Source organism: Nuphar pumila, chromosome 7, assembly GCF_984573655.1.
Source record: "Nuphar pumila chromosome 7, dmNupPumi1.hap1.1, whole genome shotgun sequence".
NCBI lineage: Eukaryota > Viridiplantae > Streptophyta > Magnoliopsida > Nymphaeales > Nymphaeaceae > Nuphar > Nuphar pumila.
Window position 1 is genome coordinate 23,251,281 of NC_143255.1, and position 72,089 is coordinate 23,323,369.

A 72,089-nucleotide genomic window follows, 5' to 3' on the forward strand; every position below is an offset into this window, starting at 1 on the left:
TAACAACTCTCGACTTCTTGCCCGGCTAACTAGGTTTGGGTTCGACTCTACGACATAAACATTGCATATTTTTTGTTAAATTAAGTTTATTGCATCATTTTTTTATAGCATGATAAAATATCTTTTAACGCATCATATCGATGCAACGGACGAGACATGCTTGTTAAGGCACAAGCCCTTAAAAACCTATGCTCGAAATCGTTAGCAAATTCGACTACCTTCGAGGTAGGAAAAAGTTGCATAAGACAACAAATGATGAAATACTTCTAACTAAATATGTATTATATATATATATATGCTTTTAACTAAATGACGCAGTTTTGTGTATTCTTGTCCATTTAAAATTATGTCATTTACTTTGTCGTCGTACTGTTATGTGCACAAGCTACTGCTTACTCAATTTATTTGGCCGATGTATGATTAAAGTTGAGCATGACTTTTACCCAAAGACTAACGGGTAGACAAAGCATACGATAAAGATACTGGAGGATATACTTAGAGCGTAAGCGTTGAATTGGGCAAGAGAGTGAGATAGGCATACGAAGCTTGCAAAGTTTTTATACAACAACAGTTACCATGCTATCATCAGTATGGCTCCGTACGAAGCTCTGTATGGTAGACTGTACAGATCTCCGATGTGTTGGGATGAGGTTGGAGTTAGAGCAATGGAGTCTCTAGAGGTCATCCAACACTACTCGAACTAGATGTGGTTGATCCAGCAGAGGCTAATCGCAGCACAAAGCAGGCAGAAGAGATATGTCAATCAACGGTATAGGAAGCTCAACTTTGATGTAGACAATCATGTGTTTGTTTGAATCTCATCTATGAACAATGTATTCCAGTTCGGGAAGAAGGAGAAGCTGAGTCCTAGGTATGTTGGACCCATCGAGATCCTCGAGCATGTTGGAGAGACCGTGTACCGTATGACGCTTGCTCCTCAGTTTTCTCATATTCACAATGACTTTCACGTCTCGATGTTGAGGAAGTATGTGTTGAACCCTTCATATGTGATCCACTATGAGGCAGTTGAGGTACGACCTGACTTGATGATTGAGGAGACACCAATGAAATTTGTGGATCACCAGTAGAGAACACTGTACAATAGGACAATTACATCCGTGAAGGTGCGTTGGCAGCATCATAGACTGAATGAGTGCACTTAAGAGACCGAGGCCGACATGTGTGAGCAGTACCCACACATCTTCGGTACGTTCTAATTTCGTGATTACAATTCTTTTGAGGGAATAAGGATATAATATCGTGTGTTTTTGTACTATGTTAAACTTTGAAATTTTTGAAAATTTGGCTATGTTGTAGAAACATCGGCAAAATGTTTGATGCTAGACTATGATATTTGAGTCTGGGCTTAGTTTAGGTCTCATCGACAAGACTTAAACAAGCTAATTAATAGGTGATAAAAACTTTTAGTTTTTACCTTTAAAATTAAGCAAAATTCATGTTAAATTTAGGCAAAATTTATATGCAAATTTTGAGTTATATATTATTAGATGCGCCTCAAAATTCTTAGTTCAACGATATTTTATTTTTTCGAATTCAGGCTACAATTGGCTCAAAATCATATTTTTTCAAAAAAAGCTTACCTCGAGGGGACCCGGTCTGGATTGGATTGAACCGAATCGGATCCATATGATCCAAGTTAATATGGATCTGGACTCAATCTAAGACCTATATTAATTAGAATCTGATCCACCACAGGATCTATATGGATTTTGGATACAAATTTGGATCTTTGATTTGAATCCAGATCCAAAATTCAGGTCCAATAAAATTAAAGCTTTAAATTTAATATAAAGGTTTAATTTAAAGGAATTTAAAGTTAAAAAGACTCCATGAGGGATAAGGCAGATCTGGATTTTTTTGGATATTTATTAATTAATAATTAATATTAAAATTTATTAAATTCCAAAAATTTTAGATAAGATAGTTAAAAGATAATTAGGGTTCTCTAGAAGCGCCCCATCCGGTTGAGTAAACAAAAAAAGTAAATCTTTAAAAGAGGTAGGAGTTCTAAAAGTCAACAAAAAAAAAGAGACTAGAAAAAAATTTGAAAAGTATGTTGGAGATAGAATTCTATATGAAAAATCTATCTCTAGCTCTCATATGAGAAACCCTAGAGGGGGGGAGGGGCACACCCTCTAGAGGGCCTTTTTAGTATAAAAACTCAAGAAAAAAAAGATTGAAGAAAGAGAGAGAGAGAGAGAGAGAGAGAGAGAGAGAATGGAAGGCAATAGCCTAAATCAGATTTAGATTAGATTTTTGAAGGAAACCCTGAATCTGATTTTGGTTGTGCATTTTCAATCTTTGGAAATTGATATATGTATGGCTGGTAACATGTATTTCTGATTTTAAATTCATAACAATATATATATATATATATATGAGTGGGGCTCAGCCAGGGTTAATCTTAACCGGCCAGCCAAACCAGACCTATCGGGCTGATTCATCTATATCAACCTGTATTTCAAAAAGAAACATAAAATCTATTCTATGCTGACTGTGTTATGTGTTAAAAAGTGTCATCAAAACATTCTTTCTCATGCTATGATTAGAATAAATCTTTTCGGCATTAAATATGTGCAGTCCAAACTTTACGTGGCCGATAATACCTCTTTTCTAACTATGCAAAATGTTGATAAGTGTGTTGTTGTTTAATTCGATTTTCGTTGAGATGAATGGGAAATCTTTATGGGTGACGTTAGGCTCAAATGTATATGTATGTTTATATCTGATGTTTCAGCAGAATGGATATATCTTGGTCTGGTTGTTATTAAGTTAGAAAATTTTGTAACAATTACTGTTGTCATTAAAAATCTGCTCACATATCAGTTTGTGTATTTGTGGTTTAGTAGGTGTTAATGTTACCGATCAAATATCATGTGTTCATGCCCCAATGTTCTTGATGATTAACTGTGTGAATGGGTAAGCTCAGCCGACTGCAGTCTCTAAAGGGGTTAAGCCTAGCCGACTACAGTTTGACTGGGCAGTTTCTGAAGGAGTTAAACCTAGTTTAAGACTGCAGCCGTCTGAGCAGTTTCAAAAAAAAATGTATATATAACACACGATATGATTTGAAGATTTTGGTAAGACAAAAAATATATATATGTTAAATATTCAGATTTTATAATTGCCGAATGCTCAAATTTATACATGTCAGATATTCAGATTGATACATGTTACATGTTCAAAATTTCACATGTTAAATGCTCAGATTTTACAAGTTAAATGTTCAGAATTTTTACATGTTAAGTGCTCAAATTTATGCAAGTTAAATGTTCAGATTTTACATGTTAAATGTTCAGATCTGTACATGTTGAATGTGTAGATTTATGCATATTGAATATTCAGATTTGTGTGTCTTACCATGTCCAAATTATTTATTTTTATGACTAAACTGTTATGCATGTTTTTATATAATTATTATGCAGGCTTCCATGTAATTGCTAGGAATATTCTTATGTGACTATCATGCATACTTATGTGGCTATTCATGAGTCTTGAAATTTTACTAAGAGTACATGCTCTAGTGTTCTAAAAAGGGGTCATCACATATGCAGAAATTAACATGAGACTGCATAGGGTCATCCGTTGGGGTTGTCACCATGTTGTTTAAGTCCATTCGATTGTCAATGGAGTCCCAGTGGTGTCCCATGTGCAGGCAGCATTCTTTTGGGCTCGGTAGCCATTTGTCATAGTTCGAGTGCTTGATTTGACAAAAATAATTATTGTTTTCATGATCATGAGCTTTAACATAATAATGGCATAGATGTGCATATTATGAACACTTGAATTTTTAAGTTGTTTATTGTTGCATCATCAATAATCATGTGCATGCTTGAATGATATGCATGAGACAAAATATGAGAATAAAATGTGTGTTCCAAGCATGCGTTCATATGCATATGAAATTATTATACATGAATATTCGTAATGTGTGTGAATGTGTGTGTATTTGTGAGCATGCTGAATGATTGCATGAATTACATGTTCACTGTGGTTTTTGCATGTGATGCATGAGTGGTCGAAATGTGTACCATTATATGGCATGTGGTTTGCATGCAGGTGTTGCTCTAAGCTTTGTTGAATGCATTGCAAAATTCATAAAATTTATTGGTTTTCTAAATTAATTACACTGATAAATATTGTAACGGGCCAAGGTCCCGTGTTGTGTTTTGCAAGTTGATTTGCAAAACGAGTCTTGTGTGAAAAATTTTTTTTTTGATAAAAAGATAAAAGAAATAAAATAGTATAATTAATGTTGTTCTTACTAGATGTCTCTTTCATAGTGTGAGAATCCTAGATGGTGATTTTGGGAAACTGTGAAGATACTAAAACTCTATGTGCGATTTTGCCCCTGAACCCGATATGATTGTTCGCCTCCAAGCTATGGTTTTAAGAAGATTCTGTCACTTTTGCTGGGGATGGTGTATAGACACAACTGTTATTTTGGTATACCAAGAAAGTAGCATCAATAAATATTGATTTCTAATGTTCTGATGGATGATATTGATTCCTAATATCGGTTGAGAGTAAAGTGTGTAACTCAGTAATAAAATATAAATTATGTGTTAAGCTACAACTGTCAACCTATCTTGAACTTCGAGAATTGTTGTGTCTATTTTTTAATCTATCTGCGGGTTTTAATGAAAAGTGAAACTAAAATTGTGTGCATTTAATAGGGACATGCATGCAAAAAAAAATCTGATAATAACTTAATAAGTCATTCATGCATGTGCATTGATTTCATGCATATTTACTATTCTGCATTAGTTCATGCAAATGTTAGTTTTTGTATTCCCTGTTAATTATTGTTAATGCATGATATGTGATTTTAAATGCTTGAATGATAAATGAATTATGAGATTGTTATAGTTATGTTCTTCTAAAATGTTACATGAATTTGATTTATGTTTTTCTTGTCTATTTAAATTATTAGAGAAATTCGTACGCAGGATCTTTGATTTTAACCTTGTGCCTTTTATGTTTTTCATAGCCTCTAAAGCCCTACGATGAGACCAATTGCCATGGGAATCTTACGAGACTGCTTTTGACATTTTTTTTGAGACAGTGTTGCTTCATTATTATTGATATTTATTTAATCATTGTTCTTAAACTTGAATTACTAATGAATAAAGATATTTAGTTTGGTTGATGGTTAATGTAAGATTCTTTGTGGTTTGGATTGTATTATGTCTCTAAGGCTTTAGATATCTGGGTATGGTTTTCGCAATTATTTTGAAAAAAAAAATTACTTTTCAACGGGTATGAGTTGGGGTTGTTACAAAATCCAACTCTGAAACCGATTAAGCCACCTAAGATTGTGTCAAATTATATATAGACCACATCTAAATAGAACCCAACCTTTTAGATCAAGAGTACTAACCATAACCTAACAAGTAACATTTTAATTAAAGGGTGTTTGCTTGATCCCATTGAAGGGAAGGGCCTTTTATAAGAAAATACATGATTTTCCTGTGCTCAGCTTTCTCATGAAAGCCCTTTCACATGGTGAGAGGCGTGACGAGCTTTTCACATGAAGCTAGAAAATAGCCTGACCTTACAAGAGGGGCACATACACGCACACACTCACACACGGATCAAACACACAACTACACAGTAAAGCTTAGCATCAAATAACAGTGCTAATTGCCAACATTCAATTTGACAACTTGAAATTTACCTATAATTTAGCTCACTTTTATAAAATAATTAATACAGTCTCAGGTAGAGAGAGGGGAGGAGGTGGAATGAGAATCAATTTTAAAGTCCTCAAATTGGTACTCTCTCTCTTATAGAATCTCATTTAAATAGCTTGTCTAATTTCTCTCCCATAGAATCTCGTATAAGTAACTTTCTTATTCTCTCTCTCTCACGCCTACATAGAATCCCATGTAAGTAGCTTTTCTAATTTATCTTTACTAAATTACATTCAAATCACAATTAATGTAGTAAATGATAACCAAAACCACAACACGCCTTGTCTCGTATAAAAAACAATTTAGTAAATAGCATTCAACCCAAAATACTACCCTTTGTCATTTTTAAAATATTATAATACAACTAATTTTTGGCTTCCTAATGCCCTTCATGCTCAAGTAGCATAGATAATAGATAAGAAAGACATTAAGGCCCACATCCCATGCAGGCACTCTCATCTGCGTTCTTAGCTGTTTGTTTCACGCATATGATAAGAAACGGATGCCAGCTCAACACCTTTTTTTTAAAGTCGCCCTATATGATGAAACAATGCCATGTTTGTTTCACCCAAAAAATGCGGAACAGAAGCACTCTTTCTAACGGTAATGGGAATAAACAAACCTCCCCCCTTCCCCACTCTCTCGTGGGGTCATTTCGTGCGACCCCGCTTTCCTATGGGGGTGTATGGGGGAGTGTAACAAACGCTAGTGATGCAAACGTTAATTGAACAGAAAATTTCACTCATCACCAGATACCACTAGAAACTGCAAGGTAAAATGAAATATCAACCAACCTGAAGCTCGTTTTTCCTTTTCTTCTGTCACACTAAAATCCCACAGAACAAACAAGAGGCAAGGGGAACAGAACAAAAAAAAAAGCCCAAATATGTCAATCACTCTATATATTCAAGAGTAATGAGAGGGAAAAATAAAAGAAAACCACTCTTATTGGGTAAGCTAAGGGGACCCAAAACAAGAACCTACTCATGCTCCAACAAATGAAATCCATCCAAATTAAATCTTTTCAATGAAGGGTGTGGTTACATTGGCAACACTTTCTCAAGTTACTGAACATTAGGCCTTCTTCCTCTTCTTGTGGCGTCGCTTTCTTCGAGGTTTATGAGCATCCGAATTTGAACTGAGATTGCTGCTATTGCCTGTAATGGATTTCCAGTATGTCCTAGTACTGGAGGAAGGCTGGCTCCTGCTCTGTGAAGTGTTGCTGGATGAAGGCAGCTCAACTCTGTCGATGGATGCATTCTTGCTTGATGAGTATGAAAAACCGCCATGTTTTGCTGAAGAAGGCCTTGGTGGAGGCATTAAAGCCCGCACAGAGATTTGTCTCTGAAAGTGCAAAGAAGTAAGATACTGCTAGTCCTCTAAGAATATCATTCACATGGATCTTAGAAGGAACCTGATTCTTTTCATCACTTGACATGCCAGAAGTTGCTTTGCCTGAAGTACCTGAAGCCAGCCCTCTGCACATACAACAAAAGAAGCATCCAAGTATCATGATAAGAAATTTGACAACCAGGAAGAAGTGGCACAAAAACTACAATAAAGATCACCAACTTGACCTATTCACATGCATCATACGTTTATTCAAGCCTAGTGACAAAAACTAAACAATTTCTTCAAGTTCATGTTTTAACTCAAACTCTTGATCTGGGATTCAGATCAGGAATAGAATGGTGTCACTGGGCATTTATCCAGAAGATATAAGCCTTTCCAAGATAGCAGGCTGCACAAAATCAAGGGGACGTGGAGAAATATGCAAGCAGCCCAAGTATGTGGTGGATATGCAACTGAAGGGTAAGACCTCGAGTGTGCCAAGTCAAATGATCATAAGTTAAAGATTTGTTATTCCTAGAATTCAGTAGACCCAGTTTTCCAAAGGTTATATCAAGATTTCATTACTATATCCTCCTCTTTTGCTGATTTATTGCCAAACTAGGAAGCAAAAGAGGGAAGCGGGAAACGATACGGGAAGCGGAAGCGAGAAGCGATGCATTTTAAAATGTATAGGAAGCGGGAAGTGAGGAATAAAAAAAATAATATAAGAATTGAATGAAAATAAAAATGAAATACAAATAAAAATTAAAATAAAAGTGACTATATTCTTAAATTTCATGATTTTTTAGTGTAAGAATTAAATTTTTAACACAATCTAAAAATGATGACCGTCAATTTAGAGAAATCACATGGAAGTGACCAATAAGTGTGAGAAAAAACACATAAAAAACATGATAAGTAGATTGAAAGACATAGAAGAATAGATGAAGTGTGTGGAAAGCATAGGAGAAGTGTGGGAGAATCGAGATTCCCATCAAGTTTCGGAAGAAAGGAGTATCGCATTTTCGAAGCGATTTTTTGAGAAGCGGGCTTCCCACCTATCTAAGAAGCTTCCGGTAACTCTGTTTATAACAAATATCTAACGGAAGTGAATTTAAGACCAGGTACAATGTAGTATCTGCAGCACTGACATCAACCAACTCAGTCTATGAAAAACTCTAGGCATGGGATCTGGCTTATATTTCAGAAGTTATTAACAACTTGCATTCTGGGATTCAAGTGAGTTGAGCGTATTGTCCACTTCAGGGTCCATATGTAGGTGATGCACCATCGTGCCTACAACAAAGTGAATCACCATATTATCTTTGGAAGGAGGCTAAAATCTTGTCAGGTTAACCACCACAGCTTGGAAGGCTATACGCATTCCACGCAATTTTGCATCTTGTGTGTGTGTCCACGCAAGCCCCCTGCAATTGACTAACTCTATGTCTATATAAATACCATTCTAACTAAATAATTCTGAAAACACTGCTAATGCAAACCATTTATGATCGTTCTGGAAGAAGATGTCCTCACTGTATTGGATGTCCAGTTGTATCCTGCTTGTGAACCACAAAATGGAAATCAACTTGGATTCCCTGGCGACACAGTAATTTGTCACAAATAAAACTCATCCAGCGGTTTCTTAGTACCTTTGTGCACCACAAGTTCAAATTTGACACATCTGTTTACCGTGTTCTTGCTGGTTCTTAAAGGATTACATTGGGTTTTCTCGGTTTTCAACATGAATGGTTCATAAGCATTCACAGAAACATACAATACTGGAATCATTTAACACCCAAAGTTGGACCCATCTAGTATGGAATAAGTTTGTCATGGTTCTTCAATTTTCTCTATTCTCCATTTTATTCATTTGTTTCACAATCAAATAACGGGCAGGTTCCTGTTTTTGTGCATTAATCTTAAATGAAACACCTCCATACCCTAACAAATCAGTGGTAAAGAGAAGCTACTAATAGTAATATCAATCTTAAAAATACTTTGAAAAGTAATTTCAATCTCTTGCAGTTATACTATCATTCAATAGTGATCCATAGAATGCAGCGGCGTATCTGATGTTTATTCTGCATTCTGCAGTAACTGACATTTGTCACAGATGAACAGTTGAAAGTTGAAACGGCAGTCCAATTAGAGAGTTCAAGAAGGGAAAAAAACTTTTTGTAAAGAAAATCTAGCTTCCAAAAATTTCCAAAAGGAAACACATTGGAGAAATTGACAAATACCTTGTACTTTTGTCTGTCCATTCATCATCAGCATCTGCTTCATCACTGGAGCTTCCACTCAAGAAAAAGTCATCCTCACTGACATCCAAGGGGCCATCATCATCACTTCCTGTTTCTGTAAATAAGTACATCTACTTGACACCAAGCCTTTGAAATGTGTAAAATGGTAAGAAATAATAAAATGATCAACAGGTGATTGATAAAACATAAACAGATGCTAATAGTCAGCTATTCACGGTTCAGCATGAGGCAATTATTATTTCCAGTAAACAAGCCAAAACAACCTTCTATATCCTTTCCGCTAGCTGCAGCAGCTAGAAGGTTGGCTTTTATCAGCTTGCGTATTCTGTTCCTCTTATCAACTATGTTTGCATCATCGCCTCCCATAAATAAAGAGACATACTTCTCTGTCTTGGGAAAGAACTGCAGCTCAAGAAAAACACAAAATGTGAATGAAACTTCTGATACAATGTTCATTTTCCTACTCCATTTTTTTTCTGAAGGAGAAGATATGGTTCAGCAACTAAAAACAAATATATAAAAATTCAGATCTCCCCATGAGGAATACAACAGAAAAGTGTATGCTATTACAACTCATAGGATGACCGACCATGACAATTACTGATATGGATGGATGGTTTGATTTGTATATAAAAATTACCACAGCCCACTTGGTCGGGTTTGCTAAACATCCTTGCAGATCTGATCATCTAATCAGATGGATTTGGTAAGGCTAAAACCCAGAGATGGACCTGAGTCCTAGTCCAAACAAAGCTTTGACCATGATATATATAAATTTGAGATCAGAAAAGAAGACAATGCTGAATATAAATGCTACTTGCCAGTCCCAACCTAGTTCTAAGTATGAATACAGATCTGAACACAATAATTGCAGTACCAATTAGGTCATATATGTTTTTAGCAAATCCCTAATGACAATAAGGTCCATTAATCAATTATCTACTAATTAACCTCCAAAAGAACATATGCACATCTTCCAAAACAATACAGTCCAAAAGGAACTGCCTGATCTGAATTGTCGAACCACCAGATTTGTGCTTGACAAATCCACAACCAGAGTTTAGGTGGTCAACCTAAATTTAGATGAGATATAAGGATAGTGGAACACGTGATAACCAGGAATATAAGAGAGGATAGAAACAGCAATAACCAGGAATACTAGGGAGGATGACAACATTTCAATTGTATGTTCCAATCTCACAATCAAAATATAGACACGGATATAGGATATATGAATATTAACAAAAGTACAATCCACTGCAAAGTCATGTACATAGATAAACCTGCAAATTTTCATGCACAGTTCAATGAAAATGTGGTTCCAAGAAAGTAAATTCCTCAATGTCACTTCTAAGAGCTTGAACAGTGACCGCAAAGGGGTTTGGCGTAGTGGGACGGGACCTAGGCCACTAGGCAGGCAGTCTAGGTTCAAATCCCATGGGTGCCATCCCTTGCACAAGCTGAAGCATGGCGACTCCCGGGCAAGGGATAAGCCCACGAAGTTTTACGCTGCCAGGACAGTGATCGTAAGTACGGCAGGCAAAGCCAGTGCAGCTAGGTCTCTCATCCTGGGGGCGGTTTCTCTGTATAAATATACAAAAAAAAAAAAGAACTTGAACAGTGGGTAGCCCACCCAGAGTTTGGTAACCCAAGATTGTTGCCACTTTGCATCCTCAATCCCAGGTTCTTTCTCATCCAAAAATAAAAATAAAAAAGGGCAGTCCTTCACTTGCATGTGGTAAGAATCTTGATTTTTCGTTTATCTAATTTGTGTTCACTTTGCATCATTTGAGAATATCACTCATAATAACAGTTTCAGTCAAACTTTTTGCTAGTTCTTTCGAGATATATCAGTTTCATGGAAGTGTAATTTTAAATCTCGACAGAGCATATATGGACCATGTTAAATATAAAAAAAATTAAGAACCATGTTAAGTAATAATATTCGAACTTACAAAACCTACTCTTGGGATGCATCTAATATAGCCAATTTCTTAAATATTGTCCTCTCCAATACAAATACATCTAACAGACACATACCATTCCAGCTATACAAAACAAAGGAGGCACCCTTTTGACAATACTGATACCACCTACTCCAACTAGAAGATAATTTCAAAGAAATTTATGAGAAAAGTGCAGGAAAAAGATTTGACCCACCAAAACCACGTTGAGACTATGACACAAAAGCTTGCTCGATGTGTTAACTAACAGACTCAACAATTTGCAATCCCAAAACTCGCACAACGTTAAACTCACTCTAACATATTCGAGATCCTCCCTTAGCTGGGAAAGCTGTTGAGAGATTTGCTCTTGCGCAACACGATCAGCTGTTCTTTGCAATTTCTCCAACCGCCTTATTCTTCTCTCAATTTTTCTTCTCTCTGTTTCAGACAAAAAAAATGGCCCAACCACACGAAAAATTAATCAAGAAAACCTGTATTGGTACAAGAAGGTCTAGGTAATCGCACACATCAAATGCACACTAATGACAGCATCCCCGGAAAATGCAAGACATACCAAAAAACTTTACTCGACGATACCGTAAAGACATTTTACGCTCTAGAGCTGAACGGTTTTGAATCTCCTGTTGCTTCCTTAGTTCTTCCAATCTCTTTTCCTGAGCATTCTTGACTTCAACTGGGAGATTCTAAGACAATCAATGTAGTAACTGAAAGTCACTCAGTGAATTCAAGGGAAAAAAGAAAACAGGAACAGATCAAAAGCAAGATTTGTGCAGCCAAAACACTATTTATCAAATTTCCAAGATTCATACTTTCAATCAATTGCCCAAGTATCATATCAACAGATAACCAAGAAACATTGTCACATGTACTCGCCAACATCAAGAGTTGCTAAAAAAGAAATACGAACAAAATACTGGTGTGTTTGAATGCACCGCTCATCTAGAACAAACGGGACAATTTTGAAAATTAATTTGTGAAGCACAAACGAGATATCCTTTATCCCATCATTTCTGGATAAATGTGGCACATCCAAACACTTCCCCAGTGAAAGCACCACCGCAATTTCACAAACATAATTCGGATGCAATTTGCACACAAAAAAATTGGAGTCACTAGAATATGAGAACGACAGTGTGAACCGCGATTTTCATGGCTTTTTTGTTCTTTTCTCTTAACTATAACCGTACGGACGTGATCTACATGCATGGTATCTTGAATCATCCGATTATGATGCATAAACAAGATTTTTTAAGGTTTTAAAATCGACAGCTCATAATCTTCATAAATATTCAAGCATCCAAAAATCGTATTTTTTTTCTTAAAAAATACACGATCTAACAGTCGATTCCTAACAAATTCACCATGCCGAACACATCTACATGGTTGGATTTACAAAAACAGTGTTGGAAATGCCCTGTTAACATGGTAGTTCTCATATTCTAGTGACTCTATATGAATCTAAAGTTGAAATGAATAAGAAACAGCGGGTCTACCCACAAGCAAAAGCCCTAAACCCTAAACCCTAACCCTAGAAAAGATATAGAAACACCCACCCAAATAGAATTGATTCAAAATTACGCAGAAAAAAACGGAAGTTCCAATCAAAACCCCAGTAATCAACAAAACCCACAAAATCCCAACAAAGGAAGCACGAAGAAGGACATTTTCGAAACTCCAAGAGAAAATAATGAAATGGGGAACCCTAGAAACCGGGTTTTTCCGGACGAACTTTGCGCAGGAGGACGCGCTCGACGGATCGAATTTGGTTCTTGAGGGAGACGGGCTTGAGCTTCTTCTTCTTGCTCTTGTTGGCGCCGAGGCCCCTCGTCCGCTGGCTGATGGGCCCCCGTTGAGCGACCCTCCGGCTCCCGTAGCCGCCGTGAGCCATCACCATCTACACCTCAACCCAACCGAAGGAAACTCGAACTCCTACCGCTCCGCTCCCGCTGTGATCCTCCTTCGCTCCTCTCTCTCTCTCTCTCTCTGGACCGGGTTTGGGTCAGGCTTTTAGATTCACATTGTCTCTCTCCCTCTCTCTGGCTTACGTAACATCAGCGTAGAGCCTTTGTATATACTACAAAATTTCTCTGCTTTGGTAAATTATAGCCCTTTTAGCTGTTTAACGTATAGTTCTCATAATTGTTCACGTCATACCTGTTGATAACTGGCGGGGCAACACCTCATTCTGGGATGTTTTCTTAACCTTCGCCTTTTTATTAACTTACCTCATCCTCAACCTTCTTTTTAGTTTCCTTTAAACCATCACGTGCTTTCGTGCATTTATAAAATTTAATCATACACTAATACGTGATATCACTTAAAAAAAATTATTAGCAAATTAATTATAACTTACACTCCAAATAACTTAACAAAACATAATACATAAACACGTACTTGCATGAAATTTAATATTATTTTAACTTAAGTAGTAGGACAAATATATCATAATCATATATACAACAATTCTATACCAAGTCAAGAGCATGTACACGGAAGATATACAAAAAAGTGAATACATTATTAATTAAGTAATATTATCATAATATTAGTAAAATATTTTTATATACAAATTTTATGAACACCGTAAAATTGTACAACATAAACTCTTTCGTATTCAGATTTATTTCTCAAATAACCCAATGATAGTTATCCTAGTTAACAACAATTAAAATCTGTAACATAAATCGAGTTTAAGGTCATTGTACACATAAAAATTTAAGTTGTATAAGTATGCAGGGTACATTGTCAGTTTCAAAGAAAGGATACGACATGTCTTCGGTCTCCAAGCAATGGGTTGCCCCATCTCGCTGCCCTTGAGTTGAGACCATTTGTTACGAACAATCAATATTTACTAGTTAGTTTTTATTAGTCGATAGAAAAACATCAAAAACTATGCTTTTGAAACTTAAAGAAATACTTGATAAGGTAAATGGTCTTTAGCAGTTTCGTTTCTCCTTTCATGTCCTTATTGTGTATCGCTTTGAGTCTTTATATAAATCTTGCTAGAAGCTACATAATCAAAAGATGCGGTACATAACAAAAAAACAAACAAACGGATATGCTAACCTAATATCTATGCCATTTGTCAACAGTGTTTCTATGTAAAATCCATATTCTTTTGGCTCAATTTGAGTCTACACATCTTTTTCTTCCTCATCAACATATACATGTCAGTAGCACTGATTCTATACACACGACTTAAGACATTCATTATACCTTAGGTACCTTAATTGGTTCTTTGCTTGGAGGTAGGGATGCGGGTTTTGTTCTTTTTCTACTGTCATGTTTTTTTTTTATGTTTATGTGTATATATCACGAACTACTTAAGATATATATATAGAAGATATAAGATATTGGAGCAGTTCATAAAAAATACTAAATGAATACAATTTTTTTTTTATTAACAACTCCTAACAAATATACATTTTATAAAGCATAAGAACTCTCACATACTATTAATCATGCTTTCGCCTGTTGTGGCTAACCTTACCATAGTAACTACATTTGTATGGCACAACATCCTTGTATTATATTATTCAACTTTTCATCTTAGGTCATCTCGCTCTACAAAATTTTTTGCAGACAAACAAGAATAAGAGTCGATAGAGCAATGTGTGAAACATTATCCACCATAAAAAAGAATGAATATGTATTATATGCAGCTTGATATGATTCAACTATGAAGAACTTGTTCCTCGGTCGATATCAAGAATCCTCACCTTTCATCAAAACATTAGGAATCATCACCTAATGTCAGGACATCAATGAAAATCCTCAACTATTGATGTCACTTTCTTGGTATACCAAAACTACAGTTGAGTTAATAACACCACTTTTAGGCAAAATGATTTAAATCTTCCTAAAATCGCGGTCGAAAGGTGAATCATCATATCGGGTTCAGAGGCACAATCACACAGGCAGTTTTAGTATTCTCACAGTTTCTTGTGACCGCCATCCAAGATTCTCACACTTTGAAAGGGACATCAAGGAAAATAATAATTACACTGTTTGCAAATTCACAAGCAAAACACATAAATTCTAGCCCTGACCCTCTCAATTTAACAATGTAATTAAATTTAAAAAATAATATATTTCTAAAAATAAATTTTACAATGCACAAATAAAATCAACAACAATTAGAGCAACACATGATCTTGACCTACATGGCCTGCACTAGTTCGCATTTGACCACCAACACATCTCAAAAGTAATTTATGCATCTTTGTAAAATTTCAATGAATATGCAACATATTCAGTTTCCAAACATGTTCATAATATACATTCAAAACACACAAAATATAAATGCATATTAGGTCAAACACATATATATGCATGCAAATAGATGCTTGTAAAACACACCATTCATGATCAATTTCATGCATAATCAACCATACATGCATATGAACACAGTCATGCAAACATCAAATAAATTTTTGATTCATGCATATGATATGCACATGATCATAATGATATACATAGGTCGACCAAACCATAATCAAACATGTATGAGCCTACTGACAAATCCATGTAAATGTTCACAAACATGCACATAGGTTAGCTAGACTACAATAAAGTGTGTACCAGCACTAGCTAGCTGATCCATTTACATGTTCACAAACATGTATATTGGTCGGCCAGACCAAAAGCACACATAGACCAGTCTGTTGGCTAATCTATGTACATGTGCATGGGTCGGCCAAACCTGTGCACACTCATGAACAACATGTTGGTTGATCCATGTACATGATAGTAATCATGTACATGGGTTGGCCAGACCTATGTACACAACTATATATGATGGTTTGCATATATATATATATATGTGTGTGTGTGTGTGTGTGTGTGTGTGTGTGTGTGTGCTAATCTCGATAAAACTGAACATAAAAACATATATAGATTCATGAGCATATATTATGGTAGATCTGATCCAAAATAATATGTATATATATTTCGGTAGATCTTAACCAAAACAACATATATATGTGATTCAATAGATCTGAACTAAAACAACATATACATGATTCGGTAGATTTAAACCAAAATAGCATATACATGTGTTTAGCAGATCTGAACCAGAATAAAATAAGCATGTACTTGGCAGATCTAAACCAGATCTGCATGAGCATATACTAGACAGATTTGAACCAGATATGTAAGCATGCAGCTTGATAACTCTCAATCAAGATAAAATATTTTGATGCATAAATATGTAATTAGACATATCTGAAATCAAAATAATATGTACATATGTAAATTTGATTCAAAGAATATATTTTCAAATGCATATTTTCCGATGCATGTGTATGCAACTCGTTAAGTCAGAAACACTAAAATATATTCAGATGCTTGCATACTAACTTGTTAATTCTGAATCTCACACATATATCTATATTTATGGAAATTGACTAACCTGATATGTTTGTGTGAACAAGAAAACTTGTCACACCTGAATATATATATATATATATATATATATATATATATATATATATATATATATATATATATATATATATATATATATATATACCAAGATTTGGGTGAGCTTGAGAAATAAATTTGATAATCTAACTACATGCATATTTAGATGCGAATCAAGAAAAAATGATATGCATGGCCAAGAAAACCAATATATATGTATCGACATGCATATTTTCAAGTTTGAATGCACAAGAGAAAATTGTCAATCATAAAAAAATAATAAATATATACATATATATATAATCGATAATATATTTTTTTATATATATCACCTTTAGATTCAGATTTTCTCCTCTAAACTTATGCCTAAATCAGATTATACCAATTCCTTTCTGTGAGAAATTAGAGAGAAACCTGTACCTTGATTTGAAGTGTGAAGAAACTTTGAAAAAACGATAAAAAAATGTTTTTTTTCTTCTTCTTTTATTTCTTTCTTTTCTTTTCTTTTCTTTTCTTTTCTCTCTTTCCTTATTTGTTTCTCTCTCTCACACACTACACTATTTTTACTCTTGTTGTTTTTGTCTCTCTACCACACACTCTCTAGAAAATGAATTCTAGAGAGAGCGACACTTATATCTCTCTTTTATATTTTATTATGGGTTCTAGAATAGGGGTGATGTCCCCTCTAGAATCCCTCTAATTGGTAGAGTTCTACTTCATGTAGAACTCTACTCTATCTTCTAGATTTTTTTATCTTTTTATTTTATTAGTTAGTTTTTTATTTATTTTATTTAATATTCTAAAAAATATTTCAGAGGGTGACTCCCCCTCTGAAAGACTCTTTATGGGGGTAGAGTTCTACGCTCATCCTATCTTTAATTTAAAAGTTGATTTTAAAGTTTTAAAATGGCAATGAATAAAAATTGGATCAAGATCTGGATCCAAGATCCAAATCTCTATTTAAATTCAAATGAATCCTACCTGGACTAGATCTTAGTCAATATGAATCCTAGACTGGGTTCATATCTATACTAACTAGGATCAAATATCTGACCTGATCTCTCTTGACCCGAGTATTTTATATGTATTTTTAATAAATATATCAACAGTGAAGCATGACACAAATAGAACTCCTTCATTCTATGAGGTTGACAACATAATTTATGAGCAACACAAATTATGTTATCACATACATTGCCACCAAATATCAAAAACGTCGAAACAAGTACAAGATATCTTTCTCCATGATCTTTTGCCCTATATTCCTTCCATACATTTCCCAACTTCTCATATTGTTTACAATCACATACATTCCCAACTTGTAGCACTAAAATACAGTCAATATTCTGGTTCCATTGCGTTGCTCCCCTTATCAACGAGCTTCATGACTGCTCACATTGCATCTAATGTCATTTAAATCTGAACTTATTGCTTTGTTCATGACTTCTTCCCTTCCTCCCAAATATTGTAGTCAGAAGTCTCACAAAGTACTTTTACATCAGAGGGACAAACTAGGCACTAAATCATTTTAAGCCTGTCTCCTCAAACACAGAACTAGAATTATTAGGAGCCAGCATCATTGAGTCTCACCAGTTGGATTTGATTTACAATTACATGTAACAACATTCGGATCACCCTTCCCCAAAATAAAGAACATATTCCTGATCTTGCATCTCCACTGACCTCCTCCCATCAGCAAGTTGAAATTGAATATTTAAGGAGTAAACATGATTGTAAAGATTTCCAATTAACAGTCCCATCATAGACTCAATCCAGAAATCGTTATAACAGCATCTCAATGTGAAATTGGGAGTAAAAAGACCAGAAAAAAACCCCACCAAACTAGCAATGGTCGAGTAATCAGATGTCTGTTTCTTTTAGCAGCACCAACTAAACAGCTGCATGAAAGTATGGATAGTTCACAAAGTTGGCTGTGGGTCATAGATGAAAGGAGAACTGTGGTCTTTGTACCTGCTGGTGTAATATCTCGCAATTTTTGCCTCTATTTTAAATTTAATAAGTATAATTTTTATTTAAATAATTATATTTTTGATGTCTTAAATTAAAACAATATATATAATACATATATATTAATAAATAGTGGATGACGTTAAAGTGGATCTTGATATAGATCTTGGACCCGTTGCCAAGATCTATAATCAAGTTATGATATGGATCTTGAACCCATTGCCAAGATCCATGATCTAGTTATGATATGGATCTTGGACCTATTGCCAATGTCCATAATCCATTTAAGCTAAGGTAAATTAATTTTTATTTTTAAAAACTAAAATTTTATTAGTAACAAGATAATAATAAAATTATATATATAGATATAAGAGTCTTGGTCTAGAAAGACTCCGATTTCCATAAGAAAATAGAAGGCTTTCTATTTTCAAAACAAAAGGGAGGTCGGCCCTCTTGTTCTATAAAAAAGCCATATGAGCCCTCTCTCAATACCGATTTTGAGAGAGCAAGAGATCTTCTACAACATCTCTTCCTTCCTTTCTTATGTGATTTTCTTCGTCTAGCTTGGTGGGATCTAGTATAGATCGATTCAAGCATGAGTTTAGAGTTAAAATAAAATCTAGGTTCTTTTATATACATGTTTTTGGGCAGATCGTGTTGATTTAAAAAAAATTGTATTATTTTTTTTTATGTAAAACCAGTTTTGGAATCTGTGGTTTTTATTTGGATTTAAGTTTAATACAAGATCTGTATTTTAGATGATGCAAAATTTGTGTCTTTGGTTGATGCAAGATCAATAATCATGCTAGTTTTTTTTAAAAGCCTTAAAGAAACCGATTTTTCACTTGTTCTCACTTTGGGTTTTAAAACCATCAAAAGGAAGCTGTGTAGCTGTAAGCATTCACGTTTGTTTTAAAACCATCAAAATCTGCATGGTTTTAGACTCCACGATAAGTTTTGAAAATAGTCAAGAAATCAGTTTTTTTTTATGGCATTCATATTAGGTTTAAATAATTAAGCATGTTGTTTAGTTTCTTTTATTAACTGTGCATACTGATCTGAATATACTTGCTTAAACTGAGTATATTTTTCAAGCATGATACTTGTTGTTTGGTTAAATTTTTTTTTTTTACTGTGCATAGGGCAAAGAATGTCTTGATCTTGATTTTTGGATGCGCGTACATTCTGGCTAGTTATATCATGTTAAACTTACTTTCTGTTCTTCACGCTGGCCCTGAACTTTTTTATTATAAGATGTGTTTAGATTAAATTTTAATTCACAGTAAAGTTGAGTTGATGTCGGTTAGTCTTAAGGTTATTAAATCTAACTTTTTGTCGGTTAGTTTCAAGCTTATAGATTCGAGTTTGTAGTCTCGGGTGAATAATCTGCAATTTTTGTTGTAAAAACTATGGGATTTTAATTGATTTAAACCTGTACTTTTGGCTTAAGCTAAATCAGGGCTTTAAATAACGGTTAAGTTGGAAATGCATTATAATGTTTAGCCTTTAATTCTGCTTAAGTGTAACTTCGGGATTTTATTTGATAAATCTGAAATTTTGTCTAAACTTTATCAAACCTGGAAGATAAGTGAAGAGATTCGAGTTTTGGTAAATAACGTGTAGATTTGGACTAATTAAATGAATCTGAGTTTTTGGTTTTAATGCGGTTTAAATCATAATATAATTGGATAAATTTTAAGTTGTTTGGACGTGGCTTAAATATGAATGTAGCTGGGCAGATTTAAATCTTCGACTTAGGCGTGACTTAAATCTGAATCTAACTAAAAACCATCTTAGTGTTATTAAAACCTATAAATCTAGGTTTTTACTTAAATAAAATCTGAGCTGTAGTGAATGAATAAAATGATTTCCAAACTAGCTATTAACTCATTTCAACATTTGTTTTTCTTATGTACATCCGATTCTTGTGAATTAAGTTCGATATGCATTGTAAAAATCGAATTTCTATTGAAACTGGGAAATATGATCAGTTTTGGATGGTGTTACAAATCTGTAGTTAATAAATGTTGAATTGAAAGGGTCATAAAAGTTTTAGATTTCCTGTTGGCATGGTCAAGCTGAATTGCTTGTTTCAATGTAAATTCATTTATTCTGCTATAAATATGCATTGATATTGTACCGTGAACATAAATTTGAATATTTATGTGTAATTGTTGTTCACTGAAAAGCTTGCAATGTCATTTAAATTACATTGAATTGTGAAGTGGTTATATGTGAACCATAAATGGGTCTTTGGAGGCCAAGAACATGTGTTGCTCATAAAATAATAAGTTTTTAATATATTACAAAACTATCTTGTATTGCTTTTGAATTAATTATATTGTTGAAATTGACAGGGTAAAGACTCGAATTTGTTATTGCATGTTGATTTGCATAATTGTTCTTGTGTAAAGAACTCTAACTTTATTAAGAATGATAAAAAAAATAAAGCAGTGTAATATTTTTTCTTCTTTGATCACCTTTCGAAAGGGTGGGAACCTTGGATGGTAGTCATGGGGAACCATAAGGATACTAAATGCCTTATGCATTATTTTTCTCTAAAAACCCAATGTGTGGTTCTTGTTCCCAACCATTGATGTAGAAAACCCTTGCCACTTTGCCTAGTGGTGGTTTTGTTAGATTCAACTGCAGTTATTGATATACCGAGAAAGTGTCGTCAATAGATGTTGATTTTTTTGTCATCCTGACATCAGGTGATGATTCTTAATATTTTAATGGATGGTGATGAGTACTAATGTCAGTTGAGAAATATGTGTAGAACTTAGTTAATGAAATATAAATTATACATTAAGATAACACTGAAAACTGCTTTGAACCTTGAGAATTTGACCCATTTTGAGTATCTGCGCATTTTATATAAGTGAAAACTTAATTGTATGCATTAAGTAGGTACATGCATGCAAAACAATTAAAGTTAAAAAGATTATTCATGTATGTTGCATTGATTCATGCATTCCTAAATGTACATTTATTTATAAGATTGTTGGTTGTTTTATTTGAACTGCTTATATTGCAAACTTGTTTTGAATATTTGATGTTTGTTGAGTCATCTTAAACTTATGTTTGATTTAATTTATGTTAATTTTCTTACTGTTGAATTTCAATAAGGTCTCGTATGAGAACTTCAGTTCTCATCTCATTTTTAAAACTTTTTTTCAGATACTGAGACGGAGTGATGGAGGGACCACCTTGTTGGAGGGAGCGAAAGTTATGATACGATGACCCAAATTCTGATTATTTTGAAAAGTTTTTGTTTTGAGAAACATGTGAACCCTAAATAGGAACTATTCGATTAAAATAAATTCAATTTCAATTCATAGTTTGATTTATTTTATATCTAGAATGATTGTTGAGTTGTATATATTAAATTTGTAATGTGCCTTGGTGTCTTTGGGATGTTTTTTTTCAATGTTTTAAAATAATTTATTGTTTAAAAAAATTGCATTTTTTTAGGGTCAGTTAGAGCTGCTCTAGTTCAATATTACTCAAACAAAGTTGTAACACTAATTGACTCAGAAATGATCATATTGATGGTGACAAACTCCAAACTGGGGAGCACGAAATGAGAAAAAAAGGAGCAACAAAGATACCTTGATGGATAAAAACATTGTCGCTCTAATCCCCACTCGAACCCCTGATTTTCACTACCAACTGAAGTTGCATGAGAATCAAAACCCTTATTGGCCATTATATAGTTGGGGCATGGTCCCCATAAATCTTGAATCTCGATATGTGTAGGGCCTATGGGCCCCCACTAACATGTATGAGAGTGGGAGTGATTTTTCTAAATTGAAAGATAATCTATCTATTAGTATCTAATATGGCAAATTTATATTCATTATCTATAAAAGTCAAGTAAGATTGGCGCTCATCAATTCTTGAAAATCAAATTTTTACATATACATCATTTCCTTCTATGGACTCTTACCTTATCTCTTGCCAAAATTGACAACTAACAGAACCTCATTATTTTTTTTCCTTGAACATAACTTTTCTTTTTATATTTTTTCATCTGAATAAGTAATCTTTTACTTTTATTGTTTCTTAGCCTATCTCTTCTCACCATTAAAAATGAATTCTTTCCTAAACCAAATATAGCCGATTTTCCCTTATGGCTTCTTGGTAAGTTGCTCTTTTATTTTCCTCTCACGGCGAGGTGATGTTCATTTTTGCACATTATTTCCATAGATTCCTGCTCTTCCACTTATTATATTACAAACTAATAAATATAAATTATTTCATTTCTATGCATCTTTCCTTTTTTATCTTTATAAGCATTGGTTGGTGCCACCCAATCCACAGGCTAAATAATCATTCAGTTGAGACAGGAGAGAGCCAATGACATATCAATGATTTCCTTAAAACCGTTTAATCAGTATGTTGTTGATAAATCAGCACTCATAAGTGTGATTGATTCATCACAATTCTTGAGTGTTTCAAGCAGGACAGATGGTGAGTTAATCTGTAAGAGTTTCATGTTTTTCCTTGCAATGTCCTGTAGAAAAAACATTAATGCAATCCTTGGCTGCTTCATACAGGGGATTGTATAATTTATGACTCGAAAGCATGCAAACAATAATTCTCATCTAAATGACTACGGCTCGGTTTGGAAACCCATAAATGAGATGGGAGTTCATGCATTTAGTAGACTTGGTCAAACAACCTTGGTAGTGGCCGTTTGGGAGAATGACATTGAGGAAGTAGTTTATGCATTTGGAAAAGGTGAGAATATCTACCAGACTACCACCTTTCGTATTAGCAGTAAAAACTGGATTTGGTAACTACCACCTCTTAGTGCTTTTTCCTTTACATAATTAATTTAAGAAAATGAAAGGTAAGATGGGATAGCCCCACCCCACGCCCCAACCCTGGGGTCAAAACTCACATACCACTCATAATCTAGTATGTCTCACATCTGTTCAATAAACTATTAGTTTTGGAATCAAGTTGGAAAAGTAAATCTTCTTATCACACGGAAAAGATGAATTTAATAGAGGCATGATATTCAAGTGTTATGCTACAGATAATTTAATGCTTCTGCATTCAGTACTACAAGCCCAAAATGATTCAAACTTGCAATGAATCAAAGGATTCCCAGAGAAGCCCCAGGTCAACATTCCCCCCTGATAGGACGATCCCAATGTTTTTACAGTTTCTCCATGCAGGATTTTCCTGGAACTTCGGACACAGAACAGCAGCAAGCCCAATTGCACCACTGGGCTCCACTGCCACTTTAAGAATTTCGTAGCACATTTTCATGGCTGCAATGATCTCCTTGTCATCTACTGTGATCACATCATCCACTAGGTCACGCACAACTGGCCTGTATCAATGTGATACCAAGATGGAAATGACTGCAAATTATCAGGCATTGCAACAATAACCAGAGAACGGGGATTATTATTTAAATGCCAAAAAATGAGCGTCTCAGCAGTGCAGCACATAATGGTTATTGATGGCGTGCAATATGGACATTATAGTTGTAGGCAGGACACGGAGCAAGCTTCCATGCACTCCATCTCAAAAACCATAGAACACAAGCCATCAATTAAGACAGCAGAGACCGCTCCATAGAAGAATATCTTGACATTAATTAATTTAATTTATGTAATGACACGAAAATAGCATGCAAACAATAAAGATTAATTCTAAAAGCATTTTGCATGATATGACAACTTTTCCTGAAAAATACATACGATTCACACAAGATACTCACCAGGTTAAATCTCCCATATGAGCTCTCAGCCCATCAGCAATAGTATTGATTTCAGGCAGAGTTACAATTTTCCCTGCCAATTTTGACTGGGCTGCATCATCAGCACCTGACGGCTCAGCTGCAAGAACACGAATTGTGGGTTTTATTGCCTTTGCAGCTAATGCCACACCAGAAATCAATCCTCCACCTGCCCTTTTAGTTTCAAGGCAACAATAAGTTCCAGGAACAAATTTCAGAGAGAGAGAGAGAGAGTTGCAGAACAAACCACTGATAGGAACAATTATGGCGTCAAGATCAGGTACTTGCTCCAAGAGTTCTAGTGATATGGTGCCCTGCCCACTGTAAAGGAAAAGACCGAAGGAAAAAAAAAACAACCTTAAACTTGGAAAACACAATCCAGTGCATCTTCAGCAAAATACAATATATGCAGGATAATGTGAAGTTGTAGTCAAGAAAAAACTAAACGGCAAAACATTGGCCCCTTGATTTATTGATGCTCTCTCTCTCTCATTAAGAAATGTAATATTAGTGTATCACTATTGTTGGGTGATAGCCTCATTTGTATTTTTATTATTTAAAAGAGCATTATTGTCAGTCTTATTTTTCCCAAGCTTGTGCAGTGCTAGGTGAACCCAACCTGACCAGCCTTAGGGGCATTGGCCATGCACAACGACCTCAGTGCTCTTCCCAAATATGCAGAAACAATTGTTGTTTAAGTTTCGAAGATGGGGCGATACATACGCCCCTCCGAATCAACCAACCAGAATGTAGCAGCAATGCTGCACCCTTGTAGCCGAAGACACGACCCCTGAGTGTGTTGCTTTGGAAGCCTACAGGTCCTCAAGTTGATAGCTTAACTCTTAGTAAACGCATGATTACTCATTGATGCTGAGGCATTCACTTGCCTAGCCCCGTGCCACCGTGCACGGTTGGGATTACCTAGTGCAACCCCCTAGGGAGTTAGCCTTAACTCACATGCACCCCGCGCATACCTAATAATACGTGGGTGACATGAAATGATTAAAAATCACAATGCATGCCACTAAAGGGCTACAAGAGATCACAAACACACTAAAGACCACTATTGGATCAAATATAATTTCACTAAGGAGACAAACACAAGATCATAGATCCCACAAGGATCACAATATAAAAATAAAGGATTTATATAATCATCAAAATGCTTGTAAAAAGCATATATTAAAATAATGAGAAGATCTCTATTTATAGAGCCGAGATGGGCATTAAGGGAGGCTACCTCCAACGGCTATATTTATGACCGTTGGAACATTCCAACAGTCATATTGACTGAAATAAAAAAACAAAAAAAATACAAAAAAAAATAAAAGATTATTCATCCCCTACTGGGTTGTGCCTATTACACCATATAAAAAGACCAAAATATCCCTGATATATATATATATATATATATATATATATATATATATATATATATATATATATATATTTTTTTTTTAACACTCCCCCTCAAACTTATGGTGAGATTAACGAAAGCTTGCTAAGTATAAAAAAAATTGTGGTAGTGGAAGAGCTTTAGTGAAAAAGTCTGCAATCTGAAATTTGGACGGTACATATGGTAACTCAATTGTTCCCTTTAAGTATTCTTCCCGAATGTAATGCTAATCCATCTTGATATGGTTCGTTCGTTCATGAAATGTATTGGCGTTGGCTATATATGGCACTCTTGTTATCACAACACAATTTTGAAGGGTCCGAGACATCAACTCCCATATCTGCAAGCAAAGACCATAGTCACACGACCTCGGTAGTTGTTGTAGCCATCACCCTATATTCAACTTTTATGGAAGACGACACTTTATGTTGCTTCTTACACCTCCAGGATTAAGAGAATCACCTAAAAACACATAAAAACCAGTAGTTGGGTGTCTGTTATTAGGGTCTCCTCCCCAATCAGAATTAGTATATGCAATAAGATTTAATAACGAGGAAGAAGATAATAATAGTTATTTAGATATGATACTTTTAATATATTGAACTATTCTTAACACAACACTTATGTAAACTGAAGTAGGCGCATGCTGGAATTGACTTGCAGTATGCATTGCATGCGTAATATTCTGTATAGTAATGGATAAATATGTTAGTGATCCAACAAGTTGTTAATAAGGAGTTGTATCATCTAACAAGACTTTGTCTTCAACTCTCATTTTGGCATTAATCACTTCAGGAGTGTTAACATGCTTTTCATATGTGATTCCCGAACGTGCAACAATATCCTACTGTAAAATTCATTTGTATCAATATATATATCCTCTTGGCCAGTAGGCTACTTCAGTACCTAAGAAATACCTCAAGAAACCAAGGTCGATTATATCAAAAGTTTTCTTAAGCATAATTTTAATTTCTTCAACTCTTTATTTATCATTCCAAGTGAAGATCATGTCATCAACTTACAAGAGTAAAATGCCAAGCGTAAAACCTGTAGATCTTACAAAGAGAGTAATGTCATTATAACATGATTTGAATCCAAGATCAAGCATAGCTTTACTGAACCTATCATACAAGGCTTTAGGAGCTTGTTTAATCCCATATAAAGCCTTTCGAAAGCGGAGAACCATACATTTTTCAACACTTAGACCAAGAGGAGGATCTATGTAGACTTCTTTATTTAAAAAGCATTTTTAACATCTAATTGATATATAGGCCAATTTCTAATAAATGTTATAACAATAAAGCCCTAACAATAGTCATACGAGCTACTGGAGCAAAAGTCTCCTCATAATCTATTTCATATTCCTGAGAATATCCTTTTGCAACCAACCTAGCTTTGCATCTTTCTAAAGATCGATCACTCTTTGTTTTGAATTTAAAAATCCATCTACATCCTATTGTCTTTTTATCCTTAGGTAGATGTTGAATTTTCTAAGTGTTGGCCTTATGGAATGCATCTAATTCTAAGTTCATAGCATCAACCCATTATTTTATGTCTTTAGCTTCTCTATAGTTGGATGACTCATGATGTGAATGAATAACTAAAAGACATGCCCTATAACTGGGAGAAAATGATTCATATGATAGAAACCTCCTTGGAGGTCTAGATATATGTTCAAATCTTCTAAGACTAGGCTCCTGTATTTCATATGGTTGATTATATTTTTCAAGTGCACATGGATGTTCCCTATTACCACCTCTAGAGTATTATATAGGATCGCACGTGGGTTCACTACCAACATTTAGGTCATTACTTTGTTCAATATTATCATCAATATCATTATCAACATTCTCACAATCATTATTCTCAACAATATACTTAGGCAATAAATCAAACAAAAAAACATACTCTGATTCTTCCTTAGGTTCATCAAGATCAAATCCCTTTTCTTTTTTAAGAAAAGTGACATTCCTAGACACAAAGTTTATCATTTTTCAAATCATAGCACATATAGCCTTTTTTTTTATCAGTATATCGAAGAAAAACATATTCATATCTTTGGGGTAGAGTTTGTCAAGTTTTTCAATAAGCACAAACATTTACATTAAAAAACCCTCAATTGTTTCCAATCTAGAGTAGTCTTGCAAAGTTTTTTAATTGAAAACTTATTTTCTAAATTTGAAAAGGCATTCTATTTATTAAATAAATCGCGGTAAGCGTGGCTTTGGCCCAAAATCCTTTTAGAACTTTTAAAATAAGTCCTAGTAGTTTCAATAATAAGACGATTTCTTTTGGCAATTCCATTTTATTGAAGGGTCCTAGGACATGATTTTTGGTTTAAAAAACTTGGGTTTTTAGCTAAGTTTGAAATTCATTTGAGAGAAATTCTCCCCCTAATCGAAGAGGAAGATCTTAATGTTTGTATCAAATTAATTTTTAACAAGATTATGAAAATCTTTAAAACACAAAAAAACTTTGGATTTGAATCTAAGAAAGTAAATACATACTAAAATCATCTATAAATGTAACATAATATGAAAATCCACCTTTTGACATAATGAGAGTGGGTCCCTATACATCTGAATGCACCAATTCAAAATTTCCATTAGATAAAAAGGTTCTAGATCCAAAAGGTAACATTCATTTTTTCAAGTATACAATCATTACATACAAAGTCTTTTTTCTTAGAAGATTTTTTCAAAACTAGAAAAATATATAATGTTGATATACTTGGGTGTCCTAATCGTCTATGCCAATGATCAAGGTCAATTTTTTTAGCATAATTACAAAAAGATTTTTTACGGAGACACAAAAAATTCATATAGTAAAGGTCTCATCTCCTACGGTGTTGCTCAATCAGCTTCCCTGACTGAAGATCATGCACCCAACAAGCCTTACATGAGAAGAAGACCTTAGACCCATAATCAAAAATTTGAGAAACCAAAAAGAATGTTTAAATTAAGTTTTGGAATAACTCTTAAATTTGGAACAAAGAAGTTGTTCGAATCATTTGAAAAATTGTCAAACTTCCTATACTTTTCACATTTAAAGAAGTTCTATCGGTAGTAACACATGAAAAATATGAATTGGTGTAATCGAAAAGTAAGGATTCATTGAGAGTCATATGAAAAGAAGCTCTCGAGTCTAAAATTCAAGAAGTCTTACCCAGAGGAGAAGATAAAGATACGGTGGCACCGGATATGGATGGAGTGGCTTTAAGATATTGTGACACGGTCTCCGCAATTTGAGCCATCGTCAAGTCGTTGAGGTTGCCTCCCTTGACTCCTCTCGCTTTAGAGGTTCTTCACTCACTGTGGCCACCTTTCTTTTAAGTTTTGGGCATTTTGGTTTCATATGCCTTGATTCATTATAAAAATGACAAATAATCTTCCTCCCTCCATTATATTTTCTCTCAAAGTGAGGAGGTTTATGTAATGAAACCAAATGTGCAAGAGTACAATGACACTAATGGCTACAAAGAGTGCAGAAACACAAAAGCCTATAATGGGCAAAATACAATAAGCCACAAGGGCTAGCATAACCAACTCACCAAGAGTATAAGAGAGAGAACACACAAAATATAAAAGTAATTTCTATTGAAAATGCTTGAGACAAGCATAAAAGAGGCAAAATTCCTCTTTAAATAGGCCACAAGAAGGCTCTTAGAGCACTCCCCAATGACTCTACGGGCCTTTTACAATAAAGCCCTTTCACAATAAATACATATATAGCATGTTGGTTAGGTCAACCAAACCAAAATAAACGTGTACCAACATGTTGTACATGTTGTTACATGATTTCTTTTTGGTCTAGCCAACCCATGTACATGATTTTGATCATGTACATGAATCAGCCAACATGTTGTACATGTTGGTACATATTTATTTTTGGTCTGGCCGACCCAGCCAACATGCTATATCTGTATTTATACAGGCCTGGCCGACCCATGTACATGATTATTTACTTCGGTTCTTACCCGTTTTCTTAAAACTGTTTTACAGGCACAGATGCTCAGTGATGTCTTGGACTGGCTAGATGGAGTCTACAAGACTTGTGACTGATGTCTGAGTTCTGACAGATGGCTCGATTTTAATATAGTCAACTCTTATGTTCTTAGACTATTTGACTTTTTGATTGATTATTTAAGTTTGATTTATTACTTCAAGATTGATTCAATGCATGGAATGGTTTGTGGTTTGGTAATATTAAATTTGTGATGTGCCCCGAATCCTCGGGAGAGTTTTCACAATTATTTAAAAAAAACACAATATTTTTAGGGTCAATTGGGGTCATTACACTAAGAGAATCCACTTTTTTAATATTATCAGTCATCCTTACTTTAAATATCAATTCGGCCCCATGTTTATGCTAAGTCAGGTAACTTCTTCATCTTAAGTATGTCACCTCAAGATCCAAGAAGTACTTTAGAATGTCGAAATCTTTCATCTCAAATATTTTGGCTAACTTCCTTTCAGAGTCTTTAAGTGTATATCATCGCCTATTACAATTATATCATCTATATACAAAAGAAGTATGCATTTTTTTTGACTTGATGATGATACAAACAAAGTTGGATCATGGTCACTGTGCCCAAAACTCAATGACTTGACAGTAGAACTAAACTTATTAAACCAGACTTGTGGAGCTTACTTGATACCATGCACAACTATCTTTAATTTGCACTCTTCCTTCAAGATCCAAATATTCTTGTAATAGCTCTATCTATACTTCATCCAAATCTGCATTCAAGAAAGCATTTTTTACATCCAATTGCTAGAAACTCTGAGACTTAAGAGCAATCACAAGCAAGGTTCCAATGGATGTCATTTGTGCCATAAGAGTAAATTTTTTTGCATAATCTGTCATATTACTGACAAGCCATGAAAAAAATACAAGAATACCCCTATAAATAATGATATATACATAAGGAAAGGGGTAGCACACAAAATGGTAAAACATATACTTTCAACACTCCCCTCAAACTTCGGATGATGCAAGAAAAATCATCCCAAGTTTGCAAAGGAATGACTGAAAAATGCAATGGTGCAAGGCTCTCAATAAACATGTCAGCAACTAGCTCTTGAAGAGAATAAAATATAGAATGGAGAGAAAAAGTGGAGAATGACTATGGAGAATGACTTCTAGTACTTTTACTCAAAAAGGCTCTTCACACTTGGATTCATACAATGACTCTTAGACTAGGCTTTTATAGTACTAGTAAGACCTTTCTAGATGTATTGAGACTCCAAAAGACTCTTAGAAACTAGTACCTACTTAATAATTCTAGAAAACTCTTAGAAACTTGTACATACTCAATAATTCTAGAAGACTCTTAGAAACTTGTACATACTCAATAATTCTAGAAGACTCTTAGAAGCTTGTACATGCTCAATAATTCTAGAAACATTGTTCAAGTTTAATTTATTCTCAACAATGCCTTTTCTAAATTAAACTTGCTCCTTACGCCCAATCTTTCTGCATTTCTCTTGAAGACTTGTCCACTTAGTGGCTTCGTGAAAATATCTGCCATCTGATCTTCCGTTCTGCAGTACTCCACATGAACATCACCTTCATTCACAAGTTTCTTCAGAAAATGATACCAAATCTAAATGTGTTTCATCCTTCCATGAAGAACTGGATCTTTCGCAACTGAGATAGTTGAGTTGTTGTCACAAAAGAGTTGTTGGCTTATTTTGCTTCTGCTTCAAACTCTCCAAAATTCTACGCAACCAGATTAACTAACAACCTGCAAAAGATGCAGCAATATATTTTGCTTCCGTAGTAGAAAGCGCAACAATTGGTTGTTTCTTTGAGCTCCACGAAATTGCTCTACTTCCAAGATTAAATACATAACCTGAAATACTTCTGCTATCATCAACACTCCCTACTAAGTCACTATCAGTATAACCAATAAGGTTGACTGCAACATTAGTTTCATAAAGAATTCCATAATTGATAGTTCCTTTCACATATCTTAGAATTCTTTTTGCAGCTTCCCAATGATTTGAATATGGCTTCTCCATGAATCTACTCACCAAACTGACAACATACATAATGTCAGGCCTTGTGGATGTGAGATACATTAGATTTCCAACCAAACTTCTGAACATAGTGGAATTGACAAGTTTTCCTTCACCTTCTTTAGATAGCTTCAAACCTGAAATGCATGGAGTCGAAACTGGATTAACATTCTCCATCTTGAACTTCTTCAAGATCTCTTTTGCATAGCTCTCCTGCGAAATAAAAATTCCTTTCTTGGTTTGATAAACTTCAATACCAAGAAAATGATGCAATTCACCCAAATCTGTCATCTCAAACTCTGCCATCATTGAGTTCTTGAACTCATTCAACATATGCACATCATTCCCAGTGAAAATTAGATCATCAACATAAAGACATACAACAATAAATCTTCCTTCCGAATTGACTTTGATGTAGAGAGTATGCTCATATGGACATTTCTGAAATCCACATTTTTCAAAATATGAATTGATGCGGCTATACCATGCTCTGGGTGATTGTTTCAACCCGTACAAAGCTTTCTTCAACTTGTACACTTTCTTCTCTTCTCCTTCCTTGACAAACCCAGGTGGTTGGTCAATATAGACTTCTTCATTAAGAACACCATTCATACGTCCATTTGAAAAAGCTTCCAATTATTCTGAGTAGCAATAGAAATAATTAAACGAACAGTCTCAAGTCTTGAAACAGAAGCAAATACCTTTGTAAAATCTTCTCCTTTTTGCTTGTACCCTTTTGCTACCAGCCTTGCCTTGTGCTTGTTGATAGACCCATCTGGATTCATCTTTGTCTTGTACACCCACTTTACTCCAATAGAACTTTTGTATGGTGGTAAATCTATAAGCTCCCATGTATCATTGTTTTCAATTGAACCAATTTCTTCTTTCATGGTTGTCCTCCATTTTTCTTTTTGACATGCATCATCAAAAGAAATTGGATCTTCACCTGCAAAGAAGGCAAAAAATATGGCATCATTCTGACTAACTTCTTCTGTGATATATAATTCTTGGATGCTTCTCATTTTTCTTATAGGGCTGCTCTATAAAGAACTTGGGGAAGCAAAAGAATTTCTTGCTTGGGCACAATTTTCATTATTTTCAAATGCTGGATCATTCTTTTCTTCTTCAATCTCAAAAGGAAAGATAGGAAAATTTTCTTTTTCAACCTCTAAGTCTTCAAATATGAATTTTTCATCAAATCGAACATCTCGACTGATCACAATCTTCTTTGTCATCGGGTTGTACAACTTGTAAGCCTTGCTTCTTTCATTGTAGCCTATGAAAATACACTTCTCTGATTTATCATCCAACTTGTTTCTCATAGCATCTAGAACATGAGCATAAGCCACGCTCCCGAATACCTTAAGATGGTGAACACTAGGCTTTGAACCATACCGTGCTTCATGTGGTGTACAATTTTTCAAGCTTCTTGTTGGTGATCTGTTAATAAGATAAACTGCACAAGAAACAGCTTTTGCCCAAAATCTTCTTGACAACTTCTTCTTCTTAAGAGTGCATCTGGCCATCTCCATAATTATCTGATTCTTTCTTTCACACACACCATTTTGTTGTGGTGTATGTCGGACCGTCATTTCATACCGAATACCATTGTCCTTGCAATATTTTTCAAGCTCATTTGAAAAATATTCACCTCCGCGGTCAGTCCGCAAAGTATTGATTTTCAGCCCAGTAAATGTTTCAACTTCCGCCTTAAAGTCTTTGAATTTCTGAAAAGCTTCAGATTTTTCTTTGACACAATACACCCAAACTTTTGGTGAGTAATCATCAATGAGAGAGATAAAATAACGATTACCTCCCAAAGATGTCACTGTCATCGGACCACAAAGATCTGAATGAATAAGCTCCAAAGGTCTTGTTACACGCCATGATGATTGAGGAGGAAATGAATTTTGTGATGCTTTCCGAGTTGGCATGCTTCACAAACTTCATCAAGATGATCAATTTGAGGCAAGCCTTTGACCATCATCTTCTTTGAGAGAAGCTTCAAATTTCTATAATTCAAGTATCCATATCTATCATGCCATAGCTTAGAAACTCCATTATCAATACTGCCATAGCTTAGAAACTCCATTATCAATACTAGTAAAACAAGACATATTTTTATTTTAAAGAGTGAGTGAAAAAAATTTATTTGAAGCAATTTCAACCCTTGCAATAACTTGCTTTTTCCTTGACAAGTAGCAAGTCATGTCATGGAAATGAATGTTGCATCTCTTCTTCAAAAGATGCCCCACACTGAGCAAATTATTTTTCAAACCAGGAACGAAATAAACTTTAGACATTTTCTCCATTTTTTCTGATTTTGTTTTGAACTCTATTTCACCAACACCACTAACTTTGTAAGTCTTTCCATCTCCTACTTTCAACTTCACCATAATTAGATTCAAACAACTTAGAAAATAAATTTTTGTTACCTGTCATATGCTTGCTAGCACCACTGTCTATGTATCAGGCATCATCAAGATCTCCACCATGAGACACAAGCAACAAAGTGTCATGATTTTGCTCTTAGTTTTTGTTTTCATACACCAAACGAGCAGCATGCCTTTCTTCCACCTTGTACCAGCATTCATTTGCCATATGACCAGGTTTGTGGCAATTATAGCATTCAAATAGTTACAACCTCTCCTTCTTTGATTTCCACGACCTCTTCTTCTTTGCGAGCCTTTGAAATTTTGATTTTGATTCAAGTCATTCTCCTTGCTTGAATAATCGCCTCTTCCATGAGCATATGAGCCTCTTCCTCTAAAGCTTTCACTTCTTTTACGACCACGTCCTTGACCTCTTTGATTTTTGAAATTTTTCTTTTTATTTAGAGACAATTTCGACTACAGTGCTTGATACAAAACTACTTTTTTATTAGCCTTTCTTCATGAGCTTGCAACGAGACCGTAAGTTCATCAATGATCATGGTATTTAAGTCCTTTGATTCTTCAATGGCTACCACAATGTCATCAAATTTTGAATCCAAAGAATGAAGAATTTTCTCAATGACACGAACATCATCCATAGTTTCACCATTTCTTTTTAATTAATTAACTATAGACAATACTCGTGAACAATAATTAGAAACTGATTCTGACTCTGTTTTATGTAAACCTTCAAACTCTCCTAGAAGAGTTTGCAAACGGACCCTTTTTACCTTTTCACCTCCTTTAAATGAACTTTCCAAAATCTCTCATGCTTGCTTTGAGGAAGTAGCACACACAATCTTCTCAAAAGCGACTTCATTTGAGGTTACTCCTTGGTAGATTACCATAAGGGCTCTCTTATCTTTCTTTCTCGACGCTTTTAGACTCTCTCTTTGAGCCTGTGGCATTTCTTCTTCATTTTCAACTTCAACATAGCATTTTTCGACTATCTCCCACAATTCTTGAGATCCAAAAATAGCTTTCATTTGGATACTCCAATTGCCGTAATTTTCTTTGGCTAATTGAGGGACGAAAGGAAGAGGAATAGAGTTGTTCATTTTAATCGAACAAAGCTCTGATACCAATTTGAAGAGAATAAAATATAGAATGGAGAGAAAAAGTGGAGAACGATGATGGAGAATGACTTCTAATACTTTTACTCAAAAAGGATCTTCACACTTAGATTCATACAATGACTCTTAGACTAGGCTTTTATAGCACTAGTAAGACCTTTCTAGATGTATTAAGACTCCAAAAGACTCTTAGAAACTAGTACCTACTAAATAACTCTAGAAGACCCTTAAAAACTTGTACATACTCAATAATTCTAGAAGATTCTTAAAAACTTGTACATACTCAATAATTCTAGAAGACTCTTAGAAGCTTGTACATGCTCAATAATTCTAGAAACATTGTTCAAATTTAATTTATTCCCAACAGCTCTTATGAGCTCAAATGCACCAAAAATATAATCGCATCCTCTTATACTCTCCTTAAAAAGTGACAATATATCTCAATGACTTTGTTCTCTCATTAAACTCTGGATACTTTGTAAATAGCACTTATATTGTCACAATAAAAGGAGGTTCTTCCACAATCTGAAACACCTAGCTCTCCCAGTAGCCATTTAATATGTATCATCTCAGTTGTAACTTAAGCCATGGCCTTGTACTATGCCATTGTAGTGGATAATGCAACTTGCTATTGCATTTTGCTCTTCCTCAATATTAAAGAGCTTCCAAAAAAGACAAAATCATGTAGTAGAGAGTCAATCACATGTAAATAACCCAAAATCTACATCACAAAAGGTTCTAAGATCTGTAGTGGAGGACGATAAGAAAAACATCTCATGATGCATGGTATCTCTCACATATCTAATAATCATTAGAATAACAATAAGATGAACTGATCTAGGAGAGTTCATGAACTGGCTAACCACATGAACTACATAAGTGATATAAGGCCTAGGTATCGCCAAATATATCAAACTCCCAACCAATTGTTTGCATACAATTGGATCCTCAAGCTCAACTTTGTATGTGGCCCTAAACTTTACATTTGCTTCCATAGGAGAACCAACTTTCTTGGAGTCCTTTGTTAGCCTAGCCTTAACAACTAAATCATTTCCATACTTACGTTGTGACAAGTAAATTCTCCTTTTTGAATATGTTAACTTTTAGACCTAAAAAATATGTCAACTTTCACAAGTTCATCTCAAATATGTTAGTCAATCTCCTTTTGACATCTTCTATCTTCTGCAAATCATAGTTGGCAAACTCATGACTCGGGCTCGGATCGCCCAACCCTTGACTCACAAGTCAGCGGGTTGACTCAGTGACTCGGATGAGTTAGGACTATATTTTATAGTGTAAGCACATGAATAAGACATGAAAATAACTAAACTTCAAGTTGAAATATGTCAACAGTTAAGATGCAAAAACATATAACTAACATGACCATTAACATTTTTCAGTGAACACTATTAGAGTCTTCATAACAAGTGCCTTTGTATAAGAATTGTGCATTAAAATCATAAAGTTTATAATAGGCATTAGGATCAGTAACCTAAATCGGTGACCCATTTGGGGTCTGATTCGAGTTGACTCGAGTAATTTCCGAGTCGTTGTCGGGCTTGACAACTATGTTGCAAATCATCACCTATGATGATTATATTATCGATATATAGAAGCAACGCATATCTCCCCTTAGAAGGAGATGAAACAAAGAGAGCAGGATCGTGATAACTCTTCTCAAAACCAAGTGACTCAATTGCCGAACTAAACTTTTCAAACCAAGCTCTTGATGTTGGTTTAAGCCCATATAAGGCTCTCCTCTCAATTAGTGTAACCTTAGGTAGCTCCATGTATATCTCCTCCTCCAAATCACCAATCAAGAAAGCATTTTTCACATCCAATTGCTGCAAGTTCCACTATCTTATGGCAGCAACAACTAGCAGAGTCCTTATAGTGATCATATGTGCAACAAAAGCAAACATCTTAGCAAAATCAATCTCGAATACCGACTATAACCCTTCATCACTAATCTCGCCTTGTATCTCTCAATCAACCCATCTGCCTTAGTTTTTACCTTATAGAGTGATTTAAGCCTCACAAAATTCTTTCCGGATGGAAGCTTCACAAGATTCCAAGTGTGCATTCTCTCTAGTGCATTTAGCTCTTCTGCCATTGCATGTTGTCACTTCTCTCTAGAAGCAGCTTCTAAGAGTTAGGCTCAACATAAGAGTGAATTAAAGCCAATAATGCAAGATGCTTAGGCGAAAAAGATTAATAAGAAACAAAAGTGTCATTCATATTGCAAAGAATCTAGAACTTCATGAGGGGACAAAACACATTAACATAGATTATATCTTTATAAAGAGTGGAATAATTCCACTTGAGAATGTGTGCTTTAAAGGAACAGTTGTCGATGCTTTCACTAAGAGTCTTGCTCCTCACTTTAGAACATTTTTCTCCAAACTTAGGATGATGTCCCTTGAATCATCTCAAGTTTGAGGGGGAGTATTGACATGTAATATCAATGTATTACTATTTTTTTGTGATGCCCTCACAAGGTTTCATCATTGATAAGGGCATTCTTGTACTTTCATGAAATGTTGTTGCAGTAAGTCAAAGTTAGAGGGCCATTTTAAATTCAGCTTCAAATAGGAAGTTAGAAAGGGAGGTTGACCCTTATATGTGGTCTATTTTATTCTAGCAAATGAAGTCTCTCTCTCTCTCTCTCTCTCTCTCTCTCTCTCTCTCTCTCTCTCTCTCTCTCTCTCTCTCTCTCTCTCTCTCTCCAAGTTAGAATAGATTAGGTAACTTCATTCCACACAACCAACACTAACCTACTGGAATGGAATGAAGTTAACTCCAAAACAAAGTGAAATATCATTAAAATACCACATTTAAATACAATGATGTTGGACTAAAAATAAAGTAAATTTAATTGTTCGAAATGATTGAAACTTGCTCAATGTCTATTTTCCACAATTTTTACCTTTTTTATTTTTAAAACTTCATGGACTTCTCTTTGTCATACTTTCTTTCTCCAGCTGCTCAAATTTGTTAACAGATTCCTCATTTTAGCTCAGAAAAATAAAATGTAAAAATTAGGAGCTGTCACTTTAGATAATTTACCATGAGAGAGATAGAGAAGGGGTAAGCTACTAAACAGTTAAAATGAAGGGGCAAACATGCAAAGTGGGCAGTTTCAGCAAAGTTGGTCTTTTTACACACACACACACACACAGAAAGAGAGAGAGAGAGAGAGACTATGTATGCATGTTTGAATGTAGTTAGTAGGGGGACAAATGAAAAACTGCCACCTAATATGTCTTAGATGTGGATCTGAACCAGTTTCTTGGTGATGTTTTATATAATAGAGTAAAAAAGCACTGATACATCTTTAGTATTATTTATTTTTACTTTTTCTTTTACACCGACAATGACCAAAACAAAATAATCACCTGATGACATGTCCATCATTGAAGGGATGCACTAGAACAGCACCAGTTTCATCCTGCACTTTGGCAGCAACTGCCATCCTTGACTGAAGAGTGGCCTCACTCCATATGACATGCCCACCATAGCGTTTGACATTCTCAACCTTACACCTTGGAGCATTTTGAGGTATAACAATATATGCAGGGATCCCTCGTAACTTTGCTGCCAAAGACACTGCTGCAGCATGATTACCACTATATGGCCAAAGCAGAGGTTAGAATTTTCATACGTAAAGGGAGATGACATACAAAGCTAAAAGAAGCACAAAGCTAGTATGTTTTATCCAATCAATCGGTTCCCCAACATTCCTATGCTATATGTTCTAGTTGTTAGAAAGTCACATATATATGTATATACTTGAATATATATGTATATATATATATATATACTCTTCGTAATACAAAAGTATGTATATGTATATATAAATATATATTTAAAGTATATACATATGAAATACAACTTTGTAATATGTATTTTTATATTTCTTATTTTATTTTGTCTTTTTTGTTTTTTAGTCAAAGTCAATAATCAACATTTGACTATTTGACCAGCCGTTGGGTTGTTCCCAACGGCTATAGCCTTCTCTCATGTCTATAAATAAGGGACTATTTTCCCTTTGTAATGTATCTTTCAAGTGAGGTTTTTCTCTCAATAATATTAGGTATTTCTCATGTGTTTTGTGCCTTAGTGCATTTGATGAGTGAATGTTTTTGTCAAGTTTTTATAAACTTGATTGTTTGTGAGATTCTTCACATGGTATTAGAGCTTGATTTATACTCACTCGTAAAGGCTGCCTCGTAAAGCATGCATTGGTGGGCTGCCTTGTGAAGCGTGTTAGTAATTCTTTCATGGTTGTGGTTCTCTTCTTCTCCTTTTCATCATGGGTGAATTCTTCCCACACAATTCAAGCAACTCCAATTTTATTCCACCATTCAAGCTTGATGGAAGCAATTACATCATTTGGGTCGGACACTTGGAGACATTCATAAACGGTCAAGGGTTGTGGGGATCCGTGAGAGGTACTATTCTTGAACTCACTCCTAAAATTATAATATGTAAAAATGGTGTCGAGACAAGTTTCGAAGAAAAAGACAAAGCAATTGAAGAATATTACAAAAAATTAGATGAATGGGACATGAAAAATGCCAAGATTCTTTCATGGATGTTAAGTGGAGTCGAAACAAAAAATTGCCTCAAATCTCTTGTGTTACAAAAAGGCAAGCAAAGCATGGGAGTAACTTAAAGGTATGTTTACCGAAAAAAATATGGCCCATAAGTATTATCTCCAAAAAAAAGGCTAAAAATATTAAACAAGGAGATAAGAATGTTAGAGATTATTTTATGGAGTTATCATATATTTGGACTCAACTTGCTCAATTTGAACCCAAATGGGAAGGTAAGTCTATTGAGATGCGGAGAGCTCAAGTTGAAGAAGATAGACTCTTTGTTTTTCTTTATGGATTGAGACCCGAGTTTGAACAAACTAGGGTTTCTTTGCTATCATCCTCATTGCCTCCTCCTATTCATGAGATTCTCACTAAACTTAGTGGAGAAGAGACTAGGCTAAACATGAGTAAGAGTGATATTGTTCTTGCTACTTCTAGAAATAGTCAAGAAGATGATTATGCGCTTGTCGCCTCCAAACCAGGACATTATATCAAACCATATAGACCTCCTCATTTTAATAAGAATAGAGGAGAGTCAAAAATTATTTGTCATAATTGTCATGAGTCCAGTCACATTAGACCTCAATGTCCTAGATTCAAGAATGACTATAGACCTCAAGAAAAAAATGTTGTTGCGGCTCCGTCAAAACAAGAAGAGAATACTCTAAACCTCAAAGATCTCATCAAATCATTAAACCAATTAACAGAGGCATTACAACCATTGCTTAAAGAATCTACATCAGGAGCGGTCATTGCATCCTCTTCAACCCCTAGTGTGTGCTCTTGGCTTCTAGATTCAAGAGCTTCATTTCATATGATCCCGCACAAGTCTATTTTATCCGAGCGTCAACCTAACTCAAATGCATCTTTTGTTTCCACTGCCGATGAAACTTCCTTAGAAATAAAAGGTGTTGGGATTTTTAAAAATGATTTGACAAAACACAAGTTTTATATTCCAAAAGTAAGACTTACACCAAAACTATATCTTAATTTACTTTCAGTTTCTCAAATCTCGGATCATGGATGTGATGTCATATTCTCATCAAATAAATGTTGGGTGCAGGATTGTCAGTCCGAAAAATTGATTGGGAAAGGTTCTAGGCAAGGAGATATTTATTATATGAACTTCCTTTGTATTCCAAAGGAATCATTTTATAATATTGCCCAAACAAAATATATAAAAGTTTGGCACCATAGACTTGGGCATCCAAATATAAGGAAATTGAATTTTGTACCTATTACTAAGGATCTTTGCAAAGATAATTTTGAATGTAAGGAATGTTTACTTGAAAAAATGACATCTTTGCCTTATGGACAGAACTTTTTACTCCTCCATGCCTTTTGAGTTGGTTCATTCGGATGTGTAAGGTCCTGCTCCTGTGATTTCTAAAGGAGGATTCTCCTACTATATTGTGTTTGTCGATGATTTCACTAGATATTATTGGATTTATTTTCTTAAGTTTAAATCTGATGTATTTGCAACCTTCAAAACTTTTCATAACATGATTAAAAATCAATTTAAAAGCAAGATCAAAATCCTAAGAACTGACTCTAGAAGAGAATATTTGTCAAATGATTTTAAACGATTCTTAGAAAATGAAGAAATTTTGCATTAAAGATCGTGTCCTAGAACTCCACAACAAAACAGGATTTCAGAAAGAAAATATAGACATTATGGAAAATACAAGGACACTATTTATTGCTAAGAATGTTCCTAAAAATCTTTGGGTTGAAGTTGCCTTAATCTCAGTATATCTCATAAATAGGATGCCTTCAAAAACTTTATCCAATGAAATTCCTTTTGAAAAAAAATTCAAATACCAATCTAACTATTCCTTCTTATTTAAACTACTCTCTAATGATGAAGATACTTATATAGAACCCTCTATTGAGAATAGAACAACAGTTGAACCAATAGTATACACTAGAAGAAATAGAAATATATCGAGTGAAAGTGTAAATCAAGATAATCATGAAGCATTGGAAATTCCCTCTGAACAAATCATCATTCGTAGATTTAAACGAACCTCAAGAATTTCAAATAGATTTGTTTCTTATGACTCATTCTCTCCTAAACATAGAGCATGTCTTATAGCTATTCATTCATATTTTGAACCCTCCTGTTACAATGAAGCCAAAAATCTTAGCGATCTTGATGTAGATCTTCACTTGGGTAGGATGATACCAGCACTAATGCACTGAATTATATCAGAACTTCGACATTAAGCATGCTTGAACAAGAATAGTACTAGGATGGGTGACCTCTTGAAAAAGTCCTTATGTTGCACCCCTTCACCCATATAGTTGAGACAAGGCTTAATGATGATGATATAGATCTCCACTTTCTCTTGTTCAATCTGCTTAAGATCATCTTTAATCCACATCAGCTTCTCTTTTTTATGAGATCTGCAGCAATTAGACCTCACATCTAGGCTTCACCAAATTTGGCTTGATTTGCTCTTGATCAGCTACTACAGGCCGGATTCTTGGAGAAAGTTGATCAGCTAGGTTGTAGATGGGTTTTCAAAGTCAAAAAAAAAAAGTCATGGATCCTTGGAAAGACATAAAGTCAGGTTAGTTGCCAAAGGTTATTCTCAAGAATATGGAGTAGATTACGAAGAAACCTTTGCTCCTGTTGCCAGGATGACAACTGTTCGAATTGTTGTAGCTATTGTAGCTATTAAAAAATAAAATATATTTAAAATGGATGTTAAAAATGTCTTTTAAATGGCAATCTCAATGAGAAAGTATACATGGATGTTCCACCTGGATTGATAGTTCCTACAGGTAAAGTGCTTAAATTAAAAAAGCCATTGTATGGACTCAAACAAGCACCTAAAGTTTGGTTTGACACATCCAACAATGTTATTACAAGATATGGTTTCAAACCATGTTATTATTTATTAAGAACTCTTCTGCAGGTATTATAATTTTACTTTTATATGTTGATGACATGTTGATTACAGGAAGTGACAAAGAAAGAATTAAAAAAGTAAAACAATTTTTGAAAAACTCTTTTGAAATGATTGATCTTGGGTTCCTAACATATTTTCTTGGGATAGAAGTATCATATTCTAACAGAAGATATATATTGTCACAAACAAAATTTGCTTTAAATATCATTGACCGGTCAAGATTATCAGATGACAAAGTTGTTGACACTCCAGAGATTGTCGGAATAAATATGCGGGTTGATGATGGAGTTCCTTTGGACAACCCAACTCCCTTCAAACAGCTCATGGGATCTCTTATGTATTTAAGTATTACAAGACCTGACATAGCTCATGTTGTACATATGGCTAGTCAATTTCTGCATGCTCCAACATCAACTCATATGGGTGTAGTCATGAGAATTATCAAATACATCAGAGGCACAATAAATAAGGGAGTCTTCTTACCCTCTTCTTCCTCATTAGATCTTATTGCAAACTCAGATGCTGATTGGGAAGGGGATTCAAATAGCAGGCGCTCAACAACTGATTTTTGTGTGTTTTTAGGAGAATCCTTAATTTCATGGAAGTGCAAGAAACAACAAAAAGTGTCACTATCATCTACAGAAGTTGAGATAGAACAATGGCGACTACTATCATGAAAATTGTGTGGCTCAAACAACTAATTTCAGATATAGGAGTTCATCTTCAGAACCCTACAAGATTACGTTGTGACAACGAGAGCTCTATATACGTTGCTCGAAATCATATGTTTCATGAAAGGACTAAGCATATAAAAATGGAATGCCACTTCGTTAGTGAATAATACTTAAAAAAGACTCTTGATCTTCCCTATGTGACATCAGAATATCAACGTGCTAATCTTTTCACCAAGGCACTGTGCTCACCAAGATTCAATTTTCTAGTTTGAGGGGTACTATTAGAAAGTCACATATATACGTATATACTTGAATATATATGTATATATATATACTCTTCGTAATACAAGAGTATGTATATATATATATGTGTGTGTGTATGTATTTAAAGTATATACGTATGAAATACAACTTTGTAATATGTATTTTTATATTTCTTGTTTTATTTTTTGTCTTATTTTTTGTTTTTTAGTCAATAGTCAACAATTGACTATTTGACCAGCCGTTGGGTTGGAGCCGTTGGAAAGTAGCCCAACGGCTATAGCCTTCTCTCATGTCTATAAATAAGGGACTATTTTCCCTTTGTAATGTATCTTTCAAGTGAGGTTTTTCTCTCAATAATATTCGGTATTTCTCGTGTGTTTTGTGCCTTAGTGCACTTTGTGATATTTGTGCCTTAGTGCACTTTGTAATATTTGTGCCTTAGTGCATTTGATGAGTGAATGTTTTTGTCAAGTTTTTATAAACTTGATTGTTTGTGAGATTCTTCACACTAGTGTGTCAACAGCAGCAAAGAAAGTACTCCATTTACTTAACGAGGATGGTTTCTTCTCATTTTATGGTTTTAGGAGATTGAAATGGCACTTACTATTTTTTCATAATTGTGGAGTATATACCTATGTTGTAAGCATTTCAATGTATTATGATACAATGATTTTTTCAAGAGGTGTAACAATACTGTATCATACATATTGTGTGATATAGTTATGATGTATCACACATTCCGAATACTACCGAAATCACATTATTTGGTTTTTTATTTTGATTTTTGAACAAGTTTAGCCATTTTTGGCCAGGCATCTTATAGTTGTTAGTCTTTGTTAACATACCCTACTTTATTTTCCTAGCATTGGATGTACATTTTAAGGTTTTAGGAGTTGAGATTTTGAGATTTTTTAGCCCATTTGAAGTGATTTCTACTGTTCTCTTCCATTGTTCTACGTTTTGAAGTAATAAATCCTTGTTTCTTAGATTAACAAAGATCGGGAACCAAAATCAAGAAAGGTGACTGATTGAAAATACAATGCAATTTTTGTAAGAGGAACATCAGTGCAGAGTCACACCACAATGTTGCATACTGCACGTCGAGATACCTACCAGAAGCCATAAAATAGCAACACCAACAAATAATTAAGGATTTGAGTAAGTGAAAGCAAGGGAAAGAGATGATAGACGACAAGATTGGGTATTGAATACCTTGGAAAAGTGGGGATGATGTTGATGGGGATGAATGTGTTGCACCTTTAATTCTACGTCCCTACTGTAACATTTGAAATTGCTAGCACCACAACTGAAGAAAAAGGAAGAAGAAGCGGCCGCTTAGGAGGAGCCGACATTATGAGTTTTGTTTTTTCCCCTCCAAAGACAACTGTTGGGACACAATTCAAAATGCCTAGAACCATGAATCCTAAAAATAGTGGAGTACAGATGCAATTGGCTAAAAAAAATTAATCCCATTCAGAAATCAAATCAAATTCGGTTTTGCATGGTAAAATCCGATCGGTTTGTATTCAGATTCGGTTTCTTATTGAGATCCAATTGCATTCTCATATAATTTAAAGAATGGTAGATTATCATACCTTTTCTTGAAAAAGGTCCCCCTTGAGACTCGAACTTAAGACCACCTCAGCCCACTAAGGCTTTTGACATAGCAAACAAACCATCTGACCACTTTACACGGTTGTGTAAATGTCTGGAACAATATTTTTATATAAACGGCAATGGCGGATCCGAACCAAACCACACCTTCAAGCAGACTTCGAGTTGAATTCAGTTATTTTTCTCCTAAGTCACAGGGATTCGGCAAACCAGGTGTCGCACCCGCGTCGATGCGACGCGATGCGGGTGCGCGTGCGGCACCCAGTGCAGTCAACCCGACCCTGGGTGCGGTCAATGCACCAGGGTCATTTTGGTCCAATTTTTGGACTTACAAAAAAATTGCCCGATGAAATGGGCTGCAAAGAGAGGATTAGGGCAATCTTTTTTTGCCCTAATCCTCTCCTCTCTAGCTCGCCTCCTCTCCTCCCAACGTCTCTCAGAGGAGCCCGACGCCACCTCCTCTCCTTCATCGCAGACCTCCGGCGATCGTCGGCGTCAACCCCACCCGCAACCCCGACGACGGCCACGCTCCTCTCAGGTAACCTCTCCCTCGTCCCCTTCCTTCTTCTTCTTCTAATCTTCTATTTTCGACAGGCCGACGGGGGCCAACGCCTCATGCCACCTGTATTTGACCTATCGGTAGGGGCTTTTTGCCCCTGCCCCTTGATTTTTCGGCAGTCCGACGAGAGCAACCCCCTTGTCGCCTACCTACAACCTATCGACAGGGGCCTTTGCCCCTCCCTCATGTTGTTCGGCAGGGGGGTCGCCCTCTAATTTCAGGGGAGGGGTCGAGCCCCCCTCCTTCCTCCCTCTGATTTTAGGGGAGGGGCCAAGCCCCTCCCTGCTTCCCTATTTTCGCAAGGGAGGGGGGGTGAGCTCCTCCCTGCTCCCTGTTTTTTCGACAGTCAGGGGTGGGGCGAGGCTCCAACCCTCCCCCCCCCCTTGTTTTCCCTGGACGGGCCGGGAGCTAGGCTCGACCTGACTGACAGAGTGCACCCCTCGGCCTTCTTTTGTGAGCCAGGGTCGGGCTCAGTCTGACAACCGAGCCCACCCTCCCTGCTCCCTCTGATTTCAGGGGAGGGGGGGTGAGCTCCTCCCTGCTCCCTATTTTTCCGACATTCAGGGGTGGGGCGAGGCCCCAACCCTTCCCCCCCTCCTCCTCGTTTTCCCTGGACGGGCCGGGAGCTAGGCTCGGCTTGACAGACCGAGCCTACCCCTCAACCCTCCTTTGTGAGCTGGGAGATGGGCTCGGCCTAACTGACCGAGCTCACTCCTCGGCCTTCTTTTGCGAGCCAGGGTCAGGCTCAATCTGACAACCGAACCCACCCTTGGCTTTTTGTTTGTCGTTCTAGTTGGGTTTGGGTCCGCTTCGACTACGTACCTTTTAGTATTTATTTATACATACTACTACCATATTTTTTAAACTTATTGTATATGTTAGACTTTGCACTCAATATTATAAATCTTGAATCTTGATTGTGTGCATAATTGATTTTAATATAATTTTTTTTGTGTTTTTAGGACAAAAATGACGGATAAAGGGAAAGGACTTGCGTCATCCTCATCCCCACATGTGAGTTTTGCTGCTAGTTTTGTTGATAGTTGTAGTGGGAGTGATGATGTAGGGTCACTATGGGTATGCAAAAATAGGAGGAGATGGTGGAAACAAGAGATTTCGATGCAAGCTCTATGAAAGAGATTTTGTTGGGTCTTACATAAAAGTGAATGTTCATTTGTTGAAGATACCAGGACATGGCATTTCAGGATACAAAAAAGCTAACGAGGCAATGCGAAGACAATACAAGAAAATACAAGAAGAACATAAGAAGAGAAAGACAATGAGTGATGCTTGTGCAATTAGTGTGTCATTTGAAAGCCACCAAGAAGATGTTGAAAAAAAAAAAAGTCAATGTAGAAGGTAGAAGAACGATACAAGCAACATTTAATACATATAGAAGAGAGGATATGGATAGAAAAGTAGGGAGGTATTTTTATTCTAGTTTACTCTCATTTAATGCAGCTAGAAGTCCTTATTGGAAGGATTTAGTAACATCTTTGGCAAATTATAATTTGAGTGGCTATGTGCCTCCAAGCTCAGAAAAAATACGAACCACACTTCTTGCAGAAGAGAGGGCAAATGTGGAGAGATTGTTGGAGATTAAAAAATATTCATAAGAGAAAAATGGAGTTTCTATTGTTTTTTATGGATGGACGAATATTTAAAGGGGTCCATTGATCAATTTCATTGTGTGTTCGCTTAGTGGCCCAGTATTCTTGAAAGCAGTTGATGCATCTAGGGAATATATAAAAATGCAGAGTATTTGAAAGAGTTGTTTATAGAAGTCATAAAAGAAGTGAGTGATCAGAAAGTGGTACAAATCATTACAGACAACACTCTAGTTTGTAAAAGTACAGCGTTGAGTTTGAAGAGTGAGTACCATCATATTTTTTGGACTCTCTGTGTAGCACACAGCTTAAATCTGACCCTAAAGAGCATCTGCAACCCCAAAGAAGAAGAAAATTTACAAGCATATACTTTATGTTCATGGGTTGAAGATTTAGAACGAAATATCAAAAACATTAGGAATTTTGTTGTTAACCATCATCGTGCTAATGCTATATTTAATAGGCATCCTGACCTAAAATTGTTGAAGGTCGTCGAAACATGTTTTGCGTCTATCATTGTGATGGTGAAGAGGATTAAAAAAGTGAAGAATGCTTTGGTTAGCATGGTGACTGGTGAAAATTTAATATTTTATCGTGCTAATGATGATGTCAAGGCTCAAACAATTAAGAAATTTATTGTTGATGATGAGTTTTAGGACAAAGTGGTATACTTCCTTCAATTTACGCAACCTATTTGGGAAATATTGAGAGAAACTGATAAGAATGAGTCCATGCTTCATAGAGTTTATGAAATGTGGGATAATATGATTAAAAAAATACAAGTTGTAGTTTTCAAGCATGAAGAAAAAAATCTTGCATTGGATGATTCAGAATTTTTTTAACCATATTCATTCAATTTTAGTCAGAGATGGGATAAGAGTAACATTCATTTGCATTGCATGACACATTCTCTTAATCCAAAATATTATGCAAAAAATGGAGGCAGGTGATATTGGTAGTGTCCCTCCAAATTTAAACCCAGAGCTATCAAGACATAGAAATATGTGTATGACAAGACTTTTTTCAGAAGCATATCTTTTAAATCAAGTCACACAAGAGTTTGGAAAATTTTCATCTTCGAGATTATATGGACCGGTATTACTCGCGAAAGAGGAGGATAATATAGATTCTATCACATAGTGGTCAACATTTGGATCAAAAACACCTATTCTTCAACGTCTTGCATTAAGATTGCTATCGCAGCCTGCTAGTTTATCTTGTTATGAAAGAAATTGGAGCACATATTCTCAAATCCACAACATGAAGATAAGCAAACTCACCAGTAAGCGTGCAGAGGATTTAGTATATGTTCATTCAAATCTTTGACTACTTTCGTGAACCAATGATGAATACAGATACTAATTTGCTCTCTTAGTTATTTGATTATTTCTTAGTTTTTCATTTAAATATATTTGTATTGTATTTAACATTTTCAAATTGGGTTTGTAACGCATACAAGAAACATCCAAATTTTGGGATGTAAACCCAGAAGAGTGTGACTTCGAGGGAGAGCATGATTTCAACATGACAAACATGGATTTATCTGAGCCCAGTCTTCCTTCTAATGATGCATTTGATAATGAAACAGAAAATTATTAAGATCCATTACTTCATCGTCATATACATTATAGGATATACTTTTGGTATGTAATTTAGTTCTTTTATACTTATTTGATTGATATTTAGGTTGATTTAATTACGGTGTTAGTTTTTGTGATGTAGAATAAAATTGCAGAATTGTTGATTTGATATATTGCATGCATGATGAATGATATTATGACAATGTTAACTGTTAAAACTTCAAAATTATATTATATATATATATATATTTTTTTACATTTTTGCCCTGCCGCACCCAAGGTTTTTTAAAGTGCCACACCCCTGCACCTGCACCCATGTGACAGCTTTTCTCATAGTCATAGTGGGGTCCTGTTTTACTTATTTCATTCGAGTTCAAACCCAAATCCTATTCCCATTAAGACGTCCTATTAGCCGGATTTAGTAATGCCCACATCAAAAACGAATCCAACCCATTTACATCCCTATAGTGGAACAAGCAAATGTTGCATTTGAAAATAGCTTTATGATAAATGCATTTCTACTAATGTCGCATATTCAATTTTTCAAATGTTGCAAATTAATGTGTAATGCTTGGCATCTTGATAAGTTGGGAGCAAACAAAATGCTAGTTCTGTTGAGATGGCTATATCAAACATTACGAGATCTTAATAGAGAACGAGATTTAAATGCAAGGCCATGTTTTAATAATAATGACAGACTAGATTTTGAGAATCTTATGGAGAGGAATTGATGAAAGATATTAAAATGGAAGATGGAGTGCCTTCAATAAACAATACATACAACTGGAAAAAAATTAAATTGTTTTTGTTATGTCTAAACTCTAGGTCTGTACCATAAATTCCGTTATAGCCTTGCTGAAATAAGCAAATGCAAAAAGAGCTTACTATAAAGTAAGAGCAAAACCTGCTATGTGTAACTACACCATTTGCTGCTTGATCATCAGGTAGTGAAAATATAGCATTGCAAGCACCTCTAAATTTAAAAGCTCCACTGGTTTAAGCCATACACAGAGAATGAAAAATCATTATTAATTCAGTGATAAGTATATGACTAGAAGAGAAGACAAAATACGATAAACGCAGAAACTCCTCCAAAAACAAAGAGCACTTTCAGAGTCTACATATAGAATATGTGAGTGCATGTGTGGTGGGGGTGGGGGTGGGGGTGGGGGTGGGGGTGGGGGTGCGGGGGGGTGCATGCATGCATTTAGGTATCTACATAGTTCTATGTACACATAAATGCACCCTCAGAGTGAGAAAATAACTCAACAAACTCTTGATAAATCAAAACTGCCAAGAATTCTTCCCAAGGAAACAAATGATACTTTGCCCTTTCACTTACACTTAGCTTTTTAGCTTTTGCTGCAAGAATTTTGAAACAAGACATTTGGGTAGTTTTGAATTTGAACTCAAAGTGCTTAACGCACTATAGGATTTTTCCCACTTTAAAAGAAGACAGTGGACTGGATTCAGTATGCATGAGTTGCATGTTAGTACATCAGTTCACATGAAAAGCAGAAAGCTTGGAATTTTAGAAACATTGCCCAAGATACAAGATTGCTAGCCTGCAGGCCATACAGCATCATCTCCTCCACATGGCACATTATGCTTAGGGAGGTTGCATTAATGAACATCATAATTTGGACCTGAAAGTTGTTAGGTTCCTAACTAATACAAAAAACCCTAGGGTGATTAAGGTGCACAAACTAAGGCCTTTAAAATACCAGAATCATAATAGACCGCCACGCTCTGCAGCCAACATCCTCAACAGCCCACTGTGGGATGATTCTCACTTTGGCCTCAACTCCTGGTAGCCCTTTCCGTTTTTGGTGGCTCTCACTTTGGTCTACAAATCCCTTTCCATAGGTTTGCCTTTTTGGGGGTTGAAGTCAAAGATGTTGTCCATACCAATCATTGGGCACCCAATCGATATCCCAAAAATCCCTAAGGTGCATACTTAGACTGTTAAACCATTAGGTTCATAACACAAATCCATTTAGAATAGAAAAAATAAAGTAGAAAACTGTTAATGATTGAGTCACCAATATGGAGATGCAAAATTTTAGTTTGCAAGCAGCTTCCTCATAAGCAGCCATGCCAGCCAAATAGATAGAGAGACAGCTATACATTATGCCTTTTAAAGCCTTCAATGAGATGTAATGGACTCTAAATATTCAAGCCTTTATGACATACTTCGGTAAAGATCCTGTCTGCTAAACTGCTTAAATAAAGGATGAGTAAGATTAACTAGAAGAGGAAGAACTCTCACCCCTTCTGAAACAATTCACACTTGAAATGCAATGACTTCCCAGAGATTGAATTGAGAGAACTAGATGTAAGAACCGGGGTCTTCTGTATGAATTTATCAATGCGCATTCTGGCCTCTTTAATTGATAGGATATCAGCTGCATAGTTCCTGTTGATTTGTAACTCCCCTTCACCTTCCATCTGCATCCCATTAATCAAAGGGGTTCACTAGTATTCATCCTGTGGGAAGAGATCGACATAATATGCAGAATTTATCAAATTGATGCAATCACTTCGACTTCTCAAATAATCTCCATTCTACCTTTCTTTTCAATGGACTTCTCATTGTTTGGTTAAAAAGGTCTCACCACTTACACACATAAAAGCATTATTCATTTAGGGCCTGTTTGGTAAAAAAATCCAGAAGTACAATTTTTTGGTATTTGGTTTTTGGGGAGGATAAAACTTTAGTTTTTTGAAGTTCTGTAAAACGTAGTGTTTGGATGTAATTGAAAATCTGGAAAAATGTTCAAATGCTCTCTCTCTCTCTCTCTCTCTCTCTCTCTCTCTCTCTCACACACACACACATAATACATGCCTGAGATCAAACCCTAAAAAGGATTCGTTGAAAAGAAGGTCGTTCATCTGGTCGCCATGGTGCCCCAAGAGGAATGGTGTTACTAATGGATTAGAGTTTTTTTCTGATTTTGTCCTTCATGTGAACCCTCCCCTTTACCTTAAGCTAGAAATGCTACCTTCTTGGTGTTAATCAAAAGGAATGGTGTTACTCAACTACGCTGCGGCTGTCAATGGGTCAGGTTAGCGTTGACCCGGATTCACCCATGTAACACTTAACCAAGTTTGGGTTTGGGTTTTATCGGGTCACAAAAATAGAATTTTACAATCGGACCGCATAATTTTAAAATTTTATTTAACTATAAATATTGCTGGAAACGTCAGGAGCTCATGATAGAGAGTGTTAGAGTGCACAACAACAAGGGCTGACCATAATACTATTGGTGCTCTCCATGACGATACACTAGGGCATAGTTGCTTCTTTAGCTCATCGAGCTCCGTTGGTGCCATCCGATATGGTGCCTTAGAAATAAGTGCAGTTTCAGGCAAGAGTTTGATGTTGAACTCAATATCTCGGTGCAAGGGAAGTCTTGACAATTCTTCGGGAAACACCTTTGGAAAGTCATAGACTATCTCCAAATCCTTGATTGGTATGGGTGTCGGTTTCAACAAAATGACACTAACTAGGAAGGAAATACATCTCTTTCTCATATATTTATGTGCCCTCAATGATGAGATCACCCGATTCTTCAAGGTGGGTCTAGACAGACTGAACTCTGCCTTAGGAGCTCCAGGACGCGACATTATTACTTTTCCTTCTTGACATAAAACCCGATCTTGATATTTGTATAACCAATTCATGCCTAGAATGGCATCAAACTCAGTCATGTCGAGTATGATTATATCAACAAGCATACTTTGCTCATCTAACATGACATCTAAGTTGGGTACATAATTCACACATATTTCTCTTTTTCCTAATGGGTTATATACCTCTAGATCGTGTTCAAGTGATTCAGTGTGAACATTTAAGCTTTTGACAAAATTGATGAAAATAAATGAATGAGTTGCATCGCAATCGAATAAAATAAGGGTTGCTTGCCTAGCGCTTAGTATCATACCTTGCACCAAGTCGCCTTTTGTTAGCTGCTTAATAGAGGTAGCAAAGACACATTCGGTCATTTTCTTTTGGGCATTCTGCAACTGTTGTTGTTGTTGTTGTTGTTGCTAGGGCTGAGTTGGTTGAAAAGGCTCAGGTTGGGATCCTCCATCACCCCTCCTCATATCGTTTGCTTTGTTCTTGCGGTAATCACGGGCATAATGGCCCATCTTGCTACAGTAGAGGCAACTACCAGTATCACAAGGACATGGATACCCTGAATGGTTACCATTATACTCCGGACAAGCTTGGTTGGGCTACTGGCGATGTTGGATTGCTCCTTGTTGTCTTTGCCTCTTGGCCTAAGGGTTGAACCTCTTTCCTCCAGGTTTCTTCTTTTGGAAGGGTAGTCGCTAACCCTTATTGTTAGGAAGAGGTTGTTTATAGCCTCCACCATTTTGAAAGAGCTTTTTGGTTTGTCTTACCCTAGAGCGCTCACACTCCTCACTCAATAATGTTGTTGTTGAAACAACACCAAGAAAGGTTGAAGGCATACTGGTCATTACTCTGAAACGAAGACCTTTCTTCAATCCCCGAACATACTTATCTGTCATTCTCCTATCCTCGGTGAATAGTTGTGGGCAATAATGTTCCAGTTTTTGGAACTTGGTAATCTAGTCTATCAGACTCATGGTTTCCTGACTTTGTTCTAAGTATTTAATTCTCTTATTGTCTCTGGCATGGAAGGGAAAATAATTCTCCAAAAAAAATCCCTGAATGTTTCTCATAGAATCACATCCGTATTTGGAAAACAGACTCTTCGCATTGTGTTGCGCCACTTCCGAGCATTGTTCTTCAGTCGGTACGTGCCAAAGGCCATCTTTTTATCGTCTAGTATAGACAAAACCTGAAAAGCTCACTCTGTTTCCTTGATCAAGCCTTCTACCAACTCTGGATCAGCTTTTTCGACGTATGTCGAGGGATTTAACTTGGAAAAAAAAATCATAAGTAACCCCACCTGGGTTACGTTCACTCGTTGTGGGAGTAGCAATTACTCCTTGATTTTGTACTTGGTTCCACACCATTACAGCCAAGCTACTTAAGGCCTCCATGATGAACTCTCGTTAATCTGCCCAGCACCGCTATGGCCAAGCTATTGAAGGCCTCCATGACGAGCTCTCGTTGATCAGACCACTCATTGGGCAGATCCCCATTCATTCAGCGAGTCATCTCTAATTATCGCCATTGTGAATCATAAATATAAATAAATAAGTAATGTTACAACAATAGTATAGAAAAACATATATTAAGCATAACCAAGTAGTATATTTCTGCAACAATACATATCCAAAAAAGAAAACCTAGTATTGTTGGTCGACTATGTGAAAAGAAAAATCTAACTAGTAGGAGTTCATTACTAGACTTCAAATAAAAGCTTCTTGTATACTAATTCCTTAAGGGTGATCTGAGAATTGTTTGAGGTAGTCCCTCTTGTATTTAGTGTGTCTTGGTTTTTGTGAGGCTTTTGGGAGTTCATTTGCAATATGCTCTAAAGGAACAGGCTCTGAAGTCCTTGGTATCATCAGGAAGTTGTTGACATATGAGATCGCATCTGAGAGTTATCTTAAAGCAAGTTGCCTTCTGTCATTGGCTTTTTTTAACTGGCATTCCTTGATAAAATGCCCACTCTTTCCATAGTAGAGGAACCCATCTGGAGTGTAAGTGGGTGTACATGGAGTGTATGTGGGTGAAGTCGGCATGTATATGGGAGAAACTGGAGTGGATGTTGGATCTTCATCATCTTGTGCACCTAAAGCATTTTTTTGGTCTACCAACACCTCTGACAGGACAGGGCCACCTTTTTTAAAGTGCCCTGCAACCCATGTTGCAGCTAATGGTGTCTAGTAATGGAATGAGAGTCTTAGTCTACAAGGATGCCTAAAGATAGGTGGAGGGGGTCTATTGGCTTCGGCCAGGACATCTGGCATCCTTGATTTTCAATCATGGACCCTCTACCTTTTATTGAGCTGTCATGAGTCCTACATGCTCCTTCCCTTATAGCCATTTCTCTTTGGATTGCTTTAGGGTTCACCCTTTCAGCGTAGGCAGGCAAACTCATGCCTCGAATGGTGGTCGTATGTGTCTCGACACACTCATCGTCAGACATCTACTCAAAAGAATATAAAATTCTTTAGTGTTTCTAAGTTATGCTAAGTTTCATGATGTTATTACAAAAATAATAACTTAGAGAAAGAAAGAAAAAAATTACATACTCACATTGTGATATCAAAAGCAGGACAGGACTTGAACCAGTAATTCTGGACCAAGGCTCTGATACCAAAGTTGTAACGTCCCAAAATCTCAACTCAAAAATTTGGCAAAAAATTGAATTTTTTTTCTTCTAAACATTAATTAGCGAAAAATGATATGTATCAAGGGTTTAAACAAATTTGAAGCGAGTTATAGGTGTGAGTCCACATAAATTCAGAGTATCTATTTACAAAACCCAAAACTATTTATATTACTTAAAAAATTTATTTTCACAAAATGACAGATGAAAAACTTAACAAATGCTTAAGATAAAAATATACTAAATCCTAAGTCTGACCCTGGATTCTCCAGAAGTATTTGTCCCTAACGCTGTCATTGCTTCTCGCCATCTACTGTCCAGCTTGTCAATCACCTGAAAATCCCTTAAATGGGTTAGACTCGTGAAAGTTTGGTTGGTACATACCACTATGAGAATTGTAACATTAAAATATCACGACAACATACAGTTATTCGAAAGCAGTAAAACATGACATACTGTTTATGCAATAAATGAAATAATGTTTACATCATGATTATTAATCATTTTGAATAAATAAGATATATCTTTAGTACCAAATTTGTAGGAGTAAAGAAAAATTCGTTTCACTTATTAGTATTCACTCGGGCACATAAGGGAATTCTGACGCAACAGTTCAGACCACTTTAGGGGTATTTTATTCAAAAAAATTATTTTTACCCGAGTGACAGACTGAAGCCGACCTAAAGCGGGTGGTCAATGACTGAGAAAAATTCCTGCTAAGATGTATAGAAAAAGTAGGATGCATCCAAGACTAACTGCAGTAGTTGAGAATCTGTCACCTATGACACATTTGATAGCCTCAGTCTCCTAACCTACAAGTGACTAGAGATCAAAGGATGTTATTGTTTTCTAAATGTAACAATAGAGGTCACTCAAGGTTGTACCCCTTGCCCTCTCCAAGGTAAGTAAAATAATGAATATGTTATTTAGTTTTTATTAAGTTAAGGCTTATTCATTAATTCGTTGATGCCTACCATACCTAGGCATCTCGAGGCTCATTAGCCCAAGTACCTATTTGAGGTACAAACAAGTCACAAGTTTCTATAAGTCATTCATCATGTCGAAATCGAATGAGCATTTTGCCTTTAAAGGCGATCTCAATATTAATTGTGTATATGTATATTATTGTTTCATGAATGAGAGCACCTCTGGGTTCTCAGCAACCCCTTGCTCCTTTAGAGCAATATTCGTATATGCATGTCGATGCACATCTTATAGTACCCAAAACACATATTCCAATAAATAATACATAGCTGGTTCCTTAAATCATTGGCTCCAATTCGAGCCACAAGCATTTCATGCATTTTTTTTTTTTAGTAAATAACATCATTCATCATTTTTTGCATGTAGACCCATAATTTAGCATATGCTGGTACATTTTCCAAGTATAGTTATGCATGCAAACTATTTTATGTAAAAACATCATGTATAAGTATGTGTGTGAATTATCACATAGAAAACTAGCATTGAAACTAACATGCATGCAAGTTGTTGTACATGAAAATATCATATTAAATACACAAAAGTAGGCATATATACTCATTTGAAACATGAAAAATACTCATAAGTATATTTTAATATTAGAATCCTATGTAGAGAGGTGTAAGAATTCTCTACCTTGAAATCCATGTTGTTACAAGAAGTAAAAAATCTTGAAAATGCCCCTAGGTAATTTATTTTTGAGATGTGCTCGTTGGTCTAAACATGACAAGGATAATTTATGCCTCGAACCTTGTGCCACATATATAGATGATAGTGAGCTTGGTTGATCATGGTCTCAGTACTCATGCGATACGAGGTTCCGATGGTAGAGGTGGCGAAGATGGCGATGGTAGTTATGGAAGTACCATACTTCATGCAACGTAATAGAGATAGTTCGGCTAAGGAGTCACATAAATGAATAGTACATCAACCATCAGTATATATGAAATATCTAGAATGAAAATTATAATAACTGAGATTTCTCTTATTTCTATCTTCCTCTAAATAGGGTCATAAGACCCTAAAAGCACCTTACTAGTGCAAAAGAATCCAATCAACATGGAAGAAAGAAAAACAATTATAGCACTTTGTGTATGTCATAATCATATGTGCACATTTATGCTTTTGCGGGTTCCAATACAAAAGAAAAAATATTTTTTTTTTCTTGCTAAATCAAGAGAACCTTCATATTTCATGATCATGCCGACAAGATTTATGCATAACAAAAATCTAAGAGGAAATGTTAAAGTCACCTCATTAATAGATCAACAACATGGTTGATAGACTCAATGGTAGATCAAGTATGAGTGTAAAATAACCAACCTAAGATCTATAATGACAAATCACGGTGCCAATATTCATCAACAAGATCTCCAAGCAACTACATGTGCCACTCATTTTAACACTAAAAATACAAAAGAAAAAAAAGAAGTATGATAATATTACAGAAAATAGAGTGCAATATTCTCTTGGATAAGGTTAACCATAGACTAATCTAATCTACTTCAAATAGCTTTGAGTCGACCATATCTTAACAAACTAGCTGCCTCCTTATTAAGATGAAACTCGTTGTGACTGCTTCTTCTGTTGAAACTACACCCATCTTTATCCATGATTATCTTTCAATTAAGTTTGGTTGGGGCAAAATTTATAATAACAGGCATCTAAACACAATAGTGTCATTTTGCTTTGCAAAATTTCATAATGATTCACCATAGAAGCTAAATGATCAGCTAGAAATAACTTATTTAGATAAAAAATAAACTTGAACAATGCATTTTCTCACATGAATATACCGTCTTTGTAGGCTACCTACTCTTGGACAATGCACTTCCTCACAGAGACTTACCGCTCTAGCTGGATTACCTGATCTGATCATGCACACCCTCACAAAGAATCCTTTGATAACAGTTCCTCAATGGGTACCATATCTAGTAAAAACTATTGTCATACATGTATCAATGCAATTGACCACTCTCAAGAACTATAACCACCAACACGGGCACAAGCATATATACAATCAATATTTTATAAAACTCTTAAAAACATGTTTTTGATTAGAAGTAATACAATTGATTGTTAAATATCTAAAATAATTTTAAAAATACCAATTTTACCTTTGTTAGCCAAAAATGAGTAATTGAGCATTTAAACACCAATAAATGAGATTTAAATGATAGAAACACATTACTCACTCAAAGATAAAGATAAATTATTTATTTATTAATAATATCCAAATTTTACAGGTTTTACACAACCTTACCTGAACCCAAGGTTGATCCGAATCATTCAAAAATCCAAATTTGGATACTTAAGATCCAATGGATCTAGTGTGCTTATTCGAACAATTTGAACTTGTGTTTGTGAGGGTTGATTATCTTGGATCTCTACTAAGGTCCAAATCCAAATACCTCATCTCAAACCACATGAATCTCTAATTAAATTTGTTAAATAACAGTAAATCACTATAAATAAGAATAACTTGTTAATTATTTAAAATTAACTAGTGTGGACCAAAATTGGGTGAGCACTAAAATATAAGTGAAGATAGAGAATATCTTTATGTCCCATTTTGATGTAAGTGTTTAGAAAAACCTATGACATGAGGATGAGTCTCTTGGCTCTTAATGAGAACTGTAGGCTCACCTATATGGTTGGCTAAGATGGTTGAAACAAGTTTCTACTTTTGACAGACTCACCTATATGAGTGTGAAGGTGTGGGTCACCTTCTATGAGATGAAGGTTATCTCTAGAGCACTCATAAAGAGGGATATTGTATAGGACCATTAACAAATACAACTTTCATAAATTGGTGACACATATAGTTAACTGAAAGGAGTATGTATGTGAATAGGCCTAAGAAGTCCACATTATGGACTAAGTTCAAAGTTGCTAGCTACTTAGTTTTTTAGCCTGCCTAAATCTTGTTCACACTGAGTGTAGGTTCAAACCGAAAGGCAGTTTCACCTATGCATATGACTTTCACGAACAACTTCGCTCTTTCCTTCTATCCTATATTTTGACCCATGTGCGGGATTGTTGTTATTTGGTTCAAAATATACCTCTTTGAAAACATAGTTTTTGGCAAATAACTCTTTCATTTGCCTAGTTGTTTTAGAAAGGTTTTTGGAGAGAAAATCGTACTTTATAAAAAATATTTAGTCCCATATTGATCATGTTTGAAAAACTTTGAGTTTAAAATGAGGTGGGTTGCCTTATAGGGCAAGGCCCTCAAGGGGCATTAGATTGTGCACTTGTCAAATGAACTTTGAATAATAATATTAAATATTAAATATTAAATATTAAATATTAAATATTGATATTGCTATTGATTTAGATTTGGTTTTGGCTTTGGATTTGGATTTAGAATCGGTTTTGTCTCAGCCTTGACCTTGGATCTAGATTCATATTCGATCTGGTCTTTGACCTATCTTTTTACCATTTTTTTATAATTTTGTACCTCATAAAAAGGTTTATTGCTTGACCAAGACATTGCAAATTTCTTTTGTGATTTGCAAAATTCCTTTATGACTTGTTAATTTTCTGTGATTTGTTAAATTACTTTGTGATTTGTGGAATTTCTTTATGACTTGAGAACTTTCTTTGTGATTTGCGAAATACTTTTATGACCTGTGAATTTTCTTTGTGACTTGTAAAATTCGTTATATGTAATTTTCTTTTTGAGGTCACTCTTATTATTTGTGTCTTTTGGTGTACCTCAACATGTCAACATGTTGGGACAATAAGTGCACGTGACACCCATTTTTGGTCGGTGGCCACCCTTGATGGGATGCTACAAGGTCAAGTTTTAAGAAATGAAAAATGCAAGTGCAAAATTGACTCACTATTTTCCTCTGGGTTCTCTTCTTCTCGTTCTCCTCTCCGTCACTGCAAAGTTGTTTAGTGTAGTTATGCAATGGAGGCTAACCTACTTAATGCTAAGGGTGGTTGGTACAGCACAAGAAGGTGCATGCTTGGTTGTATCTCAGAAGCAAAGTTGTGTACAACCCTACTACACTCGGGTTTATTCTTAGTGGGGCAACTATCGCTTTTAAAAAAACACCTTGTTGCATGCCTTCAAGCACTATTCACACCAATCAAAGCAGAAAGGGTTCCAAATCTCCTACAATGGTTGCCATTCAGATTGTGCAAAAATTTGCATGAGTCTAGAGATCCATCAGATTCGATAGCAAAAAAATTAAACCATGTTTTTCATTAGATTATAATTAGATATAATTTTGGTTTACTAATTCCACTTAAATAGACTTAGATTCAATTGAATATCAAATGAAATATGATCCATTGACATCCCAAAGACCAAGGTAGTTGTGTCTAATACCACAAATTTTGCATAGGGTTTCCCAACTCCTACAAAGTAAATTCTCAATCAATCAGTGTTATTGCAATACAATATTATAATAGATATTTCAATAAATAATACATTTTTATATATTAAAATATTAAAATATTAAAACACTTTTTAAAAATTTTACAATTTTTTGTTGTATTTTATTTTTCTTTTTTTCTTTTGTTAAACATGTAGGGTCATAGATGTAAAAGGTCAGATTTGGGATGAATCTAGGTATTATTAAATCTAACATAATAGTATTTGGAGTCAGATGAAAAAAAACTGAATCCAGATCTAACTAGTCTAAAAACTCAATATTTACACTTAATTGGATTCAGAACTTAGTTGGATTCGGGTTTTAAATCGGATTAAAATTTGGGTTTCAATGCAAAATTAATACTGAATTTGACTAATCGATTTCAGATATATTTTCAATTTTTTTTTATTTATAACCCAAAGAAACTACACTTGGCACAAAGACCTAGTCGTGTTGGCGCAGCCTGCCATACCTACAATCATCGTACTATCATCGTAAAACTTTGAGGCTAGGACCCCTGCCCCGAGGCCTATGCTATGCATTGGCTTGCACAGAGGGGTGATATCTATGTGAATCGAACCATGACTATTTGTATAGCAGCCAAGTCCCCACCCAACTATGCCAACACCCGTTGAGGCAAAGATACTTTCACTTGCAGATAAAAACCCGAGAACAAAATTTCTTGCATTAGGAACAAAAGCAACAAAGGGTATTGTTACTTACAGGTAGAGATAGAAGAGGGAGGACAATGAAAGTTGAAGTTCGTCATGCCCTAAATTGCATAGTAACAAAGGAGAGGCAACAAGAAGAAGATAAGAAACTATGATGATGGTGAAAGTGATGGAGGATCATGACATTGCTCGAAGGGACATAAGCGGAAGCTGGAGGAGGAAGGAGAGGGTTGCTTTCTTTGCTCCATATTGATGGCTTCAAGATTGTGATGAAGACATTGTTGGTGGTGGATCATTCTAATACTAGTTTACATATTTTGTTGGTTTACATATTTTAGTTTCGCATATATAGGGTAACTGAAATATGTATGTAAACCAGCAAAATATGTAAACGTGTATGCACTGAGATTTTTATAGGGTTTTTTCTAAAATTTTACTATATCGATGAAATCTAGATGCTTGGTTTTATATAAACAGACTCTTAGATCATCCAATTATGATGTATAAGAAAGATCTTTTAAGGCATAAAAATCAATGGCTCAATTTTTTTGTAAAGATTCAAGTATACAAAGTCACATTTCTTGATCTGATTATGATAATCCAATAGTCGATCTCAAGTAAATGGACCATACCGAATGCATCTACAAGGGTATATTTGCAAAAAAAATATAAAAAATTCTTGGTTCATACTATTTTACATATTTTTCTGGTTTATGTATTTCATTTTTCCATATATAGGGTAACTGAACTATGTAAACCAACAAAATATGTAAACTAGTATGCACTGATTTTTTATAGTTTTTTTTTATTTTTTTCTAAAATTTCATCGTATGGATGCAATCTAGATGCTTGGTTTTATAGAAATAGACTCTTAGATCATCCAATTATGATGTATAAGAAAGATCCTTTAAAGCTTGAAAATCAATGATTTAAAATTTTTGTAAATATTCAAGAATACAAAAACACATTTCTTTATCAGATTACGACGATCCAATAGTTGATTCCAAGCAAATGGACCACACCGAATGCATCTGCAAAAAAACATATAAAAACCTCTGTTCATACTAGTTTATATATTTTGTGGATTTATATATTTTAGTTTCCCTATATATATATATATGTGTGTGTGTGCCGAGTGATTGGTAGTTGCTTACACGTTAGGTGATAAATAAGTGCTCTAAATGAGGTTTTTAGTCTTTTTCATTTTATTTATAAATTTTGACTGTACGAATGTGATCTATGTACTTGATTTTATTGGAATCAATTCTTGAAGTGTTCGATTCTGACACATGGGGTGGGTTTTTATAAGGTTTGAACAATCAATGGTCCAAATTCTTTGTAACTTTTGTAGGCACCAAATATCATTTTTTTTATCAAAAACACATGATCCAAATGTGAATTCCTTGTAAATTGACCATGCCCAACAAATTTATGGGGTCAAAACTACAAAATAAACACCAAAAAGATAGAAAAACCCATTTAGCACGTATTATTTAGCACCTAACGTGTGAGCAGTTACCAATTTCTCTATATATATCTAGACATCTTAGGTTCCTTTTTTCGTTAGGTCTCGTTAGGCCCCTTCAAAAATCATAGTTTTAAGTGTTTTATGATAGATCTAAACTGTTAGATGTATTTATCATTGCTTATTAATTAAGAAACAAGTTTTGTTTTAATTGATTTGATGAAAAAATATGAATATTTTATCATCAAAATTTAGTACAATATCAACCATTCATATTTTGCCTCTTTAAAATACAAGTTTAAGCATAGAGATGTTTAAACAAAATCATGTTTTCTATTGAATAAGTAATGATAAACACATTTATGTTAAGATCTATCATAAAACACTTAAAACTATGATTTTTGAAAGAGCCTAACAAAACCTAAAAAAAGGAAGCCTAAGGAGTGCATTAATCATATAGATAGGGTTAATACTACCTATTAATGAAGGTACATAATTAATGAGCTAAAAATCATAGGTGCAAGTTGTATTGACTCAATCTAACCACATAGATGCGTTCAACATGGTTTGTTCAAGCCTTGGATTGTGCTTTTCTGGTGTAAAAATATGATCTTTTTGAGTTATGAAATTTTAGCACATTGTAGGCCATTAATTTTTTGACCCTTTTAAGAACCTAATTACTTATCATAATCACATGATTCAAAATGAGTTTCTTACTAAACAAACCATGCAGATCACATACGTAACATTTGATCTACAAAAAAAATGAAATTTTTTAAGAAAAAAGTGAATTTTACTCATTACTTTTGTACCTTCATTAGTAGCTAATATTAACTCTCTCTCTATATATACATATATATGAGTTAATCTAACATTAAACTAATTGTGTTTAAAATTAGATGAATCCAACTTTGTAAAAATAACTAAAACACCTTGACATAGTGGCGTTTTAAAAATGCATGGTTACTTTTTGTGTATTATTAAATGTCAGTTGAACTTTTAGAGAATTAAAAAGCCAAATACATTTTTCAAAAAAGTAATTTTATAAAGCTATCAAAGTTATATTTTTACCGTAAAATGAAAACTTATATTTTCAAAAATACCATTATTTTAGAATTCATTTAATGTTAAACACAACTAGTTTAATATTAGATTAACCACATATATAAGAACTGGATTTTTTATGAAAACAATAAAAGCTTAATTATGCGGCTTCTTTTTATGTTAGTTGAGTATGGGTTGGGATCTTTTGTCCTATTTTTGAAAATATTGGTAAATTTGTTGCACAATGGTTGCTTATTCCTCTTCAGCTATGAAAATCTTTGAGTTTGGTGGTATCCCAATCAATGGTTCTTTCACTTTTGATGGTCATTTTTGGATGCAATATTACCTCTCGAGTGATGAAATAGGACTTTTTTTATCACAGCAGCTTCAGTACAGTAGATGAAATGTTTTGAGGGGATAAGGAGGACCATGGAAGACATCATGACTTGTTGTACACTCGAAGAGAGGGGAGAGAGAAGGGAGCTAGAGAAGCAACATATATTATTGGCGTAGCTGAAAACATCCCTAGAAAACCTGCACCAGAGGAACTAATAGTACTAAGTATAAACAAAATAAAATTTAATATTACGCGATTGGTAGGGGCACGCCAGGCCCGTGCAGTAGTGCAACGCATGGGCGACGCTCGAGGGGCCCAGTAGCAAGCTACTGTGATGGCTCCCTCCCCCACAATAAATTAATTTAATATCGTGTGGTCACATGGACCACGTATCAGATATTAAACTGATAAGAACAGATACTACACTTGATCTTAGCCAAAAGGCCGAGAAAGGTATGAAAAGTTTTGTCCCTCTCAATCCTTTTTTATAGCACTTTCACCCCCTCTGGCTTCGAAACTCTCATCGATGTGGGACTAAAAAAGCTGCCTCCTTTATACCACCAAACACCAACGCCAGCTATGAAACTACGTTTCACGCTCGAATTAAATAACAGCAAAGCAATTGTGCTATGAGTTAGTAATTTAGTATGGTGTTGATTGTGGTAATTTTGATGGTCGAATGTTTATACAATTGAATTGAAATAAAAATTAACCAATTTTTGTAATCCCCTTAAAAAATATTAAAATATTGAATTTAAATGAAAAGTGAATCAGCCCCTTTTGAATCCGCTAAGGGCCGATCCAGACTGATTTTGATAACATTGCTTGAACCGCCTGGATCCGGACTCAGATTTGAATCAATGTCTTATTTGATCTCTATTCAAATCTTAGATTGAATCTGATCCATGTTACAAATTTTTAGGTAATTGCTTGTTTCCATCACCTTTTTAATACCAGATCCGGTATCACCATGTAAAATCAGATCCAACTTCAGGTTTACCCCATAGTGGCACATATTCGTAATATTTAAAAAAACATAGCAAAGAGTATAACCATTGTTTGGTGGCCATTTTAAATGGCTAAAATATCACAGTACTTTCAAATATCATGATATTGTCACTTATAATTATGGTTGCAAACAGATGGGATATATATCCCATCTGAGTCAGACATATTTTTTTGGAATATGGATCTTTTAAGTAATATCTCAATGTACATTCGATTGGATTCAGATCAGCATTTTAAGTCAGTTCTAGAATTGTTCCCATTCAAAATCCAACCCCATTACATTTTCACATGTAAATAGCTTGTTTTTGTTCATTTTTTTCTGGATCAAGCATTACAAGTGTAAATAACTTGTTTTTGTTCAACCTTACCTCCTCAGATCTGTTTTGGATCTAGATTCAGATCTATTATTTATATTTTGGTTTTGGATTTAGATTTGAATCTGACAAGATCCAGCCCCAGTCTGATCCGTTTGCCCCTACTTATAACAAAATATCATGATTTTTTGTGTGATATTTAACAGTAAATTATAGTGAAAGACTGCACTATATATGTGCATTTTTATTTTTTCGTTCATTTAATTTTTGCTGATATTTTACTAGAGTGCAAGGACAATAAAATTTTTCTATTTCTCAACTAATTCTACCTCAGCTAGGGATGCCAATGGGTTTAATTTGTTCCGAGTACCAATTTGAGACCCAAGGGGTTTGGTGCAGTGGACGTGGTTAGGGTTTCATTATCATGAGTGTCAACTCCTTGCATTAATTAGGGCAAGGGATAGGTCTTTACTCAGCCAAAGCTGGGCAATTTCCTTGGGCAAAGAGGTGTGCCACGGTTTACACCATCCAGTGACCTAAAGTACGTACAGTAGGCTTAGCCAGTGTGACTAGGTCTCTGATCCCAAGGGTAGTCCTGTTCTTCATGAAAAAAACAAAAGGTACAGTAATTGATCTAACCTAGCTATAGGGTATGGGTATATAAAAATACCGACCCCAACTTGACCCAAGTGGGTTGGGTGTGTGCCGTGATTTTTGTTGGATATCTGATCTCAACCAAACCGACATAAGTGTTTTATTATACATTTTAATGTAAAAATATAAAGCTATCGTAAACACTCTAAATTACGTAGATCAGGTTTTGGGTTCCATTTTTGAGAACCAACATAACCCAAATCAGAAGCTAGAGCGAAATGCTTGTTACGCGGGTGGGTTTGGGTGCACCATGATGAGTTGGATACCCGATCTGTTGACACCTCTAGGTACCCACACCTGATCACCACAAATTTGGAGTAGGATTCATGTCGGTTGATTAAAATTGAAAGTCGGATGACCACCAAAATTAAAAACAATTTAGGTTAAGAATAGGCTCGTTAGAGTTTTAAGTTAGACTATTGTTAGGGTTTTCCTTCGTGGGAAACACCCAACAAAAATAGGCGTATGTCACAAAGACATATGGACATGAGGGTGTTTGATGCGGCTTTGACTCGAAAATTCAAATTTGTTTTTGGAAAATAAGACGTGGATAAGAAAGTATTTTATTTTTTAATAAAAAAGTTAATTTTTTGATATTTTAATGTTACCAATTATTTTTATTAAAATAAAACATTAAAAGTAATAAAATAATATTAAAATATTATCCATACGTGTCATTGTCTGATGTGTTTTTGCTTTGAAATATACTTTAAAATAGACTTTTCAATAAAATATTAGTGTAAACTGTACACCAAATTTCAATAACCGGTTCACACGTAAAAGTGGTGAAGTCCGAGTCGAATCTAGAGGAAATGAAGTAAGACTACGTATTCCAAACAATTCACTCTTCTTTATTGCCTTAAAATAAAAAAAATACAGAAAAAATCGAGCACCAAGCCTATTACAAGTGTTCAAGCAGAATTAAAAATTAATACAACCTGATTTAAAATTGGCCTAAGGCCTTACTTAACTAAATGAAATAAAAAAAATAGCAAATAAAATCAACAACTTGATGTTCTTGTCACAGGAATGTGCATAAGGTTGTTGCTTTCACCTGCAAAATACTGTAAACACAAAACAAAAGCAACTTGCTTGCACAAGAGTTAATATAACCTAACCTGATCTAAATCTAAACTCTAAATGCAGACCAATGAATGTGACAAGACACAGAAAATGCATACCTAAATGACCCTAAAAACATACCTAAATACAACCTAAGATGACCGGAGATGAACATGCACATGGTCTAGTCCAACATGATGACTAGACTGCACAACCAGCTAAACTCGGGCCTAGCCGATTGGACTGGGTTCGCAAATAGACTAAGTCTGGTTTTTTGATGAAAACCAGAATGTGGTCTGTTGTAACAGATGTGTTTAGACCTCCAAACTGTTGTTGGGGTCCGCTTTGAACCTCTACCCAAGTGAAAAGATGAATATGCCCTTCCCTGCACTAGCCGAATGGGTCAGGTAGACTATGCCAACTCAATGAATATAAAAACTGAATCTGGCCTAGTTGAATGGTTGATCAAATCAAACTAGGGTTAGGAACAACTCTAGACACCCTAAAAATAATTTAAAAGAAAAAAAAATGAAAGAAATTAATGAAAATAAACCCGGGTCAACCGATACCCGAGCCCGCACACCTAGCCTAGTTAGACCTGTGTTGTCCTGCGACAGACTCAGAAAACCGACTTGTTCAAAAATTTGTCACAGCTGATCATGCATATATTTTGCATTGTTATTCATCTTATTTTATGCATGATCCACTGAAAAATTGATTTAAAAACCCAATTTTATCGTTAGTTTTGAGAAACGGCATTGAAATTGAATTTATCAAAAAATCATATTTTTCAAAGCTTGCCCTGCGATTTTAGTATTTTATTTAGTTTACAAATTTTTAATTAGTATTTTAATTAGTCTAGAAGAGTTCAAGTAGGAGCCTTAGTTAGATTAGAAAGTTTTGTTTTATGAAACACATTTTTCAAAAGACTCTTTTTGGAAATTATTGAAAAATCACCGGGCTCTTTTTGAAAAATGTGTTTAACCTAATTAGTTAATATAAATAGTACACTTCAATGACCGAGAGGACGTTTTTTCAGATTAGAAAACACGCCCCCTCCTTCTTGCCCCTCTTTTCTCTCTCTCCCTTGCTCTCTCTCGCTCTTTTGCCAATTTCTTTCTCTCATTGTTCTCTCCTTCTTCTTTTTTCCCTTTTTCTTCTAGCTTCGAACCCTTTCATCATCGACAACTTCTTTCTCTTCGTCGGGGCAGCGTGTGCACAGCTGGAATCACCATCTTCTGTTCTCAACCTCTTCATCGGAGGCGATCCACGACAGGTCATTTCTTTTTCCCTCTTTTCCCTGTAGTTTAGGTTTTGCACCACATAAAGCATTGCATAACATATAGTTTTAGTAGATCATCATAGCATCTACATATTCATCTAGGTTAGTTTATGTTTATTGTATCTGAAAAATAAAAAGAACAAAAAAAAATATTTTGTTTTGATAGTTTAGAAAATTAATCGTTCAAAAATCGCATATAGGGTAGGTTGATTATTATCTTATTTCCAGAAATTAGACTAACAATAAAATAGATTCATTGCATCGTGTTTTATTTATTTATCTTTTGGGTTAGGGTAGTTCAACGTGTTATTTGTTTTCTTGAAGGGATACGTGATCGACTCAGCGTCAATATATTTCCTCGGTTTTATCATATTCATTATTAATGTTGATATATACAAAACGTGAATCTGATAAAATCATGTACAGAACGTGAATCTGCTGAAAGTTCAAAGTGTTATTTACCTTGCTGAAATACGTGTGACCCCTCTTTCAGGTTTTATTTCAGTAATTTAGTGCAGCATCCATTGCAGAGTAGTTAGAGACCATTATATCTTATTTTCCCAATCAGATCGCAATATATGCCCAGTCAAAATACCCTGATCAATGCGCAGGCCAGCATGACTGTCGTCAATAGGCTGTTAGTTAGGTTATGCATTTTGTTTTTCAATTAGTTTGAAATAACTTTTGGTTTCTTTGATTAATCGTGCTATACTTAGTTTAGATCCAAATTAATTCCTACTTAGGCAGTTTACAATTAATTTGTTATCATATGTTACTTAGTAGTAGTTTGTCAAATTAACATAATATCTGTAGTTTGATCTCAATGTGTTGCTTGAGTCAATGAAGTAGTTAGACTTTCTTGTTCTTTTGTTACATTATTATTCAATTGGTTAGTAAGGTGTTTATTTATGTCCAGCATTAGACGTTTAGTTACTTCATGAATTGTATGTTTTAGTTATTAGCCTTAGCTAACCGTGATTCAATAGTTAATTGCTTGCTTTAGCTTATTGCATTAACTGTTTAGATTTTAGTCATCTATTGAATCAACGGTATTTGCTTGAGTGATCTATTCAGCATTTTTTATACAGCGTGAATGACGTTGGATGTTCAAGATATACTAGTTAGTTGTTCAACATTAGTTATGACTTCATTAGCTATTATTTGAAGTAGTTAATTCTTGAAGTGGTTCAGAACTTGTTAGAAATGTGTTAGGTGGTTTTGTTATTTTGTCTCTTAGTGCTTTAGGTAGTTACAAGCTAGTTAATGCTATTAGTTTAGTTCATGTTTTTGTGATTTTTCTTCATATTTACCTTTGTATTTCTCAAAGATTTCATTTTTTTGTTGTGTGTTTTGTTTTTGTGTTTTGCAGGGAAGCGTTGAAACGTGCAATAGAGTCCTTTTTGTGCCTTCGCAGTGCCCTCTGAGGTCCCCTGAAGCCCTCAAAAGTGCTCTCAGGAAACCTGTAGAGAGCCCTTAGAAAATCAAAAGTTCAAGAAAACAAGCATTACCTGAAGAGGAAAGGCAAAAAGGGAAGCAAATCAATTCAAGAGGGACAAGAAGACTCAAGCACTGAAGACATTTTCTCTTTCTTTTAAAATTAAATTTTTTTTATTTTTATTTCAATTTTTTGGGTTTCTAATAAGGCCTTTATTTATTTGTTTAAGCTCTCTGCAAGGGCAACACTATTTTGTTTATTTAGTTAATTAATATTTTCTTTTTCAAGGCAATAAAGAGTAGTTAGATTGTGTGTTTGAATACGAAGTATTTCTCGTTCCCTGAGATCAACCCAGACTCCACCAACTTGTGTGAGCTGGTTTTTATATTTTTGGTGTTTGGCTTTCACTTGATTTTAATTAAAAATATTATTTTAAAAAACATTTTCATAAAACTCACGCCAACAGCCTGCTCTGAACAGTGGTAATTATGAAATATGAACTGGAGGTTGTGTTTGTCACCGAACCACAACCCCAAACTTGGCTTGAATCAACCAAAAATTGAACATAAAATGATGTCAACAGTGTTGTTCGGTCAGATTCATGACAAAATTCGGTTGATCTAGTTGTGATGCCTAAATCTCCATGCTCTAATATCATAAAAATTCCCAAAAAAATTAGGGTACAAAGTGAACACACAGAGCTTCAATACAAAAGAAAAAATTCTAAAAAACTTGAAAAACTCAGAAAAATATGTGTTGTACAAGATTAACTTGACATATCTTGATTGCGCCAAGCATTAGGGACGCCCCTCAACTTTCGAATTTTATAAATGAAAATATCATGGATGAAATCACATCAAAACTGAACCCATACTTGTTGATGTGTTCTCTACAATATATCCAAAAATTAGTTTGATCGGAGGTCAGCAACTGCCCAAACCTGACCGTTTACGATCGGATAGGCCTGTTATAGATCCAGAAACCAAATTTTGTATTTGGGTCATTCTGATCTAATCTAGAATGCTTTTCTTCTAAAAAAATACAAAATGTCGAGGACAACTTTCTCTAACAAAAAATGATTTTTACAAGATTTTTAAAACTACAGAAGGCTGTCAAATTTTGCCAAACAAGAGAGAGGGATATAGGGTATTGATTACACCTCAATGGCGGTTTTCGTGTTGCAGCTTTGGGGGTAGGTCGGCCAGCACCTTCGACTTTGCCTCGGACATAGAAGAGGGTTAGAGAAGAGAGTAGACGGGATGCAAAATACAAGACTCTCAAAAGAGGGTTGGTACTCGACCTGGAGTAGAGGAGGAGGAGGGCGACCGTACAGAGAAAAACGTGATTTGCAAGAGAAGAATTAGGTCTTCCTTTTTCTTTGAGACTTTTATTCAGGAGGGGCGATTTTGGTGGATCTGGTTTACCAATTGCCCCTTCTGTCTCATGCGTGAAAGGGAAAGGGAGAGAAAGCAAGAAGGAAAAAAAAGTTTTGACTTCTTTGTTTTCTTTCTTTTTCCTTTTTTTTCTTCTATTTCAAAACTTTTAAAAGGGAGGGGTTTTTTTTAGATTCACAACCCCCCCCCCCCCCCTTCCTTCTTTCCTTTCTTGAGAATAAGATGATGGAAGGGGAGACTTTAAAAATCTCGCCCCCTCTCCTTCCTTTTTTACATGAAATTTCAAAATTTGGCAAGTCATGCTTGCTACCTTAGACCTTTGCAGAAAGAGGAAATTCAAAAATTTGAATTGCCTGGATGGGTTGACTTATGAATTTTATATTCAATCCACAATACACCTTGGATCCACTCTAAATGGATTTGGGTCTTGGTTCGTGGGTTGGACCAATTGGATTTTCTGTTGAGATCCAAATCCAAAATTATGCTTCGAAACCAAAAATTATATTTTTTTACCCCAATTCTCTGTAGAAATTCTAGTCCTATGCATGGGCAATTATGTCAAAAAACTGTAAAACTACATGCATTTGAATGTAAATATGTAGCCCTTATCATGCTCCATCAAATGCCCTCAT

General features: G+C 35.1%; 2 protein-coding genes and 1 non-coding gene across 4 annotated transcripts; all 3 read right to left on the reverse strand.

Annotated features, from left to right (window-relative positions):
* Window positions 1-6,492: 6,492 nt before the first annotated feature.
* LOC149831526 (uncharacterized) lies at window positions 6,493-13,320 on the reverse strand. The gene is made up of 7 exons (XM_090013941.1): window positions 13,007-13,320; window positions 11,831-11,960; window positions 11,570-11,694; window positions 9,574-9,712; window positions 9,290-9,404; window positions 7,129-7,192; window positions 6,493-7,058 (listed from the first exon to the last, which is right to left on the reverse strand). The coding sequence occupies exons 1-7, from the start codon at window positions 13,169-13,171 to the stop codon at window positions 6,789-6,791; spliced, it is 1,008 nt and encodes a 335-aa protein (XP_089870067.1). The 5' UTR covers window positions 13,172-13,320; the 3' UTR covers window positions 6,493-6,788.
* A 10,314-nt stretch (window positions 13,321-23,634) lies between these two features.
* Window positions 23,635-51,702, reverse strand: SR (serine racemase). 2 transcript variants are annotated; one of them, XM_090013943.1, is made up of 6 exons: window positions 51,423-51,702; window positions 50,058-50,144; window positions 38,738-38,968; window positions 24,669-24,742; window positions 24,404-24,590; window positions 23,635-24,010 (listed from the first exon to the last, which is right to left on the reverse strand). In XM_090013943.1, the coding sequence occupies exons 1-6, from the start codon at window positions 51,605-51,607 to the stop codon at window positions 23,755-23,757; spliced, it is 1,020 nt and encodes a 339-aa protein (XP_089870069.1). In that variant the 5' UTR covers window positions 51,608-51,702; the 3' UTR covers window positions 23,635-23,754. The 2 variants fall into 2 exon arrangements, with proteins under 2 accessions (XP_089870069.1, XP_089870070.1); XM_090013944.1 differs by having other exon boundaries at window positions 24,404-24,521; window positions 51,423-51,700.
* Window positions 51,703-64,568: 12,866 nt separating this feature from the next.
* LOC149831528 (U2 spliceosomal RNA) lies at window positions 64,569-64,765 on the reverse strand. Its single transcript, XR_016433507.1, has one exon. It is a non-coding gene; the product is annotated as a U2 spliceosomal RNA (small nuclear RNA).
* Window positions 64,766-72,089: the final 7,324 nt, after the last annotated feature.

Bases quoted from the DNA above. Each gene is read 5' to 3' on its own strand.
- LOC149831526 (XM_090013941.1), bottom strand. From the start codon at position 13,171: ATGGTGATGGCTCACGGCGGCTACGGGAGCCGGAGGGTCGCTCAACGG. The intron at 9,713-11,569 runs GTGAGTTTAACG...CTTGAGCTGCAG, and splicing joins AGGATCTCGAATATGTTAGA to TTCTTTCCCAAGACAGAGAA. The intron at 9,405-9,573 runs GTTGTTTTGGCT...ACTTATTTACAG, and splicing joins TAGCGGAAAGGATATAGAAG to AAACAGGAAGTGATGATGAT.
- SR (XM_090013943.1), bottom strand. From the start codon at position 51,607: ATGCAGATGGAAGGTGAAGGGGAGTTACAAATCAACAGGAACTATGCA. The intron at 38,969-50,057 runs GTTTTGCTCTTA...TTGGCCATATAG, and splicing joins GGTGTAGTTACACATAGCAG to TGGTAATCATGCTGCAGCAG. The intron at 24,743-38,737 runs GTGATTATTTTG...TTTCCTTTACAG, and splicing joins AATGATGGACATGTCATCAG to TGGGCAGGGCACCATATCAC.